The following is a 72,089-nucleotide window of genomic DNA, read 5'->3' as shown; positions in this document are numbered from 1 at the left end:
TATTAGAGTTGGAAGATGCCAGTAGGAAATCAGGTCCAATTCCCGGCACAGTGCTGAGCACCAAGATTAACTATCTCTCTCAGATGGCTGTCCGGTTGATGGTTGAATGCCTCTAGTGGTGGAACAGCCCACCACCTTCCTAGGTCATTGGTTCCATTGCTGCCCTGCTCTAACAGTCAGGAAATTTTCTTCTGATATCTATCTGGAATCTGGTGTCCCGTAACTTGAGCCTGTTACTCCGTGCCCAGCATTCTGGGATGATCAAGAAGATGATTACTTCCTAGCTGACTTGCAACATCCTCTAAATCATTTGCAGTCTGTCTATTTCCTCACTGTAGCCTATATATTTTATCCTAAACTTATCCAGCTTCTTCAACTGGAAGTGTTCTTAGAAAATATGTCTTTGATCCAGAGTATCTAAGACATTTTCAGCCATTTGCACTCTTTCTTTCTCTTGCACATGTTGGAAATCAAATATACATGTGCCTGCCCAGCAAAGTGTTTTCCCTGCATAGCCTTGATTCAGAATGGCACAGACTTTAACAATCTTACTGATGATTTTACAGACTGAAATATATAACACATACAGACATATATTGTAATTATACATGTACATAAGGTTGCTCAAAATTATCTTAATCCAGTGCATGTGATTCATACTAGATGCAACATTGCAATCCAAAGTGTAAATGCCATTGAGATGGACCTAAACTTTGTGTGAGTTGATTGGCCCAAAGCCATCCTGTACAGCCTCTCTGCTGGCCACTAACTAATGACCAGTAATTCCTGTGCTGTAATTCCAGCATTGCAATTACTCCTGATTAGAAAGTGTGAGATTTTCTTTCAGTTTACAAACAGTGAGAACTTTCCTTGTACAGAACTGCAAGTGCAAACACAAAAGAAGCATGGTTTTCATAAAATGTGTATTTTTAAAATATAATGTGCATTTTTTCAAAAGATACCTATTTTCACGCTTAGCCAATGGTGAAAAGAAAGCAGTTTAAAAAACTACACACAGAAATGTACACTTTTCCCATCTGAATGAACAGTAAAACAGTTCACAAATGAAAATGAAAGCAAGCTGAACTGAGCTTTGAAGTGAAGTTTGGAGGATTTTGGCAAGTGTACCTAATTATCCAGTCCCTCAGCAATATAGAAATTTAATGTCCCGTGTGCTGTATCAGTAATGGCTATTCCATAGATCATACATTGTATAGCAGTAAAAAGGGGCACAGGCCACAAGTCACTAAATGCATACTCACAGCCCGTTCTGTCTTGCTTATCAATGTACCTGTATTTCCAAACACATATTTTTTTTTGCTCACATATTAAAGGTAGTGCTGGCATCAGCCATGACTGCTTAAAAAGGTAAGAGAAAATGCACTCTAGTAACAAATACTGTATTTTTTCATGACATGTGTATGTTGATTATGACTTTCAAACAGCATAAATTCAACTGGGCCCCTCCAGATATTCTGGACTTCAGTTTTGATCAGCCTCAGCTAGCATGGCCAAAAGAAAAGGATGCTGTGAGCTGTCGTTCAAAAAATTGAGGTCACCAGGTTGGGAAAGACTGGCTTAACTTGTTTCTGAACTCCACCTATTTAGACTTAGGATGGAGAGTCACATGATGGAATATTCCCGCTCACAGAAAGGAATCCCTGGAGATGAACACTGCCACATTAGAACACATCTTCTGGTCTTCTGCCTGAAAGGAATTTCTGTGGATACAGAGAGGAACGTCCTTTTTTATCTGTGGCACAGTCTAGAAACAGATGCTGACCTTCTCTTTCAGGAATGGCTTGTCCCTAACATTGGCTCAAAGCTGCCACCCTCTGACATGACAACTCCGTTTGTACTTGAAGTCTGTACATTTCCATCCCTAACAGAGAACGTCTGCTCTAGAATGTTTGGAAAAACTGTGCATGTCGTGGGTTTTGGATATGGTGTTTTATATTTCATTTTGGAAATGATTCCAGCTGAAGTTTTCCTTCCTGAAAGTGGAACTTCTTGCAACTGTTTCTCCAAAACACACACATGCACACACACACACACACACACACACACACACACACACCTCTAAGAGAGCTAGCTGGAGCGAAACTGTTATTTTTGATAAGCAGAAAAACCCAGAAACTCACCTTTCAACCACATGATTAGCAGTCAAGCGCTCTGTGCGTGTGCATGTGTGAAGTGACCCTCCTCACAGTAACATTTCAGCTTCTCCCTCTCCTCTTTCAAACAGGCACTCGTGGTAGAATACACAGAGCATAGCTAACGTTAAGCCCGGCTTAAAAATTATTGGTATTTAAGGGAGGCATAATACCATTAAGTCTAAAGCTATTAAGACTTCTCAGTGAAAACATACAGGATCATTTGATGCTGTTCTGACAGAGGGCTTTAAATAAGCCCCACCGTGCGGATGCTGTCGATTTTCTGTTTCCATAAGGGAGAGAATGTCAGGAGAGTGGTAGTGATGGCACTTGGTTTGTATGAGCCTAATAAAAGGACGAGATGTAGGCATGTTTCTCCAATTCTGACTTCCACCCCTATTCCTCCCCCACACCCTGCCGGTCAGAACTTTGAAGTTTTTTATTTTTTGTTGTTTTAGCTTTGCTCTCTTCCTCTTTGCCAGGCTAATAAAAAGAATTATTATTACTACCACATTTGTGTCTCTTGGATTTTTTTTTTAATTTTGGCTAATGCAAGCACTTTTACAACATAATTGCACAGAAAAGAGCAATTAGAATTAAAGGAGCCTTGGCCAATAAGTACAGCACTTATTGCAATTATACTAGTAACATAGGAAACTTGAAGGCCTACTTGAATTACCCAAATGATGCTTTAAAAGAGAGGGAGAGAGAATTGCTTTTAAACTTAACAAAACTCTGACTGGTAGAGAAGGGGAGGATCCAAGGGGGAGGTTACCAGATTTGCAGTCTGAACTGTTCATCGGCCACACCATTGGCCATCAAGGAAAGTCTGTCCTACCAAGCTTTCTATTTTCACAACAGGATATCTGGTTCCTTTTATGAGGATACAGCTAGGTTAATTTGGTTTAGTGGTTTGTTGGAGGTAAGCATGCTCTTCACAGCGCAGACACCAAAATCCCCCTTTAAAGCAGTTTCCTGCTAATAGCCAAGGTCTGATTGGCAGTTTTGCATTGTAAAGTGCGATTTGGTTGGATAAATATGTTTAGTCTAGTAAGCACTTTAGTGATTGAGTGTCTGTTAATGGATAAAGGTGGATTACGGAGAAACCTCTACAGCCTGTCATTGAGCACTTAGAATGGTGAGACATCAGAAAGAGAAGGAGGGGGGGAATAAATGGAAAATGTGGACAAACTCTGCAAAACCCGTGGCACACTGGAATGTTTGGTGGTGCTAATTGTGTGTATTGTTTGAATTCAGAATCTTATTGGAGAAAATTACACACACCACACGCGCACACAGTTGACCTCTTCATCTGACTTCCAGTTGCACGCTTGTGTCTGCAGAAGCATACAAAGTCTTTAGAGGCATTGCATGAGTGCAAACAGAATTCCTGTTGGGGCTTTATGTTAAGGAGTTGTGTCCTTTCTCCAAACATCACAGATCCTGAGAACATGGCAGATTTCATGCTTCACATACCTCTGTTTGGAAGCAGGCTCTTGCTTAGAAACATCAAATGTCCTGCCCATGTATACAGCCTCAACCTTAAGGATAATTAGATGGAAGTAACCTTGTGGGCCTTTCCATTCAGTCCGCAATAAAGATAATAGGGCAAAATAGGAAAATGTAACAGACAGAGGCATGGAGCTACAAATTGAGTATATTTCAGATTACTTTAAAATATTGGGATGTCTTATTATTTTTTACTTAACATTTTCACATCAATATTTGGTTTGATTATTACAGTGCACTGCTAAACCTACATGGCAATGAGGCTCCTTAATTTCAACTGAACTTATTCCCATGTGAGGGTGAATACTCTTGAACACTACGATCCTATGCATGTCTACTCAGAAGCAACCCCCACTGAATTTAATGGAGCCTATTCCCAGGAAAGTATGCATCAAAGTCTCTCTTTTCTTTTCTTTTTCTTTCTTTTCTTTTCTTCCCCCCCCCCCCCTTCCCTTCTCTTTTTGGTAATACCTGATTCTCAAATTACATTTTCCCCCCAAAGGAAGCTTGCCTGTCATTAAGAGACATTATATTAAAAATCTATTTGCAGCCTACAACTTCTGCAGGCACCACACCCAAGCATTCCTTCCTTCCCTCCACAAATTGGAGGATTTTCTATTTCTTTTAATATAGGCAATTCGAGCCTTCAAATAAAGCATCAGGAAAGAAAACATAAAAACAAAACAAAATGGAACAGTTATTCCTCACTTCACCAATGCCTTCATACTCAAGTATTCATCATATGGAAGCATTTTATAAGATATTGAAAACTTGCATTGTTCAGTGTTCTAATAGTTCCGGGTACCTAATAAATTATTTTTTAAATACCCTCACACATTTAATAGACAGGTTGAAAGCTACTTTTCTTTCTGGTGTTGTATGATTTCCACCTGGAACATTTCTTTCTTACATGGTCACTCTTAAACCCTTGTGAAAGTAACAGGGGTGCAGTATGAGCCGGGCGGGGCTGGCTTGCCATTACACGGCACCTGTACCTGGTGGTGGAGCCAGAGAGGCGCCATGATGCGCCATTCTCCTTACACTTCTTCCAGGAGGTTCTGTCCCCCCGCCATCTCCAAGGTGCATGCCAAGGAATCCCCCTCATCATTCCCCTGGGGTGCCATTTGCCACACCAAAGGATCAGCAGCCCAGGCTGTGGGCATCCCTCATCGTTGTCTGTCACTCTCAGCAAAAGCTGCACTGCTGCATTTCATGAGTTCCCCTGGAGCTTGCCTGAGCTGTGAGATCCTACAGATGCCCGGCCAGTCTTATGAGTCCCAGGAGGCCACGCAGCAAGGAAAAGGTGTGGGGGTGGAGGGGCATGCAGCAGCTAGGGAAGGGCATGTGTTGGCAGTGGAAATGGTCTCTAGTTTCTGCTACCAGCCCTTGTGTGAGATGGACTCTACCTGTGACAAAGCACTTGGACAGAAAGTGGCAGCTATTCTGGTTTAGAGCATCCCATGTCCCAGCACTGAGAAGTAGGGACATTCCGTGAGTTTCCACCTAAATGTCATTGCTCATAACGGGCTGTAAATCAGAAGTCTTTCTTAACAACTTGCATAACCACAAATATTTAAACGAAGTAAAATACAATAAAATAGAATACCAATGTGATTCCTTAAATAAAACCATATCAATTATTTCAAGTAACTTGGCTTGAAAGAGGAAATGATCCTGAAACAGTTCTGAAATATATCCAATTTGACAGCAACACTGGAAGAACCACCCTTGGCCCCAAACTCTCATGATATAGGTGGTGCTGGTGGGAGTTTTTTTTCCTAATGCTAAGGCCACATGGAGTGGGGGTAGAGATTTCATGCAGATTACCACTGGGGAGGGAAGGGTGATCCCCACATGTTGCAATCTCTTTATAAACATTTTATAAACATGCAACAAGCTTAAGAATATAAGAAAAGCCATGCTGGATCAGACCAAAGTACCCCGTAGTCCAGCACTTGGTACACACAGTGGCAAACCACTTGCCCACAGGATTGACTGCTCAAGCAGGAAGGGGGCAAGACCTCCTCCTGCCCAAGCTCCTCAGCAACTGGTGTATGCAAGCACGCCACCCCTGGTAACGGAAGTAGCACATAGCCACCAATGGCCTTTGTTAATCATGTGATTAATGCCATGTGTAGCTAGGCTCTCACAGGCTTGTTGTGAGGTTAAAATGTGAGTGAGGCTGGGGCCATATATACTACCTTGACCGCCAGGATGGGCAACTCAAAGCATAGCAGCAGATGAAAGATGTGTAACCCTAATCAGCCTTTTAACTTCTTTGCCACCCTTCTCTTCTGCCCCTACCCCAGCTTCCCAATTATTTCTTTTAAACAGATTTTTCAAAGAGATCAGTGTGGGTGGGGTAGATGGACGGGGGCTGTAATCTGTGCATAGTGGTGACTATCTGGGATGGATATTCATAAACATTCAGGTGCACCTACACAAGGTACTCACATATGTCTCATGATCTCTGCATCTGTGTTTAAAACTTTGGAGAAATGTGTCGTGTGTGTTTCCTTGCACCTATATGTTTGTTTGTTTGTATCGTTTTAGGTTATTACATAATGTAGCAGTACAAATGTCATATACTCACAATATATTTAGCTAAAATTCTACGTGATTTGGCAGGCTATTCTTCTATGTGACTATGTTAGTAGAAACAGGGCATGACTGAAAAAAGCAGCACTCCAGACAAACATCTGGACCACCATCTGTTAGTAATAAATATATTTAACCTGTGCAGTACTTACATTTGATACAGCATTTTCTCAGCCTGGCAATGCTAGGGAAACTGTCATAAATAAAGGCAATGCTATTTGCAGACAGAGAAACTGAGGCAGACCTTATATTTTCTACAGAGTCTAAAGAAATAAAGTTGATTGAGAGGACAGCAACAACTGTATTAGGAAAGTGACTTGATAAAAATGTACATTATTACCATCCATCTATCTATCTCATCCTTTCAGACTACAACACCCATTAGCCTCAGCCAGTATGGTCAATCCATGGTGCTAAGCCCATTCCCAAAATAGCTCCTGCTGCATTGCTGAAAACAAAAAGAAAATGCAATGACTTGGGAGCCCCCTGATGTAGGAATTGTCAGCCTCCCCTGTCGGTTGCACAGCAGCATGGAGTTCAGATTGCACATCCTCCTACAGATGTCCATAATCTGATGAACACCTGAACAGTGTGCATGTGTTCATCCAGGACCCATCAAAGGGCATCCCTTTAACTGGAATAACATTTGACCAAATTATGTAACTCTCACATTACTGTTGAGATATTCGAATTTCTTGATTAACCAACTGTAGAAATAAGGAATTTTCACAACTTAAAAACAATCAAGCAGTTTTTTGCAAAAGTATTGATTCATCTCTACACAGAGGTATGTCCACATGTGTTCAGTGGAGCTTATATGTGATTGTGTTCCCTGTAAAAGATATTAGTTTTACATATGCTATCATAACTACTTTGGATGCTCATTGCTTTAGAAATATAATCTACCCACCCCAAACACTTAGAAGCTCTGAAATCAGAGTAAGAGTGCTAATGAAAATATTGCTGACAAGGATTGCTGTGTTTAATATTAAGTGTGGAAGAGGGAAGGAAGGAACGGGAACAATTCAGATAACTTTACAATGTACGGTAAGTCTCAAAACAAAAGGAAAACAAAATTGGATCAGTGGGTATCCAGTAAATCAGTTTCCTGCTAGTGAACAATTACGCCTTTCAGCATTGGCCTGTCGACTGATATGCAGCCTAGGTTGGGATACAGCTAGAAATGCAGCTGGTCACTCTATGGCAGCCTTATGGACTGAAATACCCAGGATTTCTGTCCATTCGCCGTACTGATGGGGGATAAAGGGAGTTAAGGTCCAAAACATTTGACAGACACCAATTTGGGGAAAGCTGCTCTATGGATTCAAGGCTTTTGACAGCCAAATGCTGTGTGAAGGCATTTGGCTGTCATTTTCTGGTCCACTTCCTTCTCTAGTTGTCTGCTTTTTCTTCACTCCGCTGTGGTCACTCCAATCCCATCTCTCTCAAATGCACCACTCAACTCAAAATCACAGCACAAAAATCTCCTCTTTAAAATCACCAGGCTGCCCCTCAGGGCCAAAAAGTGTTCTGGCACCAGGCATCCTGACAGGGTCTATACTTTGTATGGTTAAGTAATGTGTAGAGGTATTCATCAATTCACACAACTATATGTACAACCCTGGTACAGAGGTACACACGCTGTGTTTGCTAGATTTGGAAGCTGTCCAGAGATGTGTAGTGATTGGATGGGTTAGAAACACCCAAATAAATACAAAAATAAAAATAATTGAGTAGGATTCTGGCACTTGGGTGCAAATTGCACATGAATGCATGTGGACACACTCTCAGAACCATCTAAACAAGAGTACTACTCTGTGAATGCACATTTAGTATAAGAATTGGGAGTCTCCTCCACCTGCAAGTTATTATTGTTAGCTGCTGACACCATGTGATTACTCTGATTCACAAGATAAGGTGGGTACTTGTGAGTCCCTATGGCAACTGCAATGCATTGCTGAATTCCCATTGATTTCAATGGATATTACATCCAAGTAAGTGTGCTTAGAACTACAGCCTTGATCACAAAGCATATGGCACAGGGGAATCGCTCTCTATAAAGGTCACTAGTTTATCTGTAGTCAATTTCCACGAAGTAATGTTACCATATTTATAGCAAGTTGTTTCACAATCTCACTTTCACAGACTTCAATGCAGGTGTTTGCACCAACCCGTTGAGCTCCAGCTGGTCCTTATGCCTCTTCTCTTTGGCTTGTATTTTATCTTTACTTATGTATGCTTCCAAACTATTTATTGCATTAATGCCAGCCTCCTTAACTTAGTTATCATTTTTTCCTCTGTTTGCTCTTGTAAAGACCCATATCTCACATTGCACTATTATATTCCCTTACATGAACAAAACCTTAGCAGATGAGACGTGCATAGGGAAATTATGCTTTGTAGCACAAAAATAATGATCCATATTTGAAATGCGAAGCATTGGAAGCACTGGATGGGCATGTGTTTTGTTCTGCTATGAAGCACTTTTCCACCTATCAAGAGGAAGCAGCTGCTAGCCTGATAGAGAGGCCTTCCTTATAAACAAAGGGCACCACCAAATCCCTTTGAGCATGAATATTAGATTTGAGCTGACTTTGGCTGACATCACTAGTGAAGATAGCAATATTCCAAAGAGTGGAACACCTTGTTGTCTAAGAGGTTGCCAGGCAAGATAAGTGAGTGGCAAAGTGGCTAGTGAATGCCAGCATTCTGACAGGATCCGATACAGCCCAGTGTCATCGCAGACCCAACCAGTCCACAACAAGGGGTTGAGATGACTGATAACCATTTGTATTCACCTTCCCTGGACAGCAATAGAACACCATCTGTTTCCATCTGCATACTGCTTGGAAGTTCTTCACAGCTGTATAATAATAAACAATGAAAAACTCAAATCAAGCTTACTGCTTCCATTGCTTTACACTTTCCCAATCTTTGCATTCATTAAACCATAATTTCACTTGTGATTATATTTTATCAGCCTATTGTTTATGGAGTTTTAGATTACATGGCAGGCAGATCAAAACTAAAATAAACATCCAGATAGTTACCTCCCTCTTCCTCTGTCTTTTTTTTTCCATTTTGTATTTGCAAGTGCATTATTACCAACTACAGAAGACAGCCTCCATTTAGCCATAATAGTCTTTAAGCAGCAAAGAATTAACTCCCCCCCACCCCAGCCCTGCACCACCACTACAAAAACAGTGTAGATGTATAACATGATTTACCAGTTGTAGGGCTCTAGGGTCTCCAATTCCCATAAATATAAGTGACAAATTATCAATAAATCATTCCTGGGCCTACCATATTGCACAATGTTTATTGAAATCCCGCACTAATAAATATAAGAGTCACCTTTTTTGGCTGTGCCCTGAGAAACAAAGATGACAGCAATTACAAACAGACGTGAAAAATGAAAAAGCGGGCCTTTACAAGTCACAACCCTTCCATAGCCTTCTTAGTCCTATTGACCTGTTTTACAAGAATTCCTTGTTCCACAATGCATGGCCCTGAGTCAAAATTATTTGTTGTATACCAACAAAATGATGTGTCATATAGTTCCAAAACGGGAAGTACTAACAGGTAACTCCTGACCTCAAGAGGATTAATTCCCTTCCTTTTTTTATTATTATTTGCAGATAATCTGTTTTAGGACCAAGAGTGCTATGTCAAAATAGCTGCTAATACTGTGCTGGATGATTTATGTTTTAAAATTCCAGTGTCACCACCATTAATCCCACAAAATTAAGTGGAAAGTGGAACAAACAGACGTGGCAATGTTCAGGGCTCAGTTATTACCCCTGTTTTATTGAAATGTAGAATTATGGCCAGTGAATAATAAATTTCCTCTCTGACAATATACCCAAACACAGTTGGGCTGACATGTTGTTTACTCTGTATAAATTGTCCCACCGCTTCCAAACAGTGATGTATAGAATTCTTGGTGCAGAATCTGGCCCTTCACCCATTCTTTCTGCTCTTTTGTACATACACCTTTACAATTTGTCAAAATACAATGTCTGCATTTAACCATGTGTTGATGTTTTCATCATTTTTGTGGCTCCATTTTTGGGATGCCACATCCCAGTCTTCATACCCAAGGAGAATGCATGGTGTGTATTTGTAACAGAGATATCTAACTCACTGATCTATCCTGCTTGCACATTTTCACAGTCTTTGCATTTACTGAACCATGATTTCACTTGCGATTATATTTTATCAGCCTACTGTTCAAGAGGCTTTAGAACACACAGCAAACACATCAATACTAAAATAAATGTACAGATGGTTATCTCCCTAGGAGGCATACTTAAAAACCACAGAATTAAAAGATGATAAATGTAGAAAACTAAGTAAAACTTAAAAGCATATAGCACAATATGTCTAACTTCCCCAGTACAGTCCTAACTCAACTACGAACCACAGTAAACAGGTTTGTAAAATGAATTACATATATTCAACTTTCAAGTCTGCCTTGATCAGTTTGGCTGGGATCAGCTCTGTTTGGCCCAAGGCTTCCACCCACAAAAAAGCAAGACAAAACCAACAAGCTATCTCTGTCAGCAGTCATTTTATAAGGCTGTATTTGAGCCGTGAGCCTTCCCACCATCAGCTTGGCAGGGACCAGCTGCTGTTCGGCTCCTCCCTTGGCTAGGCTCCATGCCACAGTGGCCATTCAACCTGGCTGTTATTTAGGATGTGGGACCACAACTGGCTTATTTTCCTCTGCCTACTTGTCCTTTTCCCTCTTATATATTACCAGGATTGTAAGCCCTTCTTTTGCAGTTTAAGCTGCCTTGAGTGAACAAACAGAAAAGATAAACAGAAAAGGCGCGTATAAATGTCATAAGGAAATAAATTAGGACAGAAGCAACTTAAGAATGAAAGAAAATATTCCAGATTGCTATAAATATACAGCCACAATATTTGGATTACAAGAAAACATTTGGGCGTATGGTGTGTGCTTGAAAATACACAGCAGGTGGCCATAGTCCTTTGAGGAGCTGGTGGTTTTTCATATTCAGCCCCACGGAGAACCAAATTTTCTCATATCTCCATTACACAGAAGCCCTCTTTGGGACAGAGGGGGAAGAGCGGTGTGTTTGTCCCCATTCTCCCTCAATCTTCCAAGCTGGTGAGGTACTCTTCTCCAGTCAGGGGGTTACCAGATGCTTTGAACTATTCCGGACGATTGGACATGTGGCTGCAGGTACCATGAGCTTCTCCTGAAATGTAGGGCCTTGCTCTTCCAGAGTTCTAGACGGCACAGAGAGCCTGCACAGTGGGTGCGCCAGTGCGAACGTTTACCCATTAACACATGGAGGGCCACAGGGATGGTGGAAGACCCAGCTCGCCTTGTGATTTCAGTCAGGTCACAAGCAGCCACTACTATGTGCATTCTTGCTTAGTAATCCTATCCTAAATTCTGTTTAACCCTGCCCCATAGTTTTTATCTGATGATCTTAGATTAGTATCAGGTGAAACCTACAATGCTTTTCTTCTAAATTGCCAGGTGTGCTTTCTCAAACCTCAGGCGAGGGGGGAGCAAATCTGGCCTACTTGGGGTGCAAAGTGGCCCCCCGGGATTCTCCTGGCCTCATCCATTTCCTTTAGTCCTACCTCCTTTCTCCCAACCACTAATTGTTTGGTGGTTTCCTGCCTTTTGTGTAGTTTCCCATCCTGAAAATTTGAAATGTTTTTCCAAGGTTGTGTTAGTTCTTCAAGGTAAAAAGTACTAATATTTTTGGCTCTGCCACTGCTAGCATGTATCTGCCCAACTTCTCTGAAAAGGAATTAGCTTCTCAGAATGAAAGAAGTTATGTATCCCAGCTGTAGGGTGATAGGAAAGATATTCCAAGGATGGGCCACATTTTAGAATCAGTTTCAGATGGCTGCCTGAGACAATGCTGATTCGAACGAGAATGTTATTTCTTGTTTCCAGCTTCAGTTCTTTGCTTGGATGAACTAATTTTATTTTGTTATGGCTTTGCAGAAACTCTACTGTTACTAGAAGTTGAAGAAGTAGAAGATTAAAGCTCTCCTAAAATGTTTCTTGTGCACGCTGTTTTATTTCTTCTTCTGACAGATGTCACTTGCTATAAACTTATTTTATTTCACCTATCTTTCCATAACAGCTTTTATGGAATTGCTGTATTATCTTTTCTTTTAAAAACTGTATATCTTTTTTATTCATTTGTATTTAGGCCTATGGCCAATCCACCCACTAAATAAAATACTCCATTATGTCACACTTTCTCTAGAAAGAATATGAAGAGTTATATGTTTATCCCTGATTTTTTATGAGATACAAGCCCACTTCAAGCATTTGCTTAAATGTATGAGAATTAAAGTATCCTGGGATATGGCCCCACCCCCTACATCTCTGGCCACCCTTCGATAGTTCAGACCTGGTTAAGTTGAACTGGGAATGTCTGAACAGAGACACCAGTCCTGTTCACCTGGATGTCAGTAGAACTGTCTGCATGCTTGAAGATCCCCAATTGCTCAAAAACCTATGTTCAAGTGAATGTGAATAGAACACGTGTTCAGACTTCACCAGTTCCGAGCAGTCATGGGTTCTACCACACTCAAGACATTGAAAAAGAAACTGGATAGTCATCTGAGTGGGATGGTATAAATTGGTGACCTACAATAACAGGAGGGTTGGACCCAATGACCTTCTTGGCCCCTTCCAACTCTTGTATTCTAGGATTCTATAACATATAACCTTTCCAACTGCTGAGCTGTCAATATATTCCAACCCTTTACAACAGGATTGGAAAAGCAATTTTAGGAAGGGGCAAAATTGCCCCTCCTACCATCCTCCATGTGCTGAATGATGTCATTGGGCACAATAATGCCCATTGTTGTCAATGCCCACCAATGTTGCTTTCTCATACTGATAGAAGCATGAATCTTCATGTCTTTCATCATGGAGCAAAGGGTTTGGTTGGTGCTGGGAGAAGCAGAGTAGCAAACTCTAGATGGTTTGCACTGTCCTCTTAGGTGCTGTGTATGTTGTACAAGGGGACTGATCCTGAGACTGGGGAAAGCACTGCTGATGCTTTCAAGACAAATTTCTCAAGCAGAAGATGCTTGGAGACCTCCATGGGCTGAATGGAGAACCTTTGTGGGTCAAATTATATCTGCAAGATGGAGGTTCTGCTCCTGTGCTTTAGAATGATGCAAGAAATGTAAAACTCTGGACACTGTATTATTGCAACTAGTCCAGACAGTTTTTGCTACTGTGTGTTGTAGAAATGCAAATCAATAAATAAATGCTATTTGCAAATAAGAGCCACACATCTGTGTACTATGCCTTCTGAGCGCACTTTTCCCATGAAACTTTTTTTAATTTTAAAATAAAGTAAAACAAAGGCAACAAAAACAAGCATATATATAATATAGAATTTATTACACTTAGAAATGAGAGAGAGAGAGAGAGAGAGAGAGAGAGAGAGAGAGAGAGAGAGAGAGAGAGAGATTTATTACAATGCTTAGTCTATGACTGATGTACTTTACAAAACAGCTACAGGGTTTTTTTTAAAGCCTAATTAGGAGCTCATTATATAGTAGAGCAGGGGAAAGATGAGCTATGCAACATACTAAAGGAGCGTCTTTGAATGCTTACTGCTTGTGTGCAGGGGTGGTTCTGTATGTGTGTTAGTCAGATGGGTAGCTGTACTTGGTTAGAAGTTGATCCAGTGCTGGAAGGGACACCCTAGTGCCACCATTCAGTTCCTAATCAAAGTCTCCAGTGTATATATGAGGAGTCTGATGTACACCCAGAGAACACGTTAATACTGGTTGCACATTGAAAAGAAGAGAACTCCCCATGCCTACATTGAGCTTTGCGTGGGCAGTTGACCCTAGCAGAGCTTTTACCACAAATCTGCTCTTATGCTTTTTAGCTTACCTTAATAGCAATGACTCAGGAGCCCCCTTTTTAGCAACAACAAATAAAGAGGAGAACATTTTGAGACATTTTAAAGAGCCCCTGAATGTCATAAACACACCTTAACGTGTCTGCTCTTTCCATCGCCAATCTTGTATGGATTACCAACTTTTGACTTAGCTATTCCATCCTTATTAGCTTTTATAGAACTAAGTAATTTTCCTCTTCAAGGCCACTCTTTGGCATACATTTATCAGTAGGTGTACTATACTATTTTATTCCTTATTTTAGAATGTGAGAAGATAACAGCAATGCAGCAGCCTCTTAATGAGCTGACATAAATCCAGTCTAGCCTGGAAGAGTTTTCACTTGCTATTTTTAGCCATATGGCCTGGCTCCCAAAAAATACTCACTGTATTCACAGCTTAGAGAAAGCTAAACAGCAAAGTAGATTGCATATTGATTACCTAGGCAGTACAAAGCTTGTGTCACGAATACTAATGGAGATAAAACTCTTTCTACCTTTAAACATATCTTCATAAAACTTGGTGGGGCAGCGGGGGGGTTCATTATGGAAGGATGTGAGTTTTCTAAACAGTTTGGCTGAAAAGTTTAGAGTTTTAAAAGATTAATTGGAGGGGGGCAGAGAAACTAACTCATTTCCTTATATATTTATTTGACAAATGTTCTCAGACGTAAACCAATGAAACGCTCAACACGTGTCTCTATAACATTGATGTCTTGTGTTATAGCACAGCCTGACTAACAGGGCATTCAGAGAAGCAGGGGCCGGGAATTAAATGCCCTAGAGCTGCTCAGCTTGTCCCGAGCTTCTGGGGCTGTCCTTCTGGCCCCAGTATGCGCTACTGTAATATCAAATTCTCATTATTCTTGGCTGCTTCATCTTCAGGTCCCCAAGTGTCAAGCCCTCTCCCCACAAAGCAAGACATGCTTAGCTTAGCTTCCTTCCTCCATACCTTCTTGCTGCAAGTGGCCTTCTTCCCCGCCCATCCAACCAAAGATCCCAGAAATACCAACTCGCTACTGACTGCTGGCTCCCGTGAGATCTACCCCTCCACTGCCACCTTCATGCCCCTTTGCTCCTCTTCTCTGTGTGCAATCAGGACAGGGTGTGCATGCATACAGTAGAAGACCCTGGCTGCTCACAGCCTTCCTCAGACCCTCCTGGCAACTCTGCCCCTCCACCTAGCTTTCTGTGTTATGCCAATGGCCACAACAGCCAGGGGTGATGGGAGTTGTGGTGGAATACATCTGGAACATGCCAACTTAAGGAAGGATGAGTTAGAGTATCAGACCAGTGTCTGGAGTCACAAGCTCAGGTCTCTGCTCAGCCATGTAGTGTAACTCCAGGCCAGCTGTTGCTGTTGCTGTTCCTACCTCATAGGGCTTTCATGATGATACATGGGGAGGGCCATGTATGCCACTTGGAGAACTAAAGGGTGGGATATCAGTGTAACATATACCCAATGTTAAGCTAGACTCTTGACCTTTCTAACGATGATAGAAATCGAAAGTGTATTCTGAACCATCCACCTTTCTGTTCCAGATGTAACTTTCTGCAGCTCTACCACTGATGACAACACAAAAAGAGAGGAATCATTCTCTTTCATATATTGGAAATGACGTTTTAATGCATCCAGATATCCCTATAATTGTCCCACGGTAGCTCATGTGGCCTGGCTTTCCCTACTAAAGTCTTGCCAAATTGCGATAATGATTTTATCCAGACTGTTTTAAGTACAGAGTTTTTGCTTTGTTTTTTGTTTTCTTAAGAAGAAAACCAAATACAGGGCAATTTTGTCAGTATTTTATGTATAATTATTTAAAGATTTCTGCAAGTCAAATATATTACCACTTCTAGAAATACAGGGTGTAAATTTATTTTCAGTTTTAGCCATAGCTTACTTTGAGGCAACGCTTCAAAAAGTGCAGCTCTGACACTTACCCCAAAAGTCAACTTTTAGTCCTGGAACAGTAATATTAATGCCTCTCTGAGCATGTGCAAAGTGGCAGTTCCTCATGCTTTACATGAAACATTTACACAATTGACAATTAAGTGTTGTGGGGATACACCAGAACATAGGATGATGCCATACCCTGTCTATGTTAAGTCAGACCCAGTGGAGTACTGGCAAAGTAGAAGTGGGGATCGCTTCATGATAGTGGGGGTTCCCTTTTAGCCACACCTCAAAGCCACACCCCCATCCAAGCCACACCCTCAAGCCACACCCATTTCTAAGATTATGCAACCTTTGATTATATAATAAAAATGAGCTTTGTCACTTTGTTTGTCACTTTGTTTGACATGGATGCAAGATGGGAGTATCTCTTTTTCAGGTGAAACAATGACAGCTTCTAGACATTATTTCTCATTATCTTATTTATTGTGAATAAATGATTTTTTATTACATAAATATCCTTCTCTCCAGACAAAAAGATCCCAGAGTGGCTTATGTGGAATAAATAAGGTAGTTCTATCCCACAGGCTTACTATATAAAAACATGACATAGAGGAGAAAGAGACAGAGAAGGAAGAGGAAAAAAGGAAACTCAGGCACTAATTGCTCACACTTACAGAAACATATGTAGTGATAGGTTTCCAAGAGCAGCAATCTGGACTGACACTGTTTGGTTTAACTTTCTGTGGCCTCTGCAGCCACTGCAGCTGTATAACCATATGTATGGGGGATCTTCCATGAGTCCAAAGTACATAGTTTAGGGGTCCCAGTTTCTCAAAATATCCAGTAATCTTTTTATTGTTTTCTCATTGGATCCAAGCTGAACCATGCATAAAGTAGCCTAACTGAAGTAAGAGGGAAAGCATGCCACTGCAAATGCCACCAAATCCTTTGTGTGCTGTTACATGCACATGACCACTGATTAGGAAAGCACATGGGATGAGCATTTCCGTAGTGACAAATCACATGCATTGCACGCATAAAGCTTCAGGCTCATTCCTCAGATAGTCCTGAAAAAGACTCAGTTACAAACCTGGAGACAACACTGAGTTAAATGGGCCAGTGGTCTGACTAACATAGGACTTAGGAGAAGTGATTGGGAAAAGAAATGGGAAAGAGCAAAGAAGGGAAGTTCAAGGATAGGGTAAGAGGAAGTGGAGAAGATCAGTTATTCTTCAGGACAATGACCTGAAGCAGATGTGTGGTTGCAAGCAAACATGGGAGAGGCCTACAATCAGTAGTATGAACCCCACAAGAACAAATGGACAAGAAAAGAATCGCTTAATTCCACGGTAAGTTCAGTAATAGATCCTCCTGACTCTGTAACTACTTCTCTACATCAAAAATCATTAGGTAAGCATTCACTCAGCTCTTAGAGCCACTTACCTTTCTTCCTCGATGGTCATTCAATGTAACCCCGAGTCTACTTACCTGCAACATAGACCTTTGGCTAGATCCTGCAGAAACGTATTGTGTCTCCCATTGAACATCTGTCCTGGTTCTGCAGCTGCTTATTCAACACTGACCTTTTATCCAGAGCCCGGCAGCATTCTATTGCTTATCCTGGAGCTCCACTTCATGAGACGAGATCCTCATCCTACAACTATTGATCAAAATGATCCTGTTTGGCACCCAGAGTTGAAGCCTATGACACACATTTATGTGATTATACAGATGCAAACAGGACAGAGGGACACCTTTCTCTTGGCAATGGGGCCACATCTTGTGACAGATTGTCTCCAGTCCATTTGATTTGATTTTACCTCTCTTGTGCCCTCATGAGCTCATACTTTTCTTTTAATGGACCTTAACTGGAAGCACAGAATTCTGTTCCCCTATCTCTTTTTAAATCAGAATGTTACCAAACAATGATTTCCCTAGTGATGAGGGAACTTTGCTTACCCATTCATTAAAGGGAACTTTGCTTACTCATGTTATGCTTACTGCATCAGTATAATTAAACTATGTCGACCTGTGCACTAGCCTTGCTACAGTGTGCAGGTCTGGAATTAAAACTGGCCACAACTTTTACAAAGAAACATTTATAGCATGGCTTGGCTGAATGAAGCCAAAGTGTAGGAGAGTTCTCTCAATTATCTAGACTGTGCTCCTGCCCAAAACTGACTGGCATTGACTCTGTGTCTGATAGAATCTGCTCCACCATAACTACCACCCTTTTCCCATTTGATTGGTGGCCTCAGCTATTGGGCAAGGCAGTGTGTGGGAGCTGAATCAGCTTGGAAACCCAGCGGAAGGTGTTCATCATGGGCAAAAGTCATATTTTTTACCACCAGACATGGGAAAAGCATGAACATATTGGAACTGAAGTCAGCGCTGTGCTTTATTTAGAAATAACATGACCTAAACGTATTTTGTTTGGAAGTTAAGGATTTGCCCGATTTGAAAACCTTCATCCTCTGCGATTGTTACAAGCACTAGCTGTAATTAATCATTCATGTCATGAGATTATTATTTTTTTCTGATCAAGTTAAATAAGTAAGGTATTCTTGGAGCTTGGTTCAAAGACCACTCGATAGGTTTATTTCTCTGAACATCACAATGAAGGTAATTAGTATGAGATGCAGCTGCATGGCTGTCTGGCTGGAGAAGTGTTGTCTCTCATGATGTATATGTGCTGGTTGGCTGCATTCATCTCCATTTCCTGATCATCCACATCCCAGGAAACAACGGATGGAGGCCATTCCAGCTGTATGTGTAGCTCTGTAGGCTGACTGCAGTATGCTATGATTTAGATCAGTCTTCCCCAACTTGACACCATCCAGATGTTTTGGACATCTGATCACTGGCCATGGAGTTGGAGCTGATGGGAATTATTCCAAATCAACTGGAAGGCAATAGGCTGTAGGACCAGGGATGAGCAGAAAGTAGATCTCCAGATGTTTTCAGCATCAGGTCCCAACATTCCAGAATGGCCATGCTGGCAGGGGCTTCTGGAAATTGAAGCCCCAAAAACCTTTTGACCACCTCTGGTTCAGACAGAACTGGAGAGCCTGTGTATGGATAATACAGTGGGGTCTGGGAAAGGCTGACATATAGATGTCCTTATCTTGTTGAAAGAGATTGGACGGCAGGAATGTCAAAACCTCCAATTCTGGATTATCTAACTTGCTAGTCTATATATTTCCAAGAATTTGATGGCATAGCAGTTCTCTTAGCATCTTCCTCCTTTTCTTTTTCTTTTCTTTTTTTCTTTTAAAAATATTCTGCTCACCCCCTGCAGATGTGTTAGCTTTCCAGGTTGAGTTTTATTTTTAATTTCCTGCTCTTACTTCTAACAACTCTGGTTCCTGTGCATTTTTGCTCTGTTCACACTGGTATTTGCAAGTTCTTCCAATGCCACATCATCAGCAAATTTATTTAATGTGATCTTTAAACTTCTTCCCAACTGCTAATACAATTCTTAATTAAAAGCAGGCCTGACACTAATCCCGGTGGTACCTTGGACACCATTTTCTTTTCCTTTTCACTGTTAACTCCTTGTTCAACCAAAGGGAATACACAGCCTCCTGATGGACCACTTTTGGTTTGGCTAAGACATAAGCATAAGCCTTGTGCTGGTAACTGCCAGACAAATAAGTTGCAGAGACCATTTGGGTCTGTGCCAATCATCTTTCTTTTGATACAGAAGAAGCACATAAACTTAGTCCAAAGTCTCCCCCCCCCCCAGTTTAAAAGAGATCAACATTGCTGAATATAGTTTGCCAGTGTTATATAATATAATTTGGGGGCAAGAAATTGGAACTCATGTGCCCTATAATATTCTCACTCGTATGTGGATCCAAAAATCATGCATACAGATGTATCTCACCTTCCAAAATGTAAACCTGGAATCAACCAGATGTACCACAATCTTAACTCACATCTAAGGTGTGGAGCCTCCTTTGACCAAAGGGCCAAATTCACTTTAAGAGAAGGCCTCAGAGGAGGGCTGCGGCCAAAGCTGTAAAGATGTAAAGAAGGAATGCCCACAGATGTTAGCTTAAAACTCTTACTTTCAATAACTAAGTCTTAAAAGAGCATTCCAGCGTTTTAGCACTGGTTTAACATCCTTGACTGAGCCACTGCTCAGGTGGTTTCCCCTTGCACGGGTAGCACTGCGTGATGCAGGGAGCAGGCTATACTTGCTGGCCATGTCCCTTCCAACCTACACATAATGCTGGAGGTCTGAACAAAAGAGCCTGCAAGAACAAGGACCCTGGCTGTGCATAGTTCTAGTCATAAGGAAAGCCTGGATGCACAGACCCTTTTCAGATCTCCCCCCAGTACATAGATGACATTGGTTCTCCATGGGGGCCCAGTGGTAGGAGTGAAGTAGGTGCTGAGGAAAGACTCATTTATATGTATGAAGCTAATCCTGTGAGGGAATAATTTATTCTGGCTACAACACAGCCTCCATGCAACATAGCGCTGGTCTTCTGGGGGACGAGAAATGATGCTTGGACTATCTGGGTTCCTTCAAGAGATGTGCTGCTCAGCTGATCTGCTGAGAGTAGTGGGACAGCCATAATGCATTGTGCGGGTCTTATAAAGAACAGGGAAACATCCCTACTTGCCAGACCTTCTCCATATGCATAAAGGACACATGGAGGCCATGCCACAGCATCTGCTATGTTCTACAGCACACTGGTTTTCCCCAGTCCTCTTACGCACAGCCAGAAGTCTGGAAAAGAACACTTGCATCAGTCCTGCTGAACAAAGCTCCTGCCCCTTCTGAACCTCTCTTCGTGTCTCCTCATACACATGTGTTGACCTGGAGTCATGGCATTGTTTGGAGGCAGGAAGCATCTGAGCAGTCCAAGGAGCATTCCTGGTTCCTAGAAGATCTGCTGTATGCAAGCAGACTAATATATTGGCTAGGTGGGAAGGACACCTGGATCCCGCCCACGTACTGATGCATTCCCCATAGCCCTGTGCTTGTGGTACCCCAACACTATATGCTCTTATTAAAGGGAACTGGAAGCATCACCCAGCATAACAGCCTCTCTGCTTGCTTGCCAGGAAGGATTGCCTGGACTGATGTAATAGCCAGCATTTTCTTTGCTTATACTGGCAGCTGGCCCAGGCACCAGTGGTGGAAGTGGGTGTGGTGGGGCTGTGAATGAATATGCAAATAACATGAGCTCGGTGGCTGCAGCTGTGCGCTGAGAGCCAAGCGTTGTTTTGCTTTCTTCTGGTCTCCCCTCTGGCACCTAGGAAGTGCTCCGCAATATCTCGTGGTCCTTTTCCTTTGATTTGCCTGCAACTAGGTCTAGGATTACAGAAAACCAAGCAGCTTTTTCTTCAGCACTGTGATGAATATTATCTTGAACATTGTTAATAAGAAGACAAATGCCTTTTAAAAGAATGATTAGTAGAGATTAATTAGAAATAGGCGTCCTGGTTGTTTTTTGAGATTGTCCTGTGCTGCATTTCCAAATCACAAAGGATCCAGGCTGTTTCAGTTTTGTACCTCCAGTTTATTGGCAGCTAGACAAGAGGCCTCTACTTTGATTTTAATCATAGCCAGACAAGGCAAGCCCTTGGTCTTTAGATGCAATGGCAGTGGCTAGCAGAAACCCCCCACTGGGTAATTTCAAAGCAATGTACTTCACGCTGCTAACACTACAGTAAGATTCCTGTTCTAGCAGCAGCTCCAATAGCACAGAGTTCAATTTGAACCTCTCACATAAATCTACATTATGCCAATACTTTGGGAAAGCAAGCCACAAGTTGCCCACCTCAGCAGTCAGAGAGCTGTTAACAAATATTTTAACTATGATCTACATTGTCCAGGAAAAGTGGCATTAAGGATGCAGAGTTTCTTTTTAAAGAGCTCTCCCTTGTGTTACCCAGAGGCATTTTGTGGGGCGGGGGGTACAGGTTAAATTCAGAGAATTCCAAGTGTTTATTTTGGCTCTTAACAAGTTTGATTGCATTATTTAGCATGTTCTAATTTTGCTATTGAATTAAGCAATAAAAGACTGCCAGTGCTCCCTCACTCTCTCACGCAAGGGTAACTGAAGTGCAAAGAGCACAGAATATGAGCTATTAAGGCAATACTTTTGCTAGATCTCACAGATGGCAGAAAAAAATAGCAAACTGTACAAATATTCACTAAGAAGTTGGAATGGAAGCACTGTCTTTTATTTAGTATATAGTAGAATTTGCTCCTTTTTAGGCTGCAATGCTAGTCACACTTTCCTGGAAGTACTTCCCATTAAACAGAACAGGCTTAATTCTGAGTAGACATGAGAAGGGTTACATTCTAAGTGTTCCTCTTTGCAATGGGACTCCCCCCCCCCCTTTCTAATGGTCTGATCTATCAAACATTAAAATAGAAGTTTTTTCATACACATTGGTTTGGTTCCATTGAAGTCAGTAGAATTAACTCATCCTCAGCACCCACAGATGCATTTCTCTGACGACATTACCATTTGATATCAATGGGCTAACCTGAGTGTATGTGATTTCTGAAATTGCCAAGGAAAAATAAAATTAAGCCAAGTAAAAATAACTCAAAATGTAAAATTGCATCTGCTTGGAGAGAGAAATAGGGGGAAAGAGGTGAGATGTAGTTAGCAAATTGAACTTGGGTCAAGTTTATTAAATAATAACATCTGTAATGGAATGTCAGTGTAGGATGTAACTACACTTCTTCAGGCGGCTACCCTGATTGGTATTAAGTAAGCTCAGTTTGGCCTCATTGAGTATGGGCATGATTTCCCTCTCTCTCCCAGTGCCACAGCCTTCCTAATCCCAGCCTACACTGCAATGAGTGAGTCAAGTCACCTCTCAAGTGAACCATATCTTGCCTACAAGTCACAGAGCTCTGAGCAGCAGACTTCAGGATGCACCAATCATCATTAAGATGCTCACCTGTGCTATCCCTTACCTGCCCTTCCCCCACCATTTACCTGCCAAGGGAAATGTGACCAATTATCCAAACAAATCCTCCATGCCCCAGCTAACTTTCATTCAGAGTGGAGAAAAGCCAGAGCCAAAAGTTCATACCGTTTCCCAAAAGGCAATCAATAGATTCAGCACTAAGAAGAGGCAGGATGAGGATTACAAAGTGGTTAAGGGGCTCGGGGCTGGGCATGACACAAGCTGCAGTGTCTCTCCTCTCTGATGCCATGTATGAATATATATGCCCCCCAATATTAGGCAGAGTCAGTGTGGAGGAATGAGAAAATAGCTAGTTAGGACAGACCACAATAGCTGGTTGTTGAGAAAGTCAAACCAACTAAATTATTTGAACATATTGTTTGACATATTCTAGGTGCACAGGTTTCTGAACAAAACCACTGTACTTAGCTATTGCTGAAATTCTATGGAACAGTTAAGCAAAGAATTTGATTTAAAAATGGGTGCCAGTAACAGTTGGTAAATAATTGCTTAATCCAAGCAATGTTTCCCTTTTTCCTTCTCATCCACCAACACCTTTACGAATTGAAAGATTTGTACAGATGGGTCAGATAATGCTTACAACAAACCTCCAAAGCAGCATTCTCCAGACGTAGCACAGAAACAAGCATACCCACCCCACAAATTTGGGCTAACTGGACGGTACATTTCCAGTGGCTCCCCAGAGCAGTCCTCCTTTTGTCTATCAGTCATTACAGGTTTCTTCCTCCATTATCATTGCACTTCAGTAGGAAGTGCCTTTCAAAAGAGTAAAAGATGTGTCTCGCTTCACTTCATAACTCTCTTGAAAAAAATCTTCAGGAAACACGTGTAGAATTTCCACACATGTTTAAATGATCTTGATAACTCTATAATTTATCTGTCCTAGCTTTCTAGTCATAATATTTACAATCTCTGTTTATAAGTGAATTTCCATAATACTTGGTTGGCCACTGGATGAACTTCTTTCCCATCCTGATCATGGAAGGTGTTATCCTGGCAAATTGTTTTATGCTGGGCTATCATGAGTACTTCATCATTGCTATTAGCACAGGATGATGGGTCACCCAGGTGCTGCATGCCTAGCTTTCTGAGCACAGCAGGATAGTATACAGTGAATTTTATGCTGAAAAAAACCAGCAGCGCCATATGTAGCCGGACACTAATATGGACAATTCTAACAGGCACATGAGACTGATGACGGGGGTGGCATTCTAGCAATCCTGGGGCCATTATGGTGCTGTTCTGCCTTGGTAAACTATTAGAATCAGATTGGAAATGATGGTGCATAGTAAAGCCATGCATCTTTTTGCATTACATTGAGAACACTGCTCTAGTCTGCAAAGCAATTTATCTCCAATTAAGCAAGAAGGACACTTCAGCACACTTATTTGGGTGGTCTCCGAACTTTAGTTAGGATCATGTTTTGCCAGGGGTATGTGATTTTGAATTTCAGCTGCTATGGCACTAATGAATGCAAAATAACAGCTAGTTGATAAATGTGAAGCCCATGGCTACATAATTACTATATAAAACCTGAGAAATTGTTCTGCATTTTTTAAAAATATTGTTTTTAAAAAATCAGCCAGATTCCCATTAATTAGTAAAAGCAGATGTAAACAGGCAGGTTATGAAAGCCTGTTTTTAAAAATAAGAGGCAGCCGAATGAATTGACCACAGCTGGGAGCTCTGTAGAGATGGGGCAACCACTGAAAAGGTTTTGTTTCTTAAGCATGAAAAAATTCCATTCTGTTTAAGCCTGATGGGATTTTGCAGCATTTCCGTTCTAGAAAGGAGTAATGGGCTGTAACAGATGTTTATTTCTGATTGCAGAAAGGTTTTGTGATTTTTTCCTGGGTGTGCAACTCTGCCATTTGCACAACTGGTGGAACTCCCACACATTTTGAAATGTTTTTATTGGATGTCTTTTGTAACTGCATAATTGTACCATAACTGTACAGAAAGCACCATAGATAAGTTTGTGATAAGAATCAGCAGATTACAGCAAAGAAGAATTGATGAAAAAAAAGTTCACTTTGGATATGCAACAAACTCTCCTTTTTGGAGAGTTGGTAACACACACTTCAGTAGTCATTCTGACCAGGATGGCCACCTAGCACAACCAATGTCACTAGAAACTTACTGGATTAAAATTTAGGAGAGATAAAAGGCACGCAAGACATCTTGAGCGAAGATTGTTAACCTGCATCCTAATGCTTGGAGCAATGTTTGCAAAATTGCATTACATGAACTTGTGTGGCAATGGAAAAAGATGCTTTCCTTATGGAGACAACTAACGCATCCAGAAATGCACTCATAGCAGAATACTGACAAGAAATAACAACACAAGGTATCGCAAACTATGAGGAAAATGGGTCCTAAGTGTCTACTATATAGCTTAGTCACAGATAATGGTGCAAATTTAACCCAAATGAGAAGAAATCTACAAGGAAGAGAAACCTAACTTCGTAACATATTACTGCAGTGTTTATTTGATGGACCTTCTAGTCAAAGCCCTCAGTGCTCCAGAAATAAAAGCTAACATTGTGGAAATTGCAAAATGCATCCAGGAATAACTACTTTGCAGCAGCTGCTTTGAAGAACTTGGGAGGAACCAAACTAACTCTCCCACAAGGCATGAAATGGAACTCATCACTGGACTCTTTTGTGCACTAAATCAAGAATTGACCTAATCTGCTGATCTGAGAACAAAACATGGAAAAAATAAATGGCACCATTGCAGCTAAAGTTCTCAATTTTGGACTTAGGGAAAACGTGGAACACTTGCTGACTATCCTATTTCCACAGTCTTGGACAAAGTGCAGGGAAATACCATTTTTATTGCTGATGCTGTTGACATTGGATGGAATTGAATGAGATCTTAAAAAGAGAAAGCCATAAAGACAGAGTTAAATTGCAGGCATTAAAGCAAACAAATGGAACAGGCACTATCCCTAGCTCATTTTCTTGCAAATATTCTCTATACTCAGTTCCAAGGTCAGTCCTTAACCAACTCCTCTTCCTCAGCAGTTATGACATGGGCATCCATAAGTAATGCTTCAGTGCCTACTATAATAAATTCCAATGTTAAGAGTGACTCATTCAAGTAATATATGTTTAATGATGCAGTTTTGAAGAATGCTGCACCAGTGCATTGTAGGAGTCAAGCGATTTGGATTCAAAGGCTGCTGAAGTGATAATCCAGCTTTTAACGGTAGCAACATCTTCTACTGCTGTAAAAAGAGTGTTTCCTTTCTTTGGACTAGTTCATTCTAAACTGAGAAATGAGACCTGAGAAAACAGAAAAATTTGTTTTTCTTTTCCAGATTACAGACAGGAAAAAGATAAAGATAATTGACACTGAATAAGCCTAAATGTTACATTTCTCATGTTGAGTTGGCTGACATAGTCTATTTAACCTTTAGTGTTTTTAAAATAAAAATCAGGTAAAAATAAACTTGATTTCAAAATATCTGAAAAAAATAAATGTTTATTTTTTCAGAACTTTGGAAACCCATATACTTGTGGAAAATTGCCTCCTTACTATTATAGAAGCAAAACTCCACACTAGTGTTTTAGTTCCAGCATCTATCTGGAGATGGTGTTGGTTGTTCTGATAAAGTAAGCTAAGAAAGGTCTCCAAATATTAATGCTGAACCTGGTCACTGGAGGTTCTTTACTTTCTAATGCTGTCATAAATATCATTTCAGTGAGCTTTAGTTAACTCTGAGTTGTACAAAATATGTATTAAGGTTATAGAAAGGAAGAGTGCAATTTTGGGGGATCAGGGAAAAATCATGTGACTACATCAAGTGTGAGCAGTGATTTCAACTATGTTTTAAATCAAGCTGATTTAAACCAAAACCACACTGCAAGAGTGCACAGAAGTAAGCAAAACTTTAAAAAGCAGGATCTGCCAGAAAAGTCTGCAGTACAAGCTCCACTGAAACGTGTGGGCAAAGTTGTGCTCATACACAGGTCCCATTCAGTACAGAACCTTTCAGTGGAATGTGTTCAAGATATGTCCATGCTATTCTTCAGCAGACCATCCTCTGCTGAATTTTCATGATTTTGGATACTGGTCGCAACCCAGGGATGGGCAGCAATCATAAGAAAACATGGCAGGGGGACTTAGGCCAATGGAACAGCTGAGAACACTGCAAAGACGGTGGCAAGTTCAGAGGAAAGAGGGCAAGTGCTGTCATTCATGTGACTACATGATTAGTTTTGCAGGGATTCAACAAGGGATCAGCTAAGTTTGCATGAATATGTATTAGTTTTTTGTAAACTGATAGATGTTAAGTACACATCTTTGGAGTAAAATCTTTGTTTTGATGTTGTTTAGACTGAAAGAAAGTACTTAATAAATTGCACACCCACAGATAAATGTTTACCAAGTCTACTGTTCCTAAGGCTACACTAATGATAGAGGAAAGGACATTTTTCAGGAAAAGTCATACTGTGAAATCATATGTGCTTGTAAATTCAGATTCATGTTACATTTGGGTTTACAGTTGTCTATGCAATCAGTGTTCAGATTATGAGATACATTGCAATCAAAACCTTCAATAAGAATAGCAAATTCTCACCCAGAATTGATTCTCCAAACTGGATTACTGTTAGAATAAGCATGTTATTCATGCCATAAAAGCATTTTCCATTTCCATTTAAAGGGAAGTGTGTGTGTGTGTGTATGTATCTATGGGAATGGCTCACATGACACATCTGCTCTTGAAATTTTCACATGCTATTTGAATGTGATTACACTCCTTTATTGTTTGTGTTATAAAACAAAACCTAGTTTGCTTTCGCTTTTTCTCTTTGAAGTGTTGTTGGTCTATACATTAAACTTTTTAAAATTTCTCACATCTTTGTGCACTGCCTTTAAAAGCACTGATATGTGCACATGAATAGTGCAAAAAGAGCTTGGTGGGCCTTTCTTATTATGCATGAAAGCACCACTGTTTGGGTGCTCTCATGTTACTCCCAGTTCTGTCAATGGGACTTACAGAGGAGAGTTTCCTAATGGATTTTGTCCTTGCTATGGATAACTTACTCCAAGCAAATGTGCTTGGAGTGACAAAAATGGACTGGTTCATCTTTGACAGTTTAGATGAGAATTTCCCTTTCATTTAAGATCTTCTGTATATATGAGTTTTTGCAGATGCACTGTATCAAACTGCATCTTGGCAGCTGTAGCTGGGAATTGCATAATGCTGCATGATGACCTGCATCACCATGTTGTGCACCCATTCCTGATTGGTCGCTTTCATACATCCTGCCTGATAATTAAGTCTAACTTTTGTTTATCAGAAAGGAAGCAGTAGGTTGGGGTGGGGGGGGTGTTCCCAGCTCAGCTTAAATATTGCCACATTCTTGATGAGTTTATCATTACTAGCATCCCACTCCTAAGAGCGTATCTTGTTCTGAAAAGTTTAGCTAATGGCTGAATAAGCAGTGAACTACATTTGGCAAAGCCATCACTCCGCCATGCAAGATTCTTCTGTGCAAATCCCCTTTCCAATATCCCTTGCACAGGCACAGTTCAGTGCAATAAAGTATACTTTGACTTACCAAAACAGAAAAAAAGTCCTTCACACAAGGGCTAACATGGCACAATCCTATTTCTTTAAGAAAGAAAGGGGTTAGAACAAGCCTTAAATGCAAATTGTACCTGCTATGAAGCTTAAACTAGTTCCAAAATTAATAACATATTTGTCAGTCCACAGCATCACTACAAAGGTGAATGTTACAGGTGCATGAGTTTGATAAACAAGCTGACTAATTATGCATTTTAAATATTGCAAACAAAACTGGATTCTGTATGCAGCATAATAATTCTTTTAGGGTACAATCTTAGGCATGTTTAGACACACAGTTATGCATTTCCCAGCATGCACAGCCAGCATCACTTGGCTGGGGCATGCTGGGAGTTGTGGGACCTTTTTCTGTTTATGCCTAGGATTACACCCTACTTATGCAGTTTATCATGATGTTTCTTTGTTTGCCGTTTGAACACTTGCACTAAATGATAAATCAACCAGGAACCACTTCCAACAATGTCATTTAACTAAAAATATGGAGGCTCTGGGGAGGTAGTGTACATGCCTGAAAACACGGAAATTCACGTGTAACAAATATGCCCAGACCACAGCTATGGAGCTGCACAGTCCAAAAATGCCTGCTGTGTTGTCTGCACGTAGCATAATTTTGTTTTTCCACCAAAGCATAGTATGGAGTATGTGAAACATTCCAAAAGGGCGCATTGACCTCCTTCAAGATTACAGCCTCCATGACAAGATTAACCTAATAAGGCTTTTGGATTAGACATCTGATGCTTGCATGAGTTAATTATAGTAACAATGGCAATTTGATATGCATAAAGTCCTTTCTGGCAAGCAAAAGGAATTCATTATTATTTGTTTGAGCCAGTTTAGAGACTTCAGATCCATCATTCCTGAATGGAGCTATGGACTCACTGATTTCAAAGGGATTTCCTTGGAATAAAGTGAAAAGCTTGTGTCTGTACAACTTGACTCATTTCCCCTTACTATCCTAAAATCGCATAGAAAGGTATTCTGAGACTCTCCTCTCCTCTCCTCTCCTCTCCTCTCCTCTCCTCTCCTCTCCAAGGGCTGGGGCTGGGAAGAGCAATGTTAGGAGAAAATCTAACTGTGGGATCCATGATCCATGTTGCTGAGGCAACGTCCTGTAGGAGAGGATTAGGCAACTTGTGGTCCTCCAGATGTCTTGGCAATAAATTCCTGCCAACCCTGGCCAGCACAGCCACTGCTAGGGGACCTGCATGCCAAAATATCTGAAGGCACATCTGCTGCAGGATCTCATTGTACAAAACTCATGTGAGCGATAAGACATAACCAGAGCACTAGTGGTTTCCCTGGCATCTCTTCATGCATTGTGCAGCATGGAAGAACTCTATCACTCTGGCGAGTGGAGGTAAGCATGTCTCTGGCTACCACTTGCTTTGCATCCTCTTGGTCAAGTGATGTTTGGGTGCTGGCACAAAGTTATGGTAGTGTCCAAAACTGCACCAGGGATACAATGTTTCTGAGAATTAAAGCAATGCAGCTGCCTCAATCCCTCTTGCCAAGGATAGGATTGCACTTCAGACCCAAGGGTCAACCTGAGTGGCCTTCAGTTTAAGGCGAACCATAGGATTAGGCTACAAGGTAGCTTTCCATATTAAAAAAAGGTAAAGGTTTCCCCATGACATTAAAGTCCAGGGGGCAGTGTCTGACACTGGTGGGGGGGGGGTGCTCATCTCTATTTCCTAGCCGAGGGAGCCAGCGTTTGCCCGCAGACAGTCTCTGTGGTCATGTGGCCAGCATGACTAAACACCGAAGTGCACGGAACACCATTACCTTCTCACTGAAGTGGTACCTTTTTATCTACTTGCATTTATATGCTTTCGAACTGCAAGGTTGGCAGGAGCTGGGACAGAATACGGGAGCTCACGGATTCGAACTGTCGACCTTTCGATCAACCAGCCCAGTAGCTCAGCAGTTTAACCCACTGTGCCACTGCATCCCTAGCTTTACACATTACAAAATGCAATTAAAAACAGATACGCAAGTACATGTGTGTGTGTATGTTTTCCATTGTATATTGTATCATCATCAACATAATCACATTGCATTGCATCACATTTATATGCCACCTTTTTTCCTCTTGTGAGAAACCCAGGACAGCTTACATGGCTCCATTTTGTTCTCGCAACAACAACCCTGTGAAGTAGGTTGGGTTGAGAGTCTGTGACTGGTCCAGAGCCACCCAGTGAACTCCAAGGCCAAGTGGGACTAGAACCTAGGTCTTTCTTCCTGGTCCCCAGCCCAGCATTCAGTCCACCACGCCACACTGGCTATTGTGAAAGTGCAAAGCAGCTTTCTGGGCTGATCTCCCTGTGCAGCAGCCTCATCACATTCTCCACGTGTGGTCATAGTTCAGCATGTATTTGCCTGCCTTTGCATGGAGGAAACTGCTAATGACCTGAAGAGGCCTGTGCATGTGGGTATGTGAGATCACCATAGCTCAGCCCCTCTTCAAGCTGCTGTAATCATAGGAATTTCAGGATGTTCATACTTCTGGCTCAGTAGTTCCTCCTTTAAATGCAGGCCACATGTAAGATTTTGCAACCACATGTAAACGCATGCTTATAACTAGGATAGGTACCATGGGCAGGTTGCATTGATGGGCTTTGCATGGCATAACAAGCCACAGTGGGGTTTGCATGGCACAACAAGCCACAGTGGTTTTTTATTGTTGTTTGCCTGTTGTGTTATCTAAACCCAGTCTTGGTATTTCGCCATGGGTGACCAGGCAGTTCTGACAGTCCAGTGGACAGAATCATCCCAGGTCATCTAAGGCCGCTAGATTAAATGCAGGTGTGATTCATTTGACTCTAGTTCAGCAAGGCACTGGCTGATGTACTAACCTCACTTCAATGAGCGGACCTGGCTTTAAGCCAGAGAGACTAAAAAAGACTTAGATCCAAATGCTGTAGATTTCCTGCCATTTAACTTTAGCTGTTTCAATGAAGATTCACACATAAAATTAGTCTACTGAGGTTTAAAGCTCTTCTGGGAGAACCATCCTTCTTTTTTACACAAACTGTATTATCAGCCTTGGCATTATCCTATCCCTTTACCTTCAGAAAAATAAAGATGACATGGTGCTGTGGTAAGAGATTTGCTTGCAAAAACTGAATTGCCACGTGTCAGAAAGCCTCTGTGGAAAAAGAGCAAACAATGGCATTCCTCTGATTGCATCTGCTGTAGGTTCTGCTCTCCCAAAGTTTATTTTGCTGTGAATCCAAGGCTGTGCACTTGACGCATCTGTGAAACCATCATTTCTTGATGGTCTCTTGCTGTTTGTAAAAACAGATGTAAATTATGACATTTCCATTTGTACAGCTTTGGAATGCTAATAGTACAAGAGGAAAAATGGGAAGACTATGAAGATCATTCTAAGCTTTTAATTGCAAGAAGCTATTCATTGCATGAATAATTCAAGTTTTTGGTTTTGATTTTATCTCTTTAAGGGTATACCTAATTTTTAGATATTGTTGCTTAGTCGCGGATGTATTGAAGATACCTTCCATTAAGTTGGGTGGAGAGAAATGCAGCTTTCTTTGGGGAAAATTCCACAGCCATGGCTCACACCCAGTTTTAACTGTGCTTTTTTCATTGCTGGAAAGAAACATGCCTGCAATTACAAAGGTGTTAATTTCAGCATTGCCTGCTTTTTTTTTTTTCTTTTATTAGATTGGCATGAACATTTCACACTCAAGTGTGTGCTGTAATTGAAACAAACTGCAACACCTACTACTAAAAAAATGCCCTTCTTTGTAGACATTGCATGTCACCTCCATTTAAAATTCCCTAGCCACACTTCTGCCTCCCAAGCTGCCTTTGAAGGCAAATTTATGTGTTTGGAGGACAATCTGAATGCATTGGGAGCACAGTGGGAGACCGTAAACAATTGGAAACCCAACAAGACCAAGCTTTGGCATCCTTGGGTGGCAATCTAGAGAGAGAGAAAATACCTTTTTTAAAAAAAGTTGGCAGTCTACATGACAGAAACAACCCAGCATTTCCAAAATATTATATTAAAGAAGAATACATAAAACAGGATCCAGGATCTGAGATTAATTGGAAAGTTTCCTTGCAGATTGTTCTTACGTTTTATGCCTCAGAATGAAACTTAGCAACTTTGACAAGGCCAAATCCCTCAGTGGGTGTATTGTGTGGTGGCCAGAGTGACTGCATGAGGAAGCAAATACAAGAGCCAAAGGCCTGTTCAGTCTGCCTCTTCAAGGGCTGGCCGGACTCAAGTGAAAGGAACTCAACTCATAAGGTGTGTGTCCTCTTTTACCAAGAACAATGCTGAATTTTCAAGGCATCTCCTAGTTGAAGGGCTCTCCAGTCCAATTTAGAGTTAAAGAACCTACAGAAAGGAGCGCTGTACCTTGTAGTTGGACCATCAACAACACAAGGACAGTGGACTCAGCAAAGCATGCAATTCACCTAGTGACAGTCTTCCACAATATGGTGAAATGTACTTTATTTCTGTTCAAATAATAATAATGTCCCAATTTCTGTCTAGGTCTGTAAATTAATATATGTCAATTGTACATGCATTGGTGTCATCATTCATCCTCTTTCTTAGAGATTCAGATGTGGCCGAGCTACTTCATATATGCCAGTAATGGAAGGTCTTCTGTTTTGTCAGTGCTCCAGTTCTATCACCACTCTCACATCTTGGAAGATATGCATTTATCCCTCATAAGAAGCTATATTCTGGTCTGCCCAGTGTGTGGGCATTGTTTAAATCAATTAAGCAATCCTACGTACTTGGTATGCATACCTAGTACTTTAGACATTCCTTTTCCTTTAAGCAAAGGTAAGTGCTTTAATTGTTATGTATAGGTAACATTGCAAAAAATATTTTCAAGTTTGTAAAAAAATTCAGTATATATTTCTAAAAACCTAGCTGCCTTATGTTTCTTGCAAAAGGAAGAACAGTGGGGAATAAATGTAAAGTAGTGATAACAGCATGGCTTTGGACCTTCCTCAGCTACCCAGCAACCCTGGAATCCATGATCCTGAACCATCCCAAGATGTCCCTCTAGAAGAGTTATGTGTTTAGTTTCACCAAGAATAGTTAACAGGAAACTCATAGTTCTACCATCAGGTCAGTCTATTGCTTGACACAGAAATGGAAGGCATCAGAGTAGGGAATGGGTTGCATATGAGATGGTCAATTTCTCAACATTCTATCCATTACTTCCAATAATCTGTTACACTATAGAGACTAATAAGCAGAACCAAGGATGGAACAACACATCTGGAATATCTGAACAATTATTTTCTTCTTTCCTACCCAAGGTCCTTGAGCAAGTGGGCATGACCAGATCTAGGTATTCTTGGATGAAACTGATTTGCTGGATCCATTGCAGTTGTAGTTCAGGCCAAATTTTGATAGGAAGGAGATTTAGCTCAATGGCCAAGGATCTATTTTTGATGCAAAAAGTCCCAGATATGAACCTCAGTATCTCCAAGAAGTCACACTGCCAATAAAGGCACACAACTTGAGGGTACTCATGGATCCATCTGTGTCATCAGAGATAAAGGAGGCACCAAGTACCTTCTACCAACTTCAGCTGGAAACCCAGTTTTGATGCTATCTAGATGTAGATAGCCTAGCATCCACGGTGTACGCATCGGTAATCTTTAGGTTGTTTCTATTATGTGTTCTTTGCTTGTTTAGTGGTAGTTTGCTTTTATTCATATTATAGTGCTATACAAGTTTTGCTCCATTTTTCTCTCTGGTCTTCCTTACAATTCACAAGAACTCACAACCATATTTCCTTCTATTATAATACAGGTGTTTCCATTTGTGGAGCAGTTACCACAGTTAAGCAGGGGGCATGCTGCAATTTGCTAAGAATATATCCTTTAAACTGGATTCACAGTGGTTCATGGGAATTCATCCTGACACATCTTTGGTTGTAGTTTCATGAAAATTAAATAGTGACTACTTTTCTGTGAATAAAATAAACACTTGTTTTGAGAAAGGGGCCGTTTTAATATATGCTTTCATATAGCAGATCTGGTATGTTTCCATCCCCCAACATTACTGATATATGGACTTGGTTTTCATATTTTTAAGGTTTCTTTTGGATTTGATCTAATAAATGGTAAAGAAAACATTCAAATTTCCAGTGAAATTTGCTACTTATATTAAAAAGATAGATATAGGAATTATGCCTCATGTTAAATTACCTTCAGCATAAAAAAACACTTTGGTGGATTCAAAAACCAACGCGGAAGAACCTGAGAAAAATATGAATTAATGAGTACCACATTTCTGCAATACACATTTCTGCAATACAATGTTTTTGACTACTATAGGCCTATAAATAAAATATGCTGTGTGCATACTTGACACCCTCCAACTGCATAACATTAACATAAGTAGACACAGATTTCTAAGCCTTTTTATATAAAATGTGGTTAGTTCCCGCTTTCTGAACTATGTTAATGAACGCCAGAGAGACTATGGGGTGCGTTTTAAGTTTTTGTTTACCCCATCAGACACATGCTGGGAGAGCCATTAGTGCCGTTCCCATGGCAAAGTGGTTGCCACATGTACTTAAAAGGTCCACAATTGAACAATTAATCACATTTTTAAAAATTATTTGCTTTCACACATTGAACACAATAGGCCTTTGTTATATTTAATAGCTTTGGCTTGAAAGCAATGCACTAGCCACAAAAACACTGTAATGGCATACCTTTGGCCACAATAAATTGCTACATTTTTAATATGTCTGGACTGTAACAGACTCTTGATTATCTTTGCTCAAGCAAGGCTTTTGCTTGCTATTTGTGCTACGTGTGAATGTTCTTAATGCAGGATAGAAAAGCAAGAGGGGGGAACCAAAGATATGATATTTTGCATGTGATTGTTTACAATTGTTATCTACTATTATTCCACAAAAAATTCTCAAAACTGACCAACATAGCAAAACTGAGTACTGTAAGCTTTCTGGTGCAAAACATGGCATTTGTTATCACCCTCGTCCTTAAGGATCCATACAGGTTGCCAATTCTGGGCCCAATTCAAGATGTTTATCTTGCAATATCAAGCCCATTATAACCTTAGTCCTACAAGTCCAAAAGAGTACCTCTTAGGCCAGCTTGGGTGCTAAGATTAGCAGGAAGACCCTCTTATCAATACCACTGCCCTCACTAATTCACGGGGTGGAAGGGAATAAAAAGGGCTTTTCCATGGTAGCCCTAAAATGGTGGAATTCCTCTCCCTCCTGGTGCACTTTTTTTGTATACATTAAATCAGCAAGTCAAGATAAACCTCGTTATCTAGGTCTTTGGAAGTGGACGACAGATACCACACTGTGTTTTATCATTCCTGCATCAAAGCTGTCTATAGAACTGGTGTTTTGAATTCTGATGTGAACTGGTGTTTTGACCATGTAGTTTGGTTTTGTTTGTATCGTTGTATCGGTTGTGGGTTATAAAATTTAAGAGAGACATATAAATAAATAATAAAATGCCTTCACTCTAAAGGTTTCACTTCAGTTTATATTCTGCTCTTTTTCTTTGACAAAATGGCTTAGATCCACATTTAGTTAGACATGGAGTTGAAAGTCTCTCTGACTTCAGTGCATGAACCCTAAGTTTTGACCAACCTGAAGTTTTGCAAGCCTTGTTGGGCAGTTAGTATCATACAATCACTATCATTTGATGCTCAACCGGAACAAATGTTGGAGTTGCTGGAGACAGAATGGCACTCTTCAACACTCTTGCTCTTATCTCAGTGTGATCATTCGGAAATAGCTCCTATCCAACCCCAAAATGGATCACAAAACTAGGGATGGATGTGAATTTTATTTTGTAAAACTTTTCCAAAATTCACACATTTCTTCATATTTCAAACAGAGAGATTTTTAGAATTGCAAGGTAGGAGAACCTGAAAGAGTCTTGCAGCTCCGAGAGTCTGCAAACGTGTGCCTTAAAAGCTTGGATTTGAATCTAACCATGTATCCAAATGTGACATTGCTTAATTAGGGATGCCACTTCTTTTTCATGGCAGGGGACTGCTCACCACCACCAGCCTGAGGACAACTGAAGGAGGTACTGAGGGTAACTACTCAGAGGAGGGCCTTCTCTGCGGTGGCGCCCAGATTATGGAGTATGCTTCCCCAGAGAGGTCCACCTGGCACTGACTCACTACTCTTTTCGGCGCCAGGTAAAGACCTTTTTATTTACCCATCATTTCAATAATTAAATTAATATTTTTAATAAGATAATAACAATATTTTACGGTCGCATTTTCTTTCTTCTTCTTTCCCTTCTTTTCTTCTTTTAATCTGGATTAATTGTTACGGTTGAATGTTTTAATGTTTATTATTGAATATTTTAGTTGTATTTTATGAGTATTTATTGTTGTAAGTTGTCCTGAGGCTTAGTGGCGATGTGACTGGCCAAGGTAATGGGCTGGATGAGGGCCAACAAACTGAGATATTATGGGTCTCTCCTTGGTGGAAATGCCCATAGCTACTGAATTCATCCATTGTGGACAAGCAGGGATTTCATTCTAGTTTGTTTTTTATCAAAATGCATCAACATTCACCAACTTCTTCATATTTGGCATGGAAGGAATTTGATATTTTAAAAATGTGAATGTAGGAGAAAGCAGACATTTGTCAGACCAGACATCTGGCCTGGTTAACACAAGAATGTAGCCAAAGCATAGATTTTACATTTTTTAATAGATCAATTTAAACACAAACCAAATTAAGCATCAGTTGGTAAAATGTCCATCACTTTTACTGGTTGCTTTTTCTATATATCCCAATCACACATCTCCAAGAGTAACTCTTTTTTTCTCTGTCTTTATGACAACTCAGATTTAGTAGGTTCTGGATTCTCTGTCTTTCCATTGTTTGGTTGACAAATTCACATTATTATGAATCACTTAACATTTCTCAATCAAGCTAAGCAATACGACTTAATTGTTCTTCCCCTTATCAGTTCATTTTGTTGCCATTATTGTCATCATTTTCCTTCATAGATTGGAGCTGAGGAATCTTTTTGTTCTCCTTGGGCCCATGTGTGGATGGTGGGGGTGGATAAGGCAGGCTTAATTATTCTTTCCCACTGCACATTAATAAAGGTCTTAGAATGTGGGCAAAACTAGAAAACTGAGCTTAGCTGGATGTAATACCATTGATACAAAGGAAATTGGCAGATAAAAGGGTTTGAGGGACTCTAGGCCCAAGGGGGCACCTGACAGACACGGAGGGTCCAATTCTATGCCAGCATCCATGCATGGATTGTTCACAGCTTTCAAACAGGTCCTATGAAATGTTCTTTAACTTTTCCTTTCATTCAGGTACCTCTTTTTCAATCTATGTCCTTTGCAAAATGTTTCTTCCTTGCCTCTGGGATCCCTATCCATTACATTTTCTGCCCTATGTAAGATTTTAATTCCAGCCAAATTGACAACCCTGGAAGTGGAGGAAGAATATGGTGTTGTGTTTCATCTCCCCTACATCAAAGATGTCTACAGAACTGATGATTTGGATTCTGATGTGAAATGGGGTTTTGGTGGTGTAAGATTTTGTTTTGTTTTGTTGTATCCATAGATGGGCTACAAAATAGAAATAAGAAATATAAAGATTTATTTATTTATTTATTTATTTCCATTTCTATGTTACCCCGTAACCTGAAGATTCTCTGGGCAGCTTGCAAATGCTAAAACTGCATAGAATACATAGAATACAATAAAAACAATTAATAAACAGATAAAATAGATAAAACAATACAATGATAAACATTTCATAATAAAATATAGCCACACACTCCATAATAAATATAACCAATAAATTAACCAATGATTAAATTAAAATAAGTAAACAATAACAAAATATAAAAGTATTAAATTCAATTAAATTGTTAAATTAACCAAATATTTGTTTAAATAAAAAAGTTTTCATCTGGCGCCTAAAAGAAAGAAGAGTTGTTGTCAGCCATGTACAGTATCCCTGCATATAAATTCTAGCCAAATTGACAACTTTCCCTTCCATTGCAGAACTTTCCCTGGACTGTAAACTGTTAATTTCCGGAGTAACCAAACATACTGAGCCATGACTCCAATTCAGCCAATCAGAATCAGATTTGATGGCATTTGATTGGTCAGAATAGGCCTTCAGTGTGCAGTTCTTTTACAGAGAAGAATTCAAGTATTTCTGGGAACTCACATTTCCTTCTCCAGTATTCTGTGCATTTATCAATGGTTCTGGATCTCCTGGCCAATTTTAGTGATACTTTGTTTAGCAAAACCACACATTTTGATTACTCAAATGCATAGCTGTCAGCATTTTCAAAACTGGGAGAAGTGGAAATTATATAAACTCCATTTAAACTCCCCAAAGGCCAACATGCCCCCTGCCAAATCCAGTTATGCTTGTGAAAATACCAATTATTACATGCCTGAATTACAATTTTTTATCACACCATAAGCCAACTGATGTATCAGTGGAATCAATTTGGCAAAGCTTTCATAAACAGAAAAAGGAAAGCAAGAATTCAAAGTGTAGTAGCTTTTAGCATTTCTTCTAGCCAAATTGTTTCCTGTCCTAGAATATATATATATTGAAAGCAACAGCAGCATCTACAATTATATTTGTGTCGATTTAATACTATTGTGTTGGTAACATAAAAAGTAATAGCCATATTGATTTTTTCCTTGAGTCATCACCATGATCTTGATTAAAGCCAGTGTGGTGTAGTAGTTAAGATTCTTGGACTGGGAGTCAGAAGATCTGAGTTCTAGTCCCCATTCAACCATGAAGCTCATTAATTGGCTTTGGATCCATTACTGACTCTTAGCCTAATCCATCTCACAAGTTGTTATAAAGACACAATGGAGAAGAGAAGGATCAGGTAAGAAATCTTGTGGAATATGGATATAATAATAAATATATGAATAAGTATGTAAATGCATTAAATTTGACAAAAACATAACTATGATTGTGTGCTGTTTGCTTTCTGGCATTTATACATATGCTATGACTTGCATCAGGGGTCTCAAACTCAACTTACCTGGGGGCCACTGGAAGTAGAGTCTGGGTGAGGCTGGGCGCATCAAGTATTCCACCACCACGGTGGTGGTGGGCTGCTCATCCCACGTCGCTCCCGGAGGCCGGCCCGGGCGCCACTGGCGCTTTGAAGGCCGCAGGGCCCCTCCCCCATGCCCCACCCGTCCCGGCAATTGGCCTGCAGGCCACGAGTTTGAGACCCCTGACTTACATGTTTTTTATCAAAAGAGCAACTCTTGAGTTTAACTGTAGGTATCATCAGGTTGTATCTCCAGGCAGTAGGTAGCCACTTAACTATAGACAACCCTATTGTATTAACAACTCCAGGCCAACAAAGAATGGTGACTTCTGCCCTGATCTTAGAACAGACCGTCTTATGCCCTCCTTTATTGTCTAAAGCAAAACTAAAATTCTACTTGCTTTAAGAGAGGTCTGTGGATTATCTGGCCCATAGATATGGCTTATGAAAGTTCCTTTGCCAGACTGCAAGATTCTTCCCTAGGTTCCATCTCTCCTAGTAGGGAAAAGCTATCAGCAAAGGTTGAGAGAGAAGAGCTTTTCTTTGGCAAACAGTGAAAAAGCCTCCTTTTATCAGCACTCAAGGGAGAAAAGTTGCTGATCAGAGATAAAAGCATTTCTCCGCAGAACAGAAGGCATAGACCATGGCAAGAAAGCTTACAGGGGAAGAAAGATAGGAGAATGGGATTCTGCTGATCATGGACAAGCATCAGAATTTCTGAATACTCTTTCAGTGTCCTGCAGCTTCTGAAAGAACATCTTTCTAGTTCTGGAGGTAGGAAACCTAAAAATCTATAATTAGGCATACAGCTATAACACCAGGAAAATTAATTTAGTTTGAGTAAAATCCAACAAGAGTACAGTCTTTTAGGGTCATAAGCAAGGAGTATGCAAGGAAGTTATTCTTGTTGCTAAGTCCCATACTTTGCCTTTTGTTTTTCTTTTCAGAGATAAGACTACACTAGAGGCTGCAGGCAGATGCATCAGGTACTCAAAAACTTGATAATGGTGTTTAAAAAAAAACATGGAGTGTGAGGGATTGTGAATACTAGGAAAACACAGTAGGGGTTATTGAAACTCCCCAAACAACATGGTCCTGATCTGAATTGGGGCCATGTGAGCACACACAGGAGTAAACATGCTGCATAATTATTATAAAATGGAATATAAGTTCTATTGTTAAAGCCAAGCAGGTCTGGTCCTGGATGGCAGACTGCCTTGGGACCATAGTTTAGCTTCTCAGACTCAACTCTGTACGCAAACAGTAAGGTATGTAGAATATTTGCAGTTGAAGTAATACATAGAAGTCCTATTGCAAAGAAAGCAATCAGAATATTCTACCCAAACCGAAAGTCTGCTAGCACAGAAGCCCACACAGAATATCAAGTATTAGGGCTAATGGCATGCCATCTGCCTGTATGAAATTGGTTTAATTTTACACTGATTGCTTCCTTCTAGGCATGGTCTCCAATGCGATAGACAGCAACTGGCTTTGTTTATGATGGGCCTCATCTATGTTCACCCGTTTATTTGCATTTGACAGCAGGACATCAGCTCAACTGATTAACAATTGAGTTTGCTTTGTTTGTATTATGTTTGGGTTCTTTTATTGCCCTTTAGTAATAATGCCATAAAGAAAGCATCCTGTTGCTTTTTCTATTTATTTTATTAAACCTCCTCCCTTCAGGGTATTTGGCTGTTGTCATGTAGGTTTCTCTTTAATATCCCAACTTTACTTCATACTCATTCATTTCCTCTGTCCTTAACTGTTCCTCAATAAACGAAGCAAGCTACATCTTTATTGGAAGGTGCTTGCAATATTTGTGGTACACTTCAGTTCTTTAAGAGGGAATGGGTTTTAGTTCATTTGCAATTACAAAAGATCCCTGAACTTACATGCTGCGGAGATCAAATTGCTCCCCAATATTATATGTTCCTCAGTATACACCATTTGTATATGGTGAAGAGGCAAAATAGACAGTACTTTAAATTTGTGTCTAGACACTCTGTTACAGTAGGTTCAGGGAAACTGATTTGGATCGCAGCACGAATGTGTGTGTGGGTAGGGAGGCTTTCTAAGATTCAAACTGGGGCCCTAAAATTTAAGGGGCTAGTAAAAAGATGTTGCTGCTAGACAGAGATTTCAAGTAATGTCAAGTTTTATTCAATCTTTTTCAGTTAAAGAGAAAACCTAAAGACGAATGCTATAAATTCAGTGAGCCCAAATTAATTTGGACCTCCACCAACTCCCAGTGCCAGGGGTGTTTTCATGTGTAGTAATGAACACTTCATAGTGAATGTCTCTCTGCAAGTATGGTGTGGAGAGCCAGTGTGGTGTAGTGGTGAAGAGCCTGGGACTCAGAGGATCCGGGTTCTAGTCCCCGCTCAGCCATGGAGCCAGCTGCGTGACTTTGGGCCAGTCACAGACTCTCAGCCCAACCTACCTCACAGGGTTGTTGTTGTGGGGATAAGATGGAGGAGGAGAGATGATGTAAGCTGCCTTGAGCCCTTTCTAGGAAAAAGGCAGGATATAAATCGCAATATATATATAAAATTATTATTATTATTATTATTATTATTATTATTATAAGAACATTTCTATGCCACCCCTTGCCGAAGCCTCGGGGCGGCTTACAACACAATAAAATACAATACAATATAAAAATAACAATATAAAATTAAAATTAATAATATAAAATAAATAAAAAATATAAACGATATAAAAGAAGTTATAAAAGAAAAGTTATAAAAGAAAAGAAAAGAAGTCACCCTGGCCAGATAAATAAGTGAATATTGTTAACAATTAAATAAGTAAATATTGTTAACAAGTATCATGGATCTTAGAAAGAAATAACTGGTTTAGGTTGGTGTTCCATTCCTACCACCTACAGCTAGAAGATAGAGGGCAGGAGAAACTGTAAGAAACCTGTTGCTTGTGATTTTAAAAACTTAGGAGTCTGTTAGAAAAACAGAAAGGGATGAAGCATGTTGAGGAAAACACTTTTAGGATCTGTTAATCATTTCTTATAACCTGAAGAGAAAATCTCTTAGAGATGGTACCTTTGGACTAGAGTATAAAATGGAGTATAAAATGAAATGAACTAGATTTTTGAAACTACATCTTCTCCTAGATATATGACTGACTATGCTCTATGTATCATCTAGCAAACTAAGAGCAAGGTCTGTTGCCTTAATATGCTGTATTTGGACTGTTGTAATTCTGGTGCACCAAACCAGGTGTAGGAATCTAGCAATGCATTAAAATTAAGAAGTCCTAAAACATATGGATTTTTATTATAAAACATATTTCCCTTCAATATCATTCATAAAGGTTTTATTTTGAATTATTATTTTAGTGATTGTACGGTTGTTGTTCTTTTACTAGTTTGACTTCTGGAATGTATTCTATGGGGTATTCATCTCATACCCTATTCTCTTTAGAAGCTACACAAAGCCAATGTTTCTTCTGTGCCAGAAGTTGTTCTTATAACCACATTTTTCCAGAATGAAATCATAAAATGTTAGAATTATTACGCTAGAGTTTCTTATAATAGTGTAGTGCAGAGCAACTTTACTGCTTACAAATCTGTACCAATAGTGCTTCCCTTTATGTATTTCCATACCTAAATTGCTGGAAATAATTTTATTACCTTATTTCAGAGACCTACCATATTGGCATCTCCATATTTCCACATCCACTAAATGCTAAATGAGATGTAAAAACAAACCATCCAAAATAATCAGCTCCACTACCAATTTTGATTCATCTGCTATACATCCTGAAGTGTTTACAATGCTCACCTTCCCTTTTCTTTCTTAGCAAGTTGTTTTGCACAGTTCTGCTCTTATGACTTTTCTTTGCACAAAACAAAAGATTTTGTCAAATACCAAAGGTCTCATTCTAGGTCATCAAGGTAGGTTATAGTCATCAGGGTTCAACAATAGCACAAGACTTGTTAGGGCTCAGTTTGCACTACACAGTGAACAGCAGAGGTTCATTAGTGCCAAAATCGAATGGTCTATAAGATTAGTACACACTGGTTCCCTTTATGTGATGGAAGAAGCTTTCTCCAACAGAAGATGGAAGCTCCTTCCATGCCTGTAGGTGAAAACCTTCAGATCCAGGATTCTGACTAAATATATACTCCATCTATTTTAAAATTCACTGTTCCTTCCTCCTAGTTCCTTCCAAGATTGCTACTGATTACCCTCAAGTCATTTCTTAACCAATACAATAAAAAAATATATTACCATGATCATCAAATCAAAGATTTAGTTGGTTGCTTCTCTGGTTTGCAGCTTCCTGTGTTCTTATATTGCTTTTTTCTTTATGAAAGCAGAAAGATCCTAAGCAGAAAATTCTGTACTAATACAATTCATGCTTTAGTACAGATTTTCCTCTAATACATTGCTGCCTAAAAATTGTCAGGTTAATTTTCCTGTGTGATAGATTCCACCTGCTGTATGCCCCTCCTTGTGTTTGAGGGGAATCCACTTGCCACTGAAGGATGGGAGAACGTAACAGAGAGATGCATCACTCTTTTAAGTATAAAGGGGAGCGTAACATTCTGGCCATTCTTACCCATCTTTCTCTTGCTATATTAAACCTTAATAGAAAAAGTAACCTAGCACAATTCAATTTCAGTTTCATTTAGTAGTCCATGTAGGGATGGATTAGTTGCTTTTCTTAGGAACACAAACTAAAGTGATGCATTTTAGGAAGGAAGCACTGGATAGTTTTATGGACACTGTACAATAGAAATAGCTACCCCATGCATGTACTAGACTGGTTTTATGGATCTGTTCTGCAATTGTTTCTACCAGAAACTTGAAATTATAATCAATGGGTTGTATTTTGCTAGCCCTTCAATAAATAACATGAATAAATTCTTCCTAAAGAATCAGTGAGTCACAAAACAACTTGAACCAATGCCATCAATCAATCTTATATATCCAGCCTGTAAGCTGTTTAAATAGAGCAAACATGTGGTAATCATTTACAAGGAAAATCCTTTGGAAAACTTTGTACAATGTTCCTTAAATAACAGCTAATCTTTGACATAATCCAATGGGGAGGGAAGGAGTGAGAGGAAGGGAAATTTGTTCCCTCCCACTGATTATAAAACACTGGGTTTACATTAGTGCCCAACTCATCAGAATTTGTCTTTCTCAGTCTACAACTTTACAGATCCACAGTTTTCACTGTTGGTCCAGTTAATTCATCAGAGATCTGTGATATAAATGAACCACAATTAAAGTTATCATGTTGCCAGAAACACAGATACTGAAAGAGTATTTACAGATCACTTTTTCTCCTTACCCTGTAATATGTCATCTGCTAAGCCTCCATCTGGCTTTAGCAAGGCTGTGTTCACATGAACAGTTACTTTCACCTGAACAGGCCCTTCATGTATACGAATTCCTGTCCTCTTCTCACTGCCAGCCCTTGACCAAAAGTACTTCCTCCAGAGTACTGTAAAAAAATTCCCTTTTGGCTGAGATCATGTTGGTACATGATGGTTCTGCACAGATGCTATCAATGCAGTCATGCAGGAGCTCAGAAAAAGCACAGAGTAGTTTGGAGCCAGAGGAGCCCAGCCATAGGCAGAAAAGTCCTTCTAATCATGTCAGGGCTATTACCCACTCAGCAGAAGAACTTTGCACAAGAGAAACAAACTGAAATCCAGAGAAGTTCTTTCATTTGCACATGTTCTTCCCATTTGCACAAGACCATTTGCTATTTTCCGCCTCTGGATTCCATATCTTATTTATTTATGATTCAGTTTATAGCTTAAATACCTTACACATGCTCAGAGCAAGCCCTAATGGCTCGGCTGTATGTCGTTTCCTATTACAAAGCTATCTTACTGCTTGCAAGCAGAGCCGCTGCTAATTCCCAAACCCCTCGTTCAAAGCAAGCCCTCCTTTGGAGTGGTGATTATTTGCGGTCTATCCAATACGTCCTGCTTTTCAATGGGAAATGGCTTGTGGTCCAACCAGCAGGGCTTTCTTTACCAGGAGAAGCTGGGTGAACCCCAGATATGAAAATGCATAATCCCTTCTTACAGAGTAATATAGCCCCAGGCACTTGGTTATGGAATGACTTTGGCTAGCCTTCAAGCAATACTTTGCAGAAGAACACTCATGGATGAAGCAGAGGTTCAGAACCACTTTCCAAAATTTGGTGGGAATATGCCAGTGTTGGATGGGGATTCAGGCAAAAGAGACAGAGCCAAAAGTAATGAGTGGAGTCCAAAAGACCAGCACAATTTAGCTTAAAGCTCTTACTGCCAGTAAGTAAGCCTTAGAGCAGGCATTTCAAAGTTTCAGAAGGCAGGAAACCACCTGATGGTTAAGGGAATGGGGCAGGGCCACAAAATGGGATGCAATTGTTTTGGGAATGCCAGAGCATTAGATTGCTCCCCCCAGCAGGCTGCATTTGAGGTTCTGCATCTCTGAAACAGTCTTCTACTCATGCTTCTTAGGACTAAACCTACCTGTTTCAGCGTACTGAGAATCTTAGTTTCCTGGGCTTCTTGTCATACATAAATGCATGTCTATCTTTTACAGCTGTCAAAATGAGATGTCTGGGCAATTCCTGTTGAAATTTCTGAAGTTAGAGGGGTGGTTGAATCCCCAGTGACCTTGCCTGAATATTGACTGCTGGAATCATACATATATTGAATCCTGTATACATTAAATGATGTTGAGCAACTGGGGGACATGTTGGATGTTACATTTTTCCTTGGGAAAAAAAGTGGTAACAATGAACCATTCTCCTTTTCTAAGCCAACATATTACTATTCTCTATGGTTTGCTTTCAAAACAAAGCCAAGAGTTTGAATACAAAATAGACATTTCTACAAAATGCATAAATATAGAGAGACGTGAGACACTGAGGATACACAGGATAAAGCAGAGTTGTATCAAAGCTTTGCTATGCTCCTCTGATTAACTAACCTACCCCATTCATTCCAATGAAAGTATTCTAAGTATGACTTGGTCTGGATAAACACCTGTTACTTAAGGAGTCATGCCATTTGCTATTGAACGGTGATCTTAACTTCTGAAACTTAGTAGTGAAAGATTTCTTGTGCTTTCCTCAGCATTTGTGACTTGGATAAATCCTATTATTACTGGAATTCTGAAGCTGAATCCCCTGGCTATTTTAGTTCTTATTTGTTTCTGAAAACATCAACCCAATCCTGATGGAGGAAGCATGAAAGGCTTATAGACTAGCTTTGAGATTCTATACATCCCAGGTCCAACAAGGACAATGGCTGCTGTATAACGAGGATGACATGTACACCAAAGTTTAGGAACAGCCATCTTGTGGGCCATGGATGGTGCAGCAACTGACAAGAGCTTTTCCCTGCAAGGGGGAGTAGGGTGGGCACTGGGGAAGAAGCAGCTGGTGATTCAGCTCCTCGTACTTCTGAAAAGACATGCAGAAAAATTGTCTGGCTTACTTCTGAGCAGGCTTAAAATCAATAATAATCAGTCAAAACCCACTCCAGGGGGTTTTGTGCACCAAAGTGCACTAAAGCTCGGTGGATCCTGACCCTCCTGAAGCTCTGCCCAAAGCCTTGAAGTCAAAGCCAAGGGCTGATTGGAGCTGGTTCCACTGGGGTACCCTGGCAGCAGCTTGCAAGAGGTTCGAAATGATGGTCTCCAGAGAAGAGAAACGTGAGCAGTGAGCAAAGCTGGCAGCCACAGCCTAAGGGGACTCTAATGTGGCAATGACCAAAGGTTCCACTTGTCCCGCATCTTTCCTGAGTAAATGGGTATAAGTGTGTGAGTGAACAGATGGCAGTTGCATTCCCGTCAGGCTTGATTCTGTTGTGCCCACTGATGGTATGCAGACCCCAACAGATTTCCACAGAGACAATAAGGCCCTTAAGCTGAAAAGCTTCCCCACCCCTGTCCCAAACAAAACTAACAAACTCTGCCATTAAAAAACGGTGCAGGTTTTGAAATGGGATCTAAATTTGCTGAAGTTATAGAAAGTTTCAGAAGTTCATAATTAACACACAGTGGAAGAATGGATTACTCCACCAGTTCCACCATGACACTCTTGGCATCACACTGAAAACACCTACACAATTGTTGCTTTGCTGTGTAGAAGAACTTAGAGAGAGTGCTTGGAAACACGTTTGTCTGTCACAGCTAATAATTCACTCGATATCTACCCTTCCAGAATTGCAGCTTTTCCAAATTCAGCCTGCAATGTGTGACAAAGCAGCTGATGAATGGTAATAGTAAGCAGAAGTGGTAATGAGTCTAGGGATCCAGGGGACCTTACCTGCCTTCTGTGGCAGAGAAATTTATGGAGATAACATGACAGGCTAATATATTTTTACAACCTAAACAAGATATTTTATGCCAGCTCTGGGACCCGCACCTAGTTTATCAATGAAACTTCCAAGACCTTTATCCCAAAGGGTGATTTTCAGTATTTCTCACACAAATATAATTACCAATGAGATGAAGGTAATAAGGTCATGAGGAAAAGTATTGTCAGGTTCAAGCTTTTGGTTCAGCCCCTTCAGTAGCAGTCAGCCTGGAACAAAGATTATCTGCAGGACTCAAATTATATCAATTGAGTCTTTTCCTTGACTTCTATGTTATAGCATCTGGCTGATCTTTTAGTGAAAGATAAGGATTCTGTTACATTAAAAAGGCAAGTTGTGTTTTCATCAGATGTTTCAGTTACTTTCTCTATATCAACAAGTTTATGGTGCTCAAATACCTGAGTGGCATATTGTTGATCAAGATTGTTGAACCCTAATTCCTTTCTTAATGTTCCTGAAGATGTTGCACCCACACAAAGATGGGGTGCAATGATTTCTTGTTTGCATACTGATGGGATTACTGTTCACCTCAGCCAAATGAAATGTATGTGGATTCTTTGCTGTTATTTCAACTTCAAAGCAATGTTCCTGCATCACTCACAGAGCTGAGAGGCTCTCCCTGCCACTTCCTGCCTCCCACACTTGCTAAAATGTCTTCTGAGAAATACAACACAATGTGATGTCACATTGCTCCCAAGCCACTCCGAGATGTGTGGTTAGCCATTTAATATCTCTGGGTAGCAAAAAGCAACTGAGAGCATCCCACACCACTGGAAGAAGCATGGGGGCCTTGCTTTAAGGTTTAAAAGGGCAATCTCCCCTCAGCAGCCTCAGACAGTTAGGGGAAGCAACGGGCCCTTCCCCATACTGCTTTTGGAAGACATTCTTTGCCCCTCCTACAACCTTTTTGGAAGGGTTTCAATTTGCCACCAACCTGCTCACAGATGGTTAAAAGAAAAGCATGAAGAAATTTCAGTTTGGCACTAGTGATTATGTTGAGTCAATGGCTTGAGAGGCACTACAAGATATTAATTTGCTTCAAACAGGGATATAAGCATGCATGAGGATTTGGTGTCATATTTTGCCAAGAGGATTCTCAAAAGTGCTAATGCAAAAAGCAGGTGATAAAAATGACAAGTCATTCACATGGAGGTTTGTGCTTGACTGCAATACATTTCCTTCTCAAATAACCAGTACTAGGGACCCAAGCTAGACCTTGACTGCAATGTGGCAGGAGGAGGATGCAGAGGGGGCCATTAACCTTTTGCTTCCTTCTGTGGCTTCCATTCCTTGTATTAGTATGAAGGGAAAGGGGTAGAAAGCAAAGGCCCTCAACTTTTGAACACCATAGTAGTTATTTATGAAAGAAAAATCTTGCACTCGAGGACAAGTCATGTGAAGTCCACACCTCTGATGCGAAATCAAATTGGACATACTTCATTGTCAACAATAACACCATCATTGCAATATTTATTTAGAAATATTTATGGCCCACCTTTCTCCGAACAGGCATTGACGGTAGCTGACAATAAGGAGAAATTAACACATAGCAAACCTAAGGTTGTTTTTGGTGGCTTCTGTCTGTGCTGGGGTGGGAGAGGTTGCTGCGTTGCTCACTCTGCTGGGGAAAGAAGGGGAGTTGCAACTGCTGTATTTCAAAGGTTCCAGAGGACCACTGAGGAGGATCCCCACCATCCTGGTGAGGATGGTGGCAAACAAGGACAGATAGCATCAGATATTTTGCTCCTGTGGGAGGGGCAGAGAATCTCCTTACTTGGGTAGTGGACCAAAGTAGTCTTCTTGGCTTTTCCTGGTGGTTCTGATGCTAGTGGGAAAGCACTACTGGAAAACAAACCCATCCTAAAATGCTAAATACCCCCCCTTTTGAAGTCTGCATTCAAATACAATTTCATTCTCACGTACAAGATGCAAAATATATTCTAGCATCTTCATTTGAAGTTTGACAGCAGCATTAAAATCCCCTGCAAGGTATTAAGGAGAAGGCTTCAGGTGGGTGAACAGGGAGCTGTTTGACAGATCACACAATAGCAAAGATATCTTAACACATGTCTATGTTAGGAATCTCAGCCTCCTAGGTGATACATTTTAACATGCAAGCAGTAGAAGACATGTGTTTGTTGGGTGAACATGCAGTGCTTTCTTGAGTACACATAGAGTGTGAGATGTGAAGCAGGGTTTGATTACATAATGACAAGGAAGGTGCTCACCTTTACTGTGGTGTCATATACATTATGCTTTGTAGAGGAGGACATCAACAGACGTTTGTCATTGTTCCTTACCCGGCAGACTAAGAACCAGGTTGGAAAAGAGATCATTCATATAGGAAGCTCAGATAAGAAAATCAGATTAAAATACATGATTTCCTCTCTTTTGGCATGAGACATTCCCTGAGGATGATTCCTTTCTTTCCACATCCTTCTCATTTATGTTAGTGACTGCATGGAAGTAAAAGCAGAGATTCCTGGTTTGGCCAGGGATTTCTGAGATTGGTCATGAATCAAAATACTTCTAAAAATAAAAATGAAAAAATAATCTGCAGAACAATCCACCAGCAGTTACTCAGATTAAGCATTTGTACAACAGAAATCAAGCCAAAATAGCCAAAGAAACACCATTCAGGAAAGAGGATCCTTCAAATGTAGAGAGGCTCAAACACCACCAAAAATTCCATGGCTGAGGATTGGAAGGACCTTCTCTTGGGAGCTCCAGAACATTGCTGCCACTGCCAAAGGCCCTTTCCTGGGTAGCACTGCCTGCCCCCAGGCTTGTATTTCCACTGGTGAGGCGCCTGGACAAGGGTGTCCAAGGAAGATACTGAACTACAGATGGGAGAAGCCATTCCTTTAATCATTGCCAATGTATCTTTATTGTGGAATCGGAGCATTTTGAAAATCTCCAGTATAACATTTTAGTGTCTCTGTCATGTGTTTTTGCTAGGTGCTTGATATGTGCTGTTCTTAGCTATTCATTTAACCATTTTTCTTTCCAGACCTGATAAAAAAGTCTCTTGTGGAAGCAGAAATAGGCTTCTGTGATGGAACACATCTTGAACATATCACTTATACTGAAATCATTTTGAGATTAGCTTAACATTGTACATAGCCGGGCTGAATTTCCACCTCTGTTCAAAACACTCAGTGATCTTTATGTGTTTAAAATATTATGCTTTAATTTCTGCAATTTTTAATGTAATGGTAAGATAAAAAGCAACCTAGTAATATACTGCCTTATTTGCTAATGTTATCAATATGATAGCAAATAATTGAAACTTAATAACAATAAACATCCCAAACAATAGAGTATTATAATATTAAAACAACTGGATAAAATTAACTATCTGTCCATTGTATGCAATTGTTTATTGTACAAAAAAATTGTCATAGTAGTGATAACCTTAGGAGCAATTGCGTCAATAGCCCAGAACATTTTCATATTCCATAGATAAGGCAGAATTTCAACAGTACCACTGACAAACAAGGCAGAAAGTTCCCAAGCACTTCTGGGTCCATCACTCACCTGGGACAGACCATTTTAACTGGCTCTCCACCCCTGTGGAGGTCCATGCCAACAGCCAGTCCAAAACTAACTAGGTAGTGATATATCTCTGACAATGGAATCACACAGAACTCCTCCACCTACAAAAACAAAATGCCAAATTGAGAGTGCACCCTGTTGCATCCACAAGGCTAGATCCTGGTTGGGGCAGGTGTATGGACTTCAGTCCGGAGCCATGACACGAATGCTGAAATCCACCAGAAAAAGAAGTCTGGGTTGATCCAACGCCTGCCTGGGAGTCACCCAGGCTAGATTACCAGGGAGGCTGTTGATATACCAGCAGAACTGCTGCCTGTCCCAAGCACACAGCTGCTGCACCATGCCCTCAGAGTTAACGAACTGCTGAATGGGCCATGTGGTCAGCAGCATTCCTACCGACTGCTGTCACCCATTTCCCCATGGCATAAACCACAGAATATACTAGCAGGGGGTATATTGATAAACTCTTTCCTCAGCTAGGTCTCTATAATACATGCCAGCTCTGTATCTTCTTTCAGAATTAGATCCTGAATGAGTGATGAGTAGACCTTCAGGCTAGGATGATTACTTCCACTCGTACCATGGCTGGTGCCCTCTTTTCAGGCTGAAAGGAGGGAAGGAGCAACAGAGGACACCTCTTCTTTCTGCACAATGGCCAAATTCTAATCTCCTGCCAGCTCTCTCCAGCTCTCTCCTAGCAATGGCCCAAAGGGACTGGAGGTTGCCAGCAAGTGCTGAGTCACTGCCATGCCTCCCTGGGGATTCTCAATCTACTCAAGAAGGTCCACCAGGGAAGTAAGAAAGAAAGATGCAAAAACTCACTTTCAGTTGTAGAATAGCCTTCCTTTCGCTCACTCACTACTGGAGTGGCTGCTGCTGTTGCTGCTATCAAATTGTGGTTTGTTTTAATGTTTCTTCCCAGAATGCTGTTCAGATTTTCCACTTCTGTATCAGTTAACTTGGCAGTAGTCATATCATTTACTAAGAAAGGGAAGCAACACAGAAGCAAATGAATAAATATGCTTTTAGGATTGTAACAGAAATGGCATGTACTCAGTTAGGTAATCCTTTTACTAAAATAATTACAACAATTGCAAGCATTAAAATGCGAAAAATACAAGCCTGGATTGACTGGGAAAACTGGTTTTTGCTGCTTCCTTATACAGCATTTTAGATATCTCAATCAAGCTCTATAAAGGTAGCTTTCCACTGTTAAGTCAACCTTGGAAACAACTGTTAATAAAAATAGTTGGGGTTTGTGCATGTGTCTCAGGGGATTATTACCTTATTCTACAACAGCTTATAAATTCATCTGCAATTTCTTGAACTTTTCAAAACCAACATTGACATTCAAATCCAGATTTAAGGGAAGCAATTTGTCTTGGCCTGCCACAGATATAAAAGCTTTAGAACACAGTGTATTTCCATCATTGAACATGTGCCAGGTCTTCTAAAGGTAGAAGAGAAGCATTAATACATCTGGATTGCTATCTTTCCAGTACCACCATCATTTTTGTGAGCTGAACTTGATAAGCATGTCCTTCATGTCAGAAATCCTTTCCTGGTAGAAAAGCAGTGGTAAGAATAAAGGGAAGTATTCATGCCAATGTTTCTAATGGCCACTTCTGTGAAGATTTGCAGCAAATAATTTTAAAAACCCTCACAAAAGAGGGTTAGAGCGAAGTTGGAAGAGAACAAGAGCATGCTGAAGTCAGAGTAGAGGACTAGGAGCTTGGTGGGTTCAACCTTCAGGATAGTCAGTGACAGGACGGGCATGCCAGAAATGGCAGGGAACAGTGGGGTCTGTGGATCAAGGGTATAAGAAGGGAGGGCTTGCACTGCTATGGGGTGCAGAGAGTAAGAGGGAAAGGAAGGTGGAGATATGTGTACAAGGGGAGAAGGATTTGGAGAGGGGGCTGGACTAGGCCAAGGACTGGGAATTGTAGTGGCTCTTGCCAGCTGGGCCCACACAAAAAGCGGATGACTGCGGAAGGAAGTTCAATGCAGCTTGAGTGGGAGGACACCAAGGGAGAGTATGGCTCTGGAGTGGAGGAAATACCGCACTGGAAATGGTGGAATCAAAGAAATGGATTGGGAAGAGGCGGACTGCGTAAACCAGTGTGGGAAGAATAGCTTCAGGTTGTGAGGACTATAAGGCAAAACTGTATCACCAAACACAGAAACGCCAGGGGTGTTGGCATGACTGTATTTCTTGAAAGCAAAGTGATGGGAAATGGAGGCTCACTGCTGTAGTTACTCACAGCCAGCCCTGACCTACCAAAGCAATTTGGTGTTTCCCCTTCCTTCACCTAGCTGCTTCTCAGAGAAATGACTAGGCCATCTTCCCGAAACAACTGCTGTCCAGGTACAGGATTTTTTTAGCATGGGGAAAGCACCGAAACTTGCAGCCCTGACCTGAAATTGGAAGGTGCCTGGAGGGCTCTCACATATCTAGTCCTTGCATTGCTGGCTGAAAACAGACATATTTTGCATTCAGATGTATCATTCCCTACGTAGTATCCATCCACAGTTTAATGGCATGTTTTATGTTCACATACATTCCTCCATGTGCAGAAATTCTTCCCCTTGAATCAAGTCTTCATAGGTGTTTCAATAGATTGACCTCCTGTCTGAGATAAGATGGGAAGAGGGTATTCATGACTTAACTTTTTTTTTTCACTAAAAGGCATATTTGGGTTTGCATTTCCCATCATTAATTCTTCTTATACATTATTTTGATTGGAAAGTTCAGTTGCAAAATTCAGGGAACATTAAGGATAACTGAGTTTTAGTTTGTATATTGATTTGGAAATTCAAAACAAAAGATATTCATAATAAAAAGCAAACTTCTGCATCCCTAATTCAAATAAACAACTCTGGGTTTGAGATGCTTTATTTTATAACTATTAAGATTTTGAAAATGCATATCTGTTGCAGCCTTGTTTTAATTGTGAAAAGGATCAAATTGGCTGTTTTTGACAGATACAAGGAATTATTTTATGAATATAATTACAGTGTTTATCAGCAACTTGCAGCACAAGAGGACACAAGTCCTATCAGTAAGAACAATTAGATCATGGAACAAATTTCTCACGGAAGGAGTGGAATCAACTGTCTGGAGATAACATAAAAAGGCTCTTAGTGGAATCCTTTCATTTAACATTTTCTCTTGAACATGGGCTAGCCAGATGATCCTGGAAAACTCACAAGCAATCAATGAAAGTGACAGCCTTCATTCACCATTTCCATTGTATTTTTTGTAACCAAACTAGTCCCAGATTTGAGAAGCTTTTCTTCCTAACCCTCTGATCATTTCAAGGTTAGCTTACATGTAATCTTAAATACACAGCATGCTGCAGATCCTCACCATTGTTGTTGCTGTTGTTGAAGTTTTTAACTTGGAAGATCCACACAGATGAGGAAGGTGGAAGCATTCTCACACAATTACTTTCCTACCTAAATTGGCCACACTTCACAGAGGCTAGAGAAAAATGGAAAATGTTCCACTAGTGAAAATGATAGGGATTTTTTTTCTTTGTTCCTCTCTCTCTCACACTCTGAAGTAGGAGAGCAATTTTCGGGTGAAAACATCTGGATGGAAAGATTAAACCTCCCCTACTTGCATGCTGATCCAGAGCAGGATCCTATGCACCCTCTTTGAGGATGAAATATCCAAAAACTTCAGGTTCAGTTTCCTGCTATTGACCATGTAGTTTAGGCCACGTAGTTATTTCTGTGGGCATACAAGTCAGCGGATGAACAGTGGCTGCATTTGTGACACATGTACTGTCTTTACACACTAACTGGACTCAGAGGAAACATTGCTAAAAAAAAATTGGAAATTATTAGCATTCCTACGCATTTTTCCTCTTCTCAGAGCAGGGCTGTTAACACTGCTGACTGGCTAGCCTCTCTGTCAATCACAAAACTGCTTTTGGTTTACATGTACTAGATTTTAATTGGATAATTATGCCAGATGCTTTGAGAAGAAAGTTTAAAGTGTGGATGCGCCAGGATGTGGAGCCTCATCTTCCCACCTCATCCCACAGGGCCACTGCCTATCCAGAACTGCCTTCATCATTTCCACAAATGGGGCAAACAGCAGGGCAGCCTTCCCTGCCAAAATGTGGCATTCCAGCATCCCTGAACATGCGGGCTGGTGTTGATAAGAGTCAAAGGCTAAAACCTCTGAACCATACCAGGTCAGGAAAGGCTGCAGTGCAGCATCCAGAGCTCTAAAGGTTTCTTCCTGTAAGGAATTCATTATAGATTTATAAAATAGCATTTAAAATCTTTCCAGTAACAGAATCAGTAGCAATCAGAGGTTATTTTGAGTGCCATTAATGTTCACAATACCTTCTGCCCTGCTTTCAGGCTTTACCATAATGCAGAAATAACACCTTAAATGGGAGTGGAACCTGCCTACATGGTTTTGCTTTCAGGAGAAGCAAATGGATTTTCACAAGTCATTCCTTGAAACCTCCTAACCACACCACTGACATTTCTCATGAAATGCTTGAGTACTGGAGGCCTGTTTCAGTGGGAAGACCAGCTATCTCATCATGCCCTTTAACCGTATTTCTCAGTGGTACTGAGCAATGTTTTGGCTCAAATCTTACTGCATCTTCATGACACCCCAAAGCACTTTGAAAGTGTCAGGTGAAATCCTGTGGCCTCCATCCAGCTGAATGGCAAGAAGCCCGTCAACTTCAATGGGCTCCTGGCAATTTCATGAAGGCTTTTAAAGATCTGGGTTTATGTAGCATACAGCACATGTGATACAAGACACAGTTCTTATTTAAGAGCAAGAAGGTACAGACCTCCTCACATGAGACAGATGATTTTCATTAGCATAAAGAAGATTCTCTTTCTAACAAGGAAATTTGCAAGTGAGGCTGAACACACTTAGCTGAGAGCGAGTGCTGTCGAACTTAATGAAGCTTGTCTCTGAGTAGGCATGTGTGGGAACTGCACTGTCAGTGGAGCCAATAGCTAAGAAACCGAGCTGTGAACACGTAATTCTCCTCTCCTGGTTTAATCTCTCCTTTCTTGTGAAGTCACTAAATGGCCTCAACCATTAATCGAAGATCTTTTAAACAAAGTTATTAGTTGCAAACTTCAGTTTTGTTACAAAATTGAGACCTGAGTGGACACCAAGAGCTTTTCCTTTCCCATTATTCCTCTCTATAATCTCTAGCCGGTGCTTACTATAGCAGAATAGCTCGAATACAGAAATAAAAGTAGCACTCTCAGAAATAATTCCCCATTTTCCCCATTCTAAAAACAAAATGGGAACATGCTCTGAGAACCAGTAGAGGCAAGAGAGGATCACAATAGTGCCCAAGAAAACCTTAACTGTAAGTGAGGAATCTTGAATGCACAGTAAATAACTTGTGTAGAATAGCCCAGCATTTCAGATTCCCACCTGGGAGAATAATACTGAACCACCTAATAGCACTGTTGTGAATGGACCATTCTGGACTGTTTAAAACATTCCAAAGTGCTATATAAATGCTAAAAGAATTATTTGGAAAGCCTTTTATTCTGATCTCAGTTTTGTGGTAATAGTTTTCACTTGTTCATCTATACAAATCAGGTTAAAAAATCCTGGAAGACGTGTGTTATCAGGCACTTAATATAAAAGACATGAGTCAAAACTGACAGACTCCAGTAAAGTCCCTTAGGAATGAAGTACTGCCAAGATTTTTCTGGCTCAGGACCATGGAGTTGCTCATGTATTTAGCAAAGGAAAGATGACTTCTAAACATGGTTTCTGTTTTCAATTGCACTGAGTAGCATAAATCTTTATTTCATTCCTCCAATTGAAAGTATCTGTTTAAACAGTTTGTTTACAGGTGGCCAGAAGGAAAACTCAGGACTAGCACTTTGAAATGAAAACTTCAAATAGGCTGATTATAGACTACAAGAGAATTCTAGTTTCAGACTCAAAGCACTCAGAAATGTTAAATGCCTGCCTTGTGCTAAACATTTGTGAAAAATGAAATGTACCAAAAAGAAAGAGGGGAAAAAAGTCTGGACACTTGCCACAACACCCATTATAGTATAGTCTAAGGCCTTGACCTCTAATGTTATACTTATTGTGTTTTTGACACATTTAGTCAATTAAAACGGCTGAAGTGTAATTTGTTTTTCTTAAGTTTAATACAGCATGTCAATAGAAGTTAGCCAAAATTTATAGTAGGAACACTAAAACTGCCATGTGCACTTAAACAAATGAACTACCATTTATCATGGTTGAAATAAAAATGAACATCACACACGTTGGACTTTATGCTCCACATACACATGTTGCCAAATATAGCAAAGCATGTTACAGCTGACACTTCCAATGGAAAAGACATTTCAGTCCGTGTTAAATATTGGCGTGAAAAATCTGGACGCCCTCCAAACCTAAGAAGTGTTAACGTTGGCACTTCCACTGTGTACTTTTACTGTAAATTGTTGTAGCGTTTATTTGACATGGAATACCCGGTGGATTGATGACTGAAGAAAGGAAGACTTTTTATTGTGCCATGTTACCTTTTTCAGTCATACATACTAAGCCTTTATGTCTTAGGAGTTTAAACAAGTCTCCACCTGTACTCAATCGGTGAAAGTTATTTTTCATGCAACCATAGTTTGCCTTTTTATAAACCCATAAAAGCACATATTTTCCATTTTATTGGCCAAAAACAATGGCTGATTTAACAATAAAACTTTTAAAAGCTGGGCTTTTTACAGAGATCTCTGCTTTTCTTTTTTTAAAAAAAAGAGGGAAAAGCCCTCAAAATAAATCTATTCCATTCCATACTTTTTGTATTATCGACAGGAGAGTGTTCTGATTATATATCTTTTTAAACTCAAAATATGGCTAAGGTAACACTATAATCCTTAAATTTTAAGAGAAGAAAAAGATAGTGATGTGAAATTTTGTCATCTGGGATTAAGTAGCTACATTTATATTTATGACAGGGAGGATATACACCCTGAGGGGAAAAATACAGATAGCTTAATTCCCTTTAAAATATATATTATTAAACTCTGCAAAATGCATTTGCTCTGCAAGTGGGGATATTAACAATCTTTACTGACTCTCTGGAATTAAGAAAACTTAGCCAGGTAAGATAAGCTTCACTTTTCCATTCAAAAACTCTGCACCAAGGATGAGAAAGTAATAGTGCAATGCTGTACGAGTTTACTCAGGAGTAAATCCCATTAAGTTCAGCAGTGCTGACTCCCATGTAAATGTATATAGGATGGCAGCCTCAGACTCCTGTCATGTGACCCCTGAACAATTGGGGAGTATGGAGTGCGTAGCTTCTGTGATATCCGGCTTGGCAGCAGGCATTCCTGAGGGAGAAGGGATTGGACGCAGGATATGATTATAGGCAAAGGAAGTGTGCAGGAAGGAAACTAGCAGAAGGGTATTAGGAAGCTGATAAAGACAGAGGTTTTGTTTCTGCGTGACATTTTTCAGGGAGCTTCTAGATAGCACTAAGATCAAACTCAGCAAGCATATGGGAGAAGCAGAGTGTGTCTGATCCTGAAGCAGCCCTACGATCATCCTTACGGAGCCGGATGCTCTCCAGAGGGGATGGAAAGCCTCTAGCAGAATAGGTTGCGACTGAGGCAGTCCAACACCTCTGGAGAGCTCCAAGTCAGGGAAGGTGGATTAAGGCCAACAGCATTTCAGAAAACATTGTTTTGTGTGTGTATGTTCCCCATACATGAGCCACCGTTTCCCTCTTCCTCCCAGAAATATAATATAGGCGGACATGCCTCTTTTTTGGCACACTCGTGATAGTGTCCAAGTGTCAGTCTGAAGTGTGGAAAGGTTAACTTTAGGTCTGCTTTTAATTCATATCCATCCCATTTCTGTGAGAATATAATGGTTGGCAGGATGGATGAGTATTCCATCTTCGAGGAACTGTGCCACTTCTGCTTCCCGATTGTGCTATCATCTTTAATGGTAACAGTAACTCACTTCTGTCAGGAAGACAATCTTTCTTTGTTATTCATAGATCATTAGAAAAAGTCTGGCTGCTACATTAATGCCCGCTCAAGCTAAACAGGGTATTCCTTTTTATGGCCTTCTGTCAAACCTGTCTCTGATAGCTGGGTTGGAGCTCCAGTCTGTCTACTCTAAACAATCCCCTTTTTATTAGACCCATCTCATTAGCACATGCTCACTTCTTGGACTTTTATCATATTACTTTTTAGTGTTCACCGATCAGCACCTTGCCTTGAGGAACAGAGGGAGGGAGTTGCAAAGACCTATATAGTTTTAGTTTTGCTTTTTGATTGCAGTAACAACCTTCATGAAAATGTGACAATGGGATATATTTTATCAGGACAGTATCACAAAAGAGATAATGCAAGGGCAATCAACTTGCCCTTACAAGACTTTAAAGCAAGGATGGGCAACCTGTGGCCATCTGTCTAATGTGGCTTTCAACCTAATTTCAAAGGCATTTTGCCTGCAATCAGTTCATGCCATTAACAAGAGCAATTTATGCCTTCCTTGGCAGCCTGCTACATGGGAAACAAGCAAGCAAGAAAGAAAAAGATTGCAGATGTAGTGAGAAGGGGAGGTTTCAGAAAGGAGAAGCAAAAGGGGGTGATCCACCTACCTTTGGTTAAGATCCTACCTATCACTGACATTGGCTCCATCCACTACTGGTTTTGTTCCTGCCCCCAGCCAGGCTTAGTACTGCTTAAGCATCTTGAAGTAATTCAGCCCTTATTAGAAAAGGGTTGCCCAGCCTTGCTTGAAAGTATGTTGAGGATGGAAGCTTATAATAGTCTTCTTTGATGATCTTTACATTAAGTTCTTCCAAAAGGAAAGGCAGAAAAGGAGAAGCCTTTGGTACAAATAAACCATACAGATTTAGATTGCCTTTATAAGCCCAGTTGAAGCCCCTTTAAACTTGGAAGGTGAAAATGTCCTCACCATGCACACAAGTAACCCTAATGCACAGTCCTCTTCCTAGGAAACATTGCATCCTTCATAGAGCATGCTTATATGTCCTTTTAATTTCAACCATATAATTGAGCTATCAAAATGTAAAAACCTGATCTAGCAACATTCTGTTTGCATTATCCAGTGCATGTCAGGATTTCTAAAATAATGTATGTGAAGCTCTTAGAACAGTTGAAATCTGTTATCTTTATTATGACTACAACTACTTCTTCTATTCTTTTCTTTCTTGAGACAGCTCAGAGCAGCTCACACGTAATAACAAACACATTATTATGTGTTCTGATCAGATGTGTGCCATGTGGGAAGAAAAAGAAAATTGGCAGAGTATATTTACAGAGAAAAGAATAGAGAAAATGACAGTGGCATAATTTTATATTGCTCTCTCATTGTAAAGTTAGCTGTTGTCTTACTGCTGTTATAGACTGGTAAATATGGAAGAACAATACTTATTCAGACAGACTTATACTCTACATGGTTTTGCTGTTAAGTACATGATATGGTCACTGCTTTGATTTATGGGAGGGCAGGGGGAAAAAACCTGCTTGGCTGAAGATGCTCATTCTCCTCATTCAGAGAGGAAGAAGAAGTCCAGAAGTTTAATGCACTAGGTTGAAGAACATGACAAAAAAACCTATAAAGCTGGTTTGACCAAAGGCCATGGAAGGAGACAAAAATTGAACTTCTGTCCCATAGGCTATGATAGCATTTCAGTACTAGCTCCGAAGTTCTGCAATGATATCATCTGTACGCAATCCTCTCTTGCTTTCAGGTTGGAAACATTCAAGTATATAGCAAGGTTCCTTGCATCTGTCAGTTACCTGCTAAATAAAATAAATAAATATTGCATACTCTCAAAATAATGCTTCACTAAACCCAGGAGGGTTAACACCAGGGATAGGTAACTTGGTGTCCTTCATATGTTTTGGGCTACCATGCCCATAAGACCTAGCCAGCATGGTCAATGCTCAGTTGTGGGAGCTGTAGTCCAAAAATCTTGAAGACACTGGATTGCCTTCTCCTGCTCTTTCCTATCTTGCAGCAGCAATTCAGAGTTTCACAGAAAACCCCTGACGGCTGCTCCACCTGATATCCTGTCAACCATAGTTTGGTGATGGAATCAGGGGTGTTATCCTACAAAGCACATCCTCCACCACTGCATTACCACTGATCCACTCTGGGGAGTAGAGAGGTTCTTTAACTGTTTCTATATCCTAAAGGTGCGTTAATTCATATTTTGAGGACTATGGATCCAGGGAATAATAATTCATATGTTCATGACTTGGTATTTATATAGAAAGGTTTTTCCCAATCTGGTACCCTTCAGTTTTCCAGCATTCCTGATCATTAGCCATGTTGGCTGGGATAGAGGGAGTTGAATTAAACATCTGGTGGGCTGCTGCAGACAATATTCTTGGCAGATGAGTGTTTCTTTGCAAAGCTGTTAATCAGCAGTGAACCGAGTTTGTCACAGAACTGAGTTCCAAGCATTACATGAAGAGCATTTCCTTTAATGGTTTTCTACTATATAACCTCTAGGAGTGCTATAGCGAAATAAAACACAATAGCATGCTTTCTTTTGCTTTCACAATGAAATGCAGCATTTCCCATGCTTTGAAAAAAATGTGGCTTAGACACGCAAACAAAGCTGAAGCATTGCCACATCACGCAAAGACTCCACAGACAATCATGAATAAGGAATGACCAAAGCTGAGGCTTTTCTATCCTCCACATCCTGCCAGTGCTATAAGACCTTATAAATCCTTCTACCTATCCCACCTGCTGAGTAGACCTTTTCAGGTGTTCATTGGAATGTTGCAATACTACTCAAGCACATGGAAGGCACATAGAAGCTGATACTTTTACTGTTGCCCCTGCAGCAGATGAAAGGGGGGCTTATGAGCACCCAATGCTATGCTGCCATGTCTCTGTACCCTGCATTTTATTTACATGGCCCTCTGGATAGAAATACAATGGCCCTGCCCAGCCCACCTTACCCCCAGCATGCCTCCTTTTCCCCTTGGAGGTCCAGCTGTGTCTCATGGGGGACAGCCAGCTGTGAGAGAGGGGAAAGTAGCTTGGACTCCAATGATGATGATGGTGGAAGGCCATAGGATTGTGCTATTAATATTTGCTGCATGGGATTTTATGTCATGCATCACCTGAGCGCTATTGAATGATGACGGGTGGCCTGTTGCAAAAATATGCTTGTTAGGCAGAGGAGGAGGAAGGTGCCAGCAAAGCAAATGCAGTGGAGTGGCAAAAATTAAATAATCAAATCCTTGCTATTACCTGTTATAACTTCAGTTTACTCTTTTCTCTCTGAACCTGAAATCCTGTATTAGAGGCAGGATCTCTTTATTATCCTATTCTGTTGCAATGGCCCCATCCTTTTCTCCCTCTGCTTTTGGCCAATCCTGACACTTAAGTGAAGAATAAAAACAAACAATCCTGAACATTAAGAGTGAAGCTTCCCATCTGTTCTTTTTTATGGAAGCTACTGATGCTTCAGATTAAAAGCTCATCCAGTGATGCATCTACTAAATAAATCCAGCTCTGTTTTAAAGCTAAGCGGGAAGTGCCTAAAACTATCCAACACATTTTGGATAAGCCTTCTGTTTTACTCATCATTTGTAAAGCTGTAATATATAAGAAAGCAATGATCACATTTGAACTAATGATAAACAGTGCTTACATCTGGATTGGGTGGTGGCAGGCAGGCATTCCCAACAGCAAGAAACTATAGAAGCTTTGCTTTTCTTTCTCTTACTCTTTTTCCCAAGCTGTCTGATTCTGTCATCCACGGGAGAGCATGTTGTTACCTCCCACTTTGGACAGGAATGCCTTGGCTTCATTTTGGTATATATCTATTAGGTGCAGAGTGATGAGTCTATCTGACTGTTGATTCACACAGACCTTTCCAGGGGTAACATGACTGCGATCCCTCGGTGACCAAAAGGATATTTTCCATCAGCCGGAACAGATGTTACTTATTCAGAAGGTCTAAATAAAGCATAAGATTTTGCAGGCATTTGCCTCTTGTTCATCAGATGGCTGCTAAAACAATACGTACACATTGTAAAGTATTTTAATATGACTTTGGAAGTAATCGTTCATAGAATTGTCATTTTGCATGAACGACACCACAGTGCTAAAGCTGGAGCTTTAATGTACGCTCATGATCTCTCATTCACAGAAATTTTCAGGACCTTTTCATGGTCTCCTCCTCCTCCTCTAGGTCTTCTCCTGAGTTTTCCAAGCATTTTTACAACATTTTTTAAAAAAGCAAGGAAAGACTGTTCCTTTCCTTCCATGGCACCATTATCTCTAGAGAAGCCTAGTGCAGTTTCACAATCCCACTCTATACCACAGCACCACCTTGTGCTGTGTAATGGTGCGTATGGAAAAGTAGAGAGGGACACACACAGAAACACACACACACACACATTTCTACCTAGCAGGGGAGCACACACTAGTGTGAAGCATGCTTTAATCCCCTTGCAAACAGGAGAAGTAGCTTTGGTAAATCTTCTGTCTCATGTGAAGACACTCCTATTGGCAGAATAAAAAACTATATATCTGGGAGTGCATAATTTTCAAATAATTTCTGGGAGTCTTTATTCAAATTAATCCTATAGCCTAGTACATGGTTAGTTTGGACTGTCAGTCTATAGTTTTCCAGCTACTTCACTTGTCTCTGCCACAATCTCCCTTCCCTTCATCCTGCCAAAAATACAAAGCATGTCTTGTCTCTTAGCTCTTTATGGAGAGAGAGAGAGAGAGAGAGAGAGAGAGAGAGAGAGAGAGAGAGAGAGAGAGAGAGAGAGAGAGAGATCGACTGTTTGCTCCCCATCAATGGCAATTCTCATTGCTAAGGTCTGATTCCCATGATAACTTCAAGAAATGTCACTTGAACAGAGAGCCATACAGCTGTCATTTTATGGGAGCAGCCATTCCTGCAGTATTCCACCCCTTGCCCCATGTAACTCAGGTGCCAGTGCAGTACCCCAAAAATTGTTTTCTTAAAATTCCTACACAAATGTTTATGTGAAGTTTAAAGCACACATCTGTTAATTCTGTGCACATTTCTGAAGACAGGGTTTAAAGGTATGATGAAGCAGCTGCAGTTCCAATTTTAAGACTGTTGTTAAGACTTTGAAACTACACAAGCATTTTTAAACTTAAGAATACATGGTAAAGATCCTATGCCTGAAGTTAATTTGTGCCATAATGATTTTGAAATAGAACTGTGGACAATCTTGGCTTTATTTTAACCCTAAAATAATGGATGTGAACATTCATAAACAAGAGAGAACACCTGTCCACTTGGGTTTAATCTCAAAACTCAGAAATCAATTAAATTATCTATATTGAGGATCAATTGCAAAACAATGTAAACGTTTCTAAAAGAACATGAAAACTTGCTCACTATTGAATGGCATTTTTCTTGGCTCTAACTGATGAAAATATTGCTCAACTATGCATTTGGACATTTTTCTTTTGGACCAACAAGACTTCTTTTGCTTTTTATCTGATAGTAACACTCTCAGTGTGGTAGAACTTGGTAAACAAGGCAGTACTTTTCAGTTAGGGAAACAGCTAAGACCTAATATGAACCAGTTCTTCAGGTTTAGCCTTGAAACCTGCGTTGAATGTCAGGATCTAGTCTTGGAACACAAGAGCAAAAAAAAAGCCATGGTACACATGAATGCACGGGAAGGTACGATTGGGGTTGTGTTTGCTGATGTGCCATTACACACATGTTCCTCTGAACATGCGTAGTGCCCTATGTGTATATGCAATGGGACAATTCATTTTCCGAGGCATTGGGTTAGAGCTTCTGTACATCTAAGTGTATATACAGAGGCCAGTCTCCCATAACCTACAAACCTCCATAGGCCCAGTACATATCCTAAAGGAATTTGACTTCAGCACACCTGGAATAAGGCTGAGTTAGGAAGGATTGGCTCTATATAAACAATATTGAATACTTAGTGTCGGTGTGGTGTAGTGGTAAAGAGTACACGACTGGGACTCAGGAGATTTGGGTTCTAGTCCCCACTCAGCCATGGAGCTCACTGGGTGACTTTGGGCCAGTCACAGACTCTCAGCTCAACCTACCTCACAGGGGTGTTTTTGTAAAGATAAGATTCAGAGGAGAAGAATTATGTGAGCTGCCTTGAGTTCCTTGAAAGGAAAAAGGCAGAGTATAAATATAATACATACATACACAAACATCATTTCTTCCTCACATTGTACTTACATGAATATCAAAAGAAGGCTGATACCTCTAAACATGCACAGAGTATTTTTCTACCACATAAATAACACCAAGCCTATCTTTCTCCTTTTCTAAACAAAGCACTGTGAAAAAGCTTGGTTTGCAAGTTATACAAGGGGCATGTTTTCTCAGAGGGCAATAAATGCTTGACAGACTCTAGGAGCAAGACTCTTCAAAGTCTACTCTAATTTCACTTTGGTTTCGTAATTCACAAAGGCATTTGTTTCTATCTTGCTAATATTGGAACCAAAGTGTCTTGTTTATTGACATCATGAAAGGTATGTCAAATATAGACCTGCCCACAGGAATTTACTGGAATTCTGGAAACATTCATTCTAATTCAACCTTTTGGTTGTGTGCACATTAAGAAAGTCTCCCAAGAGTAAAAATGAATGTCTCAGATGAAATACCCTCTTCCAAAAGCTAGAAGGTCTGTCATCTTTCTCAATGTACTCACTTCATTAAACAGTTTACAACTTGCAAGGGGATCACAAAATTGGGGTAACCAAATGACTGTCCTGACAGATTCAGACAATAAAATGACCAGATTGCAGCATGAATGCTTTCTCAGAGACTGCTGCTGCACCACATACTAAATACTAATATTGAAACACCTGCATGATGTTCATAATACTTTTAGCAGATGTTAATCCCCTCTGCATGGAACCGATAGATTTAGATCACGTTGGTGCACCTTACCCCCTTCAGCTCTTCCTGGAAACGACCAGCTGTCTGAATGCATCCCAACCAGGCCCAGGCTTGCAACAGTTTACAGCTTGCACTTTCATTGTGGAGACTGGAGGCATGCGAATTTCACTCTGTAATTAGATATATTTGTCAATGGGGCACTTCCCTGCTTAGCGTTTTGCTGTTCTACTTTGTAGCTCAAGCCAGATGCAAAAGGGTATTTATTTCAGACAAGTGCATGCCGTGCGCATATGTGCGTGTGCACGCGCGCACACACACACATACACACACAATTAGTTATAGAGTTCCATCTGAACCCCAAAGTGGTTCACAAAAATAAAATAATGAGCAAAGGCAATCAGACCAATCAATAAAATAGTAACAAAAGAATAAAATATCTCATTAAGGGCACAATCCTGCAGAATCCCAACAGTGATGGGGAAGGAACAGCATGAGCTGCCGCAGCCCCTGAAATTGTAACTGGGCCTCAAAAGGGTCATGCTGGGCAGTGTGGGAGAGGAAAAGACCACCAATTTGCATCCATTTCAATCTGCATACCTCCCTCTCACTGACCCTAAATCTAGGTGACCAGACACAGGCAGCTAGTTACGATCTATGATCTGAGGCTGAGTGGCAGCAGGAATCACTGCTTCCATGGCTCCTCTTGCACTGGATCCTTGGAAACCTCTGAGTTGTAGACAAATCAACGTAGCTTCCATTTTCAGCAGAAACACCTGACACTGGAGCTTCCTTCATCTCCACAGAGGATGGGTCCACAGCACAAAATGCCCACCTCTGCACCATGACCAAGTGAAGACTAGTAGATACAGTAAACAAGGCCTCCTCTTTAGAACATAAAGGCTGAGGTGGTCCATATGGATGAAGGCAACCTGTTCTAAATAACCGCTTTAGTGCCCTCTAAAAATTGCAAAAGCGGCCAACAGTGTTTGAGTTCAGATAAAATGCAGAAACATAAAAGCAGCTGAATTAAAAACACAGCAATGAAAGAAATAAGCAGTACCTAATCACTTGAAAAATGTTTCAGCAACAAATTAGTTACATGCCAAGGTGTGCCTACATAAAATACATTTTCCTAGGAGCAGAAGGACAATACCGAGGGAGCCAACCTGGCCTCATTCACAGAGAGTTGCAGAGCCCGGGAGTGGCCACCAAGGCCCCCTCTCATAACCACACCAAACATTCTCCAATGGTGGTGGGACCAGGACAAGTGCCTTCCCCAAGACAGTGATGCGGAACATCAAGTGATAACCTGCTTGCATGAATGACGCACTGCAGATCATATGCAAAAGACAGAACATTCATAGGCCCTGGCATGGACGCCCTTCCAGGACGCTCTACTGGAAAGAGTACAGTGATGGTGAATATGTGAACCTGAAATTATTTGGAGCATTCCTCCAGACTAACTATTATAGGCTACTTGGTGTAGATATTGCCCCTGATAGTCTAGTGCTGGAAAGAAAAATCTTCACTGTCCACACGATTTGGATAGTGCATTCCCTATATTTGTTCAAACTCACCCTGCATTGATAAGAAAGCAACGCAGACACATACGAGTGTCTATGGTCTACTTTTTTGTAAATCCCAGCCCTGTAGTTGCTGGTTTGAATAGTCCTCTTAAATAGATTGGAAAAATTGCATTCCTCTGTTTCTCATCCCCAAGCATTAAGTTGTATTCTCCCTTTTTCTTTTGTTGTTTTGTCAGTGTACTGTTCTTTTGCAACTGAAATCTACAGTACTTACCAATAGATGTGATTAATAATTCAATTGATAACCATTAAGAGGTGCACAAACATGTGGACCGATGTGAAGGGGCAGCCACATGTAATTATTCAAATCCGCCCTGTCCCATTCACATGGGAAATCAATGAGGCTGGGATCTATTCTTCATGCAATTAGCAGCGGAGTCCTAAGTCCCATAGAGGTCAATGGGGCTTATGCTCAAGAAAGTTGGTATAGCATATAAGCCTAGAAGTATGTGGGTGGGGGATCCAAAGCACACACACCCTTTCCTAGAAGTCCTTCCATTCCTCCACTGTTTCAAGCCATTTTCTTCCAGTCCGATAGCTGAAGTGAGGGTTGGGCTGGAGAGAAAATGGTTTGAAGAGATGCAACACAGCAAGCTAAGAAGAAAGGAGCAGTTTGGGGGTAAAAAGGAAGCCACACAGATGAATATGCCTGAAGATGCAGCTCTAAAATGCATTTCAGATAATGAGGTGTTGGTGGAAGCATTTTTTTGGATAATAATCCAATTAAAACAAAAATGGACCCAAACCTTCATCCTTTTTTCCCATTTTCTGTGTATACAGGGAAGATGCATGAATAGAACAACGCATGTGGCTACCCCTGTAGAAGATACCTAAATATGCTCTTGGTAACATTAATCTGCTCCTGTAGCTCTTCAACGCAGGGCATGTTAAACATTTTTCAAAGAAAGTTCGAGATAAACAAGCAGCTAAAATAAGCTTGCACTTACTCCAAGCCATGAAATGACAGCTTCAATTTTAAAAAATCTTCTTATATTAGCTCTGATAGATGGTCAGGCTTGAACTCTGGCAGACCTTCAGGAGGTGGAAAGTTTCTAGAAGATTAGATATTTATAATGCATTATAAGAAAATGCCCTTGCATTTTAGTGGCTATGCAAACCTGGCCCTACCATTAGGCAGGGTGAGAAAGTCATGAAAGGGCAGCAAATGCTTAGTCTTTTAACATATTATTGTTGTATATTACTGCCAAGGCAGGGGGAGAGATGCTTGAGGATTTTCTGCCCCAGGTGACAAAGTAACTTGGTGACTATGCTCATTGACCTGGGCAGGTAGCCAACAGGTCACTAAAATTCTTCAAGTTTCACTCTGTAGCTCACTCACATTTTCAGTTCCCTCCTGTTTGGGTTCATTCATTGAGTTCATTGGGGAAAGTATGCATTCCGAATGAAGAAAGCATGGATTCCCAGGCATTCACTGAGGTTTGAAAATGTGCATTTTTCAAATGCAATTGTAAATGCATTTTTACATTTGTTGTAAAATGCAAAAACAGGGATGTGCAAACAGGTTCTGAGAGGCAAAAGTACTTCTGTTCACATTCAGAGTTGATTACACACAAGTTTGTGTTATTTGGAAGCTAAAAATCCATCTCATGCAGCCCTAGTGATAGTACTTGCTACTTTCCTGCAGACACAGGAGGGTCTTTGGCTGCTCTTGATCATGGTCTAAGTTCCATTTATTGTGTTTAATTAGTGCTACAATAAAACACAACCAATTAAATATGATCCATGGGAATATGCAAGCATTCAGCTTTTTCTTGCTTAGTACTTTTCTGTGAACTATCCTCCCTACCCCAAAAATGCATTCTTTTGCCTAGTTTTGTGCAATAATTTGGGATTTCAGGGGAACAAACAATTGCCAATTGACCAAGGAAAAATCTGACATAAAATCCATCTATCTCAAATCAAACCTTAAATATATTCAGAATTCAAATATCCAGGAAGCAGGAGAGATGCCTCAATTCTTCTGGAAGTACACTATGAAGAACTGAGCACCAGTTTCCTTACCGGGTTGGTCGTCTGGGCCCTCACTTCAAGCCTGAAGCAACAGATAGAAAATGCAAGTCTTTTACTCCAACACTGAGAACTAGGCTTGAAATGATAGAAACTCCCATTATGTTTTCGCTTCTTGGTCCTCAGATCTAATTTTTAAATGCAGAAGTTCTCAGACTCCCCCACTCCACGCCCCCACACACAGACCACTGAAAAATGGCCAGAGGTCTTGGAAGATCACTTAATAAACTTTGTTTGTTCTAGAAACCAAGACACATGCATATTTTAAGATCCCACAGTCTTGCCTTTCAAATGCAACGGATGTGCCTGCTTTTGTAAGCCAAGTTCTGTGAAGTCAAATCATTCTCCATCAACTGAAAATTAAGCAAAGTATAGATATTTTTTGCTGTTTCAGTTTTTCTGCAGACTACCTGCAAACCTCTGATAGAGGGAGCTCTTGGCCGATTGCAGGGGATATAATAGGGAAAATGGGTCTTCCTCAAGAAGCGCCTTACATGAGCATGATTTCTGGTGGTCTGAATGGACATTTCACTCTCAGCAGAATGTAAACTTGACTCCATTTGGGAAGTTCACAGCGGGGACAAGGGGTTTATAAGGAGTACATGTTCATTGGGGTATCTTTAGGGCTTTTGAAAAGGCTTTCTGCCTCTAAGGTATCCTTCTTCAGACCGGTGCCTTCTAGATGTTTTGAACCACAGTTCCATCAGCCTCACTTAGCACTGTCACAAGTAAGGGATTATGGAAGAACCTAATTATGTATCCTTCAGGTGATTTCTGCAATGCCTATTTTGCATAATCCTGAGTCAGCTGGGAAAGTGTTTACAAGAGCAGGTTTGGGCCTCTATCACAGCCTGGCAGTGCCTGGCATGTTCTTTGTGAGCCAGAAAGAAGGCTGGAAAAGGTTTGGTTAGTCACAACCTCATTTCAGAATCCAGAAGTCCCAGGCCAAGGGAATATCTGCATTCTCCTCTGATGGGTAACACTGTCTCATGTTGTCTATGAACCAAACTGAACATTTTTTGCATTCCATAGCATTGTGCGCTATGGGTCCCCACTGTGGGTTGGATGGGCAATAGTGCCTATGAAGGAGACCCCATAAGCACACACAAAACTGTGTGTTACTTTTTTAATGCCTGGTTTAAAAAGTTGAGTGCGTGGATTTCTAGCACACAACCTTCTAGCAATTATACAAAGGCCCCAACAAAACCTGGCCATGTATCCAAATATGTATGCATTTGAAGGTGTTGTATATACAAATACTGAAAGCACTGTGAGATCCCCTATCCATTGCATTGTGAGTGGTGAGCATTTATCCTTCCAATGTTGTAATATTAGTCCTTTAGCGGTCAAAAGAGAGCATTTTGGCCATTGGGTAGCATAAAAATATAATAAATAAATTATATTCAGGGCATGATGAATCCATTTACAAAACTCAAAAGAGCATGCATAAGCTGATCACAGGGCATGCATATAGGATCACAGTTGTTGGCACAATTACGCACACTTGGATGACACAAAAGTCCCATGAAATTCACTGTTGCTTACTTTTGAATAGACATACATTGCACTGCAAATCAATATAAACGGCTCCTAAACTGCTCCTATCTATCAGTGGATCATATTATAGTCTAGGGAGAAGGTTTTCTCTCCCCTACCCCCAATGTACATGTACGGGACACATGACAGAAAGAGCCAGGCCTTATTAATATCAATAGTATCATATAAAGCACAATCAAGTGCTTTTTATAACTTGCATTTTACAAGTAACCTCAAAAGGATGCTGAATGGCTGTTGTTTCTCTTTCAGGCTACATTATTATGGTCTATGCGTGTGATGCCTTCCTTGACTTTAATCTGCAAGCAAGCAAGCAATGCCAGACTTTCCATGTTATGAGTTCCCTCCCTAAGCTGTAGAGCTGCCAAAAAAGATAGTGGCAGAGCTTTAGTAGAGCGAAAGCCCTACATTAC

At 40.5% G+C, this 72,089-nt stretch overlaps 2 long non-coding RNA genes across 4 annotated transcripts; one reads left to right on the top strand and one right to left on the bottom strand.

Moving 5' to 3' along the window:
• Positions 1–15,976: 15,976 nt before the first annotated feature.
• LOC123023853 lies at positions 15,977–41,387 on the top strand. Of its 2 annotated transcripts, XR_006414822.1 has the most exons (4): positions 15,977–17,425; positions 36,669–36,824; positions 40,645–40,683; positions 41,155–41,387. It is a non-coding gene; the product is annotated as an uncharacterized LOC123023853 (long non-coding RNA). The 2 variants fall into 2 exon arrangements; XR_006414821.1 differs by having other exon boundaries at positions 40,645–41,387.
• Positions 41,388–43,043: 1,656 nt separating this feature from the next.
• LOC123023852 lies at positions 43,044–64,236 on the bottom strand. Of its 2 annotated transcripts, none has more exons than XR_006414819.1 (3): positions 54,161–64,236; positions 52,425–52,583; positions 43,044–51,703 (listed from the first exon to the last, which is right to left on the bottom strand). It is a non-coding gene; the product is annotated as an uncharacterized LOC123023852 (long non-coding RNA). The 2 variants fall into 2 exon arrangements; XR_006414820.1 differs by having other exon boundaries at positions 63,275–64,231.
• Between the last annotated feature and the right edge of the window lie 7,853 nt (positions 64,237–72,089).

Source organism: Varanus komodoensis, unplaced genomic scaffold, assembly GCF_004798865.1.
Source record: "Varanus komodoensis strain SLA01 unplaced genomic scaffold, ASM479886v1 scaffold21, whole genome shotgun sequence".
In the NCBI taxonomy this organism is placed as follows: Eukaryota; Metazoa; Chordata; class Lepidosauria; order Squamata; family Varanidae; genus Varanus; species Varanus komodoensis.
This window is presented reverse-complemented; position numbering and strand designations above follow the sequence as displayed.